This window comes from Silene latifolia, chromosome Y (assembly GCF_048544455.1).
Source record: "Silene latifolia isolate original U9 population chromosome Y, ASM4854445v1, whole genome shotgun sequence".
In the NCBI taxonomy this organism is placed as follows: Eukaryota; Viridiplantae; Streptophyta; class Magnoliopsida; order Caryophyllales; family Caryophyllaceae; genus Silene; species Silene latifolia.
This window is the reverse complement of record NC_133538.1, coordinates 265,455,551-265,527,639: the sequence shown is the minus strand read 5'-3', so window position 1 is coordinate 265,527,639 and position 72,089 is coordinate 265,455,551. Positions and strand designations below refer to the sequence as shown.

At 38.1% G+C, this 72,089-nt stretch overlaps 2 protein-coding genes and 1 long non-coding RNA gene across 3 annotated transcripts; 2 read left to right on the top strand and 1 right to left on the bottom strand.

The window, feature by feature from the left end:
• The first annotated feature begins 23,307 nt into the window (after positions 1 to 23,307).
• Positions 23,308 to 23,800, top strand: LOC141633996 (uncharacterized). Its single transcript, XR_012538743.1, has 3 exons — positions 23,308 to 23,351; positions 23,449 to 23,586; positions 23,682 to 23,800. It is a non-coding gene; the product is annotated as an uncharacterized LOC141633996 (long non-coding RNA).
• A 4,741-nt stretch (positions 23,801 to 28,541) lies between these two features.
• On the bottom strand, positions 28,542 to 29,411 carry LOC141630599 (protein FAR1-RELATED SEQUENCE 5-like). The gene is made up of 2 exons (XM_074443386.1): positions 29,253 to 29,411; positions 28,542 to 29,075 (listed from the first exon to the last, which is right to left on the bottom strand). The coding sequence occupies exons 1-2, from the start codon at positions 29,409 to 29,411 to the stop codon at positions 28,542 to 28,544; spliced, it is 693 nt and encodes a 230-aa protein (XP_074299487.1).
• Positions 29,412 to 43,786: 14,375 nt separating this feature from the next.
• On the top strand, positions 43,787 to 45,142 carry LOC141630598 (uncharacterized). Its single transcript, XM_074443384.1, has one exon. The coding sequence runs from the start codon at positions 43,787 to 43,789 to the stop codon at positions 45,140 to 45,142; it is 1,356 nt and encodes a 451-aa protein (XP_074299485.1).
• The last annotated feature ends 26,947 nt before the right edge of the window (positions 45,143 to 72,089 follow it).

The following is a 72,089-nucleotide window of genomic DNA, read 5'->3' as shown; positions in this document are numbered from 1 at the left end:
TCATTCACTTGTTTACCTTTTATATTCTTTGTCACATATTTTCATTAACGGTAAATAAATCATTAGGACGGAGGAAGTATAAGATCATAGAAGTAAGATTGTAGCAGTAAAAAAATAGTTAGAGTAGACGATTAATTACATGTTACTTTGAAGGGTACTATGTGAGAGAAGCAAAGAATTGAGAGAAGAGAGAAAATAAAGCACACCATAATACAACATATGGGATAATGGTTCGTTGGAGGCAAAAAAATGCACAAAATAATTGGATGTTTAGCACTTTTTGTGAAAAGTAGAATGAGAAGTAAAAAATAGCTACTTCTACTTTTTGGGGTTAATAATTAGTTTTGAACTTTTTAAAAGTAATTTTTCACATCCCTAATTTAGAGTGTTTGGCCTAGCTATTGCTTTTTAAGTTAGAAAAGCACTTTTAAAGCTTGGTCAAACAACATTATTCAATTATTGAGTACTAGCTTAATTATGAAGTGTTAGAAATTGAGTATACATGAATGGAATTGACAATAATAAAAGCGCATCGAATTGACTTGGCTTTTCTAATAGAACAATTTGACCCTTATTTTAGTGTCTGGGTTCTCCCGAATTTTCTACTGAGATAAGACGGTCTGTCAATAACTCTTGGCTACAAGTTCAGAATACGATAAACATTTTTTTTCAAACTGGCCGTCTTTAAGAGGTCTTCAGTTTGAAAAAGAATTCACCGACGTCTCAACTCATAGTCGAGAATTATGGTCGGTCAAAGTTTATTCGTTAAAAAAGTTTTGAACAACCATAACTACCGGCTACGAGTTCAAAAAACGGTGAATTTTTTTTCAAAATTCAGGGCCTTGACGAGATAATTGGTTTGAAAAAACCGCTTTCCGAACTCGTAACAGAGAATTATTGCCGGTCAAAGTTTTTTTGTGAAAAACGAGGGGTACACCTTAGAAAACGAAAAAGTTCAGGGGTACAAGAGTGAATATCCTTTGTTATTTTGTTCAAGATGAAGAAGATGTGATTTTATTGTGTATTCAATCTTTTATCTCACTCCAATTTATATAGAAGTGAAAAGAAACAGAGAACCTTGTTTCTAAAGAGTTGCAACTATTCACAAATTTCTATCAAATATGATACGTGCATTTTATACAGTCCTTTTAGGCCTTTTTATTCACGTATTTCTATGCTATTATCGTAGTTTTATGCTACAAAATGCCCCGAAATGCTACTTTGGTTTTCTTTGCCTTATTTGCAGGAATGGACCAGAAAGTAGTGAAATCAGGCCTTTTACCGTCCGTTTAGTATGCATTTGGAGGAAAGAGTGAATTTGGAGCGGAAATGTAGCTGTCTTGGGATGCGTGAAGCCATTTCGGGAGCTAAATAATCAAGTTAAAGCTGAAACTAACGGAATAAGTAGCTGCTTGAGTCATATTTCACTCGATCGAGTGCATTTATAGTCGATCGAGTACTTATGGATGGTTGAAGACCTCGATCGAGTGCTTTCTTAGCGCGATCGAATAGTTGCTTATTAGGGTCTACTCAATCGAATATAGTTTCTAGTCGATCGAGTGGTTTGAGCTCGGATTTGCTCGATCGAGTGGTTTGGAATCACTCGATCGAGTGGTTTCTCTAATGGGCTCGGGCTTTTTAGTCTATTTTCGTTATTAGGTCAAGTAAAAACCCTATTTCTTATAAATAGGAATGAGGGACATCATTTGTAGGCTCTCCTTCTCTCTTATGATCTCTTTATCATATACACTACTCTTTATACTACTTTTCTTCTTTACTACTGGATACTGATCTTCCCTTTATTTTCCGATCTCTGTAATTTTCTCTCTTTTCCCTTTTCTCTTTATTTAATGTTTACTATTTCTCTTTCCCTTGTTCTTTCCTTTATCATGTCTAGCTAATTTCTCCCTACTAGGATTAGGGGATTCGATGGACCGATGTTAATTGCTAATTAGTTTGCAGATTGTCATTATTGTTTTTGTCTATGTTGTTAATCACTGCCTTAAACTGTATCTAGCTAATTGAATAGATGCCTTTAGCCTTTTTAATTTTGGTAAGCCTTGACCTAGACCGGAAGGTTGGAAGGAGTGAGACCTGCAGTGAACAATAGAATGTTTTAGTGAGGGCGGAAGCTAAGCTAATAGTATTTTAGGGCGAATTGAGACCGGAAGGAGATGTTCGTTGCCCCTTAGACCGACACATCGACTAATCTGTGACTTTAACTGCAATCAACTGACGTTTATTGATGACCCGACATCCCAGTCTTCTCTCTCTTGTTGATTTCTCTTATTCCTTTTTCTCTTGCCTTAATCTCATTAGTTTAGTCAAACAATTCAAAACCCCCATCTTGTGACCTCAGACGGACTAAATTGACAAGTAGATAGTGACCGCCTCCCTATGGAGATCAACCCTACTTACCGCTGACTTCTGTTAGTAGTACATAGGTATTTATTTTTAGTAGTGAAACGACGGTATCAAATTTTGGCGCCGTTGCCGGGGAGGCAACTACTTATTTGCTTGTTTATTTTTGTCTGTCTTTAGCCTCAAGGGATTTATCCCTTGAGGCCGTTCTAATCTTTTTCTTTACTGCTGTTTTGATAGGCCCTACAGGTCTTACCTAGACAGTTCTAGGTAAAAGATCGTCAAAGGGAAGGCTTGAGTACCTTTGACCCGTCACCTATGTTCCATTATATGGCGCAGCGGGTGATTTACTGCGGGAGATGTGGTGCTACTGAGCACAATGCAGCTTTTTGCTTAGCTGAAAATGACGAGGTTTATGTATTCAAGCAGCATAGACAAGCTAATCAATATGTTGTAATTGCGCTGCCACTTCTACCCTATCAACGAGGCTACCAACAGCCTCCATTTATCTGGCCACCGCAACAACAAGCTCCTCCTCCTGATAAGCGGAAAGAAGAGTTTGCTTTGAACTCAAGTCTTTGGTGGAGGCACTTGCACTTAAAAAGCAAGAACACGATAGACAATTTTTACGCAAATTGATGAGCTCGAGTCCGAAATAGCTCAATTAGTGCTTGAGTCGAATATTGGGCAACCAAAGGAAGTCTGCGTTACCTACGCAGAGAGTGGTCTTTCCCACGAAGGACCCGCCTTGCCTAGTGTTGCTGATGATTGGGACGACTCGGAATATGAAGATCTATCAGATAATGATGCCTCACGCGAAGAATTCTGCACTGATCAGCAAGAATCACTCGATCGAATGGATTATTTTGGTCGATCGATTGAAATACCTGAAGAAACATTCGATCGAGTACAATACACCACTCGATCGAGCAGTACGAGAGGAAGTACTCGATCGAGCTTTTTCATGTACTCGATTGAGTGATTATCAAGAGGAAAGCTTTCGATCGAGTAATAATTCTACTCGATCGATTGATTTGGCCAGAGCGAGCAATGCAACGTCACTTGAGTTCATTCTAGATGACGATTTTGATGATGATAATGGTTACGGTGAATCTCCCCTTTTCAAAGCCGAGCTAGATGCGCCTGAGGCTGCGATTTACGGGACGGCCTCCACAGAGGAGGGTGACGAGAAGACGGTTGAGTCGGTAATTGCTCCTAGCACAGATGAGGTAATATCTTCCTTTGTCAATGATTCCATCATTGAGAGCAACCCACTTGAGGTAGTTAGCGATAATTTTATTGTTGTTAATATTAATAGTACGCTACCTCGTATGACTCGTGTTTTTTCTTTTAATGATATACCCTCTCCCAGTTGGTCAGTTAATTTAACAGTTTTTCACCGTTCTTGTCATCTTAATTTTGTTAATCTGAAACGATACTCTAATTTATTGATAATTGCTCTCGAGCTCCTTTATTTTGTGGACAAATCTAGGAGCTGTCATAGGAAATTTGTTAGGCTCAAACAGTTATACATTTTATTTTCCTATGTTGTTATTCTACTGTGGTGCTACTTACAGTTTTGTGTAGCACATGCGCAGCTATTTGATCGGTTTCTGCGCGCTTTGAGCGGTTTTGACTAGGCTAAATTAGAGCGGCTTGAAGAGAAGAAGGTCGAGCTGGGACCTGTCTGAAACTAGCGCTATCCGGGAGACAACCCAGAATTTATGCTTTTTAGTTGTTTTTCTAACATTTCGGTTTTTGGTGTGTGTTTAATAATGTGTCTTCTCGATCGAGTGCCTTACTCTCTCGATCGAACACTTCTACAGCCCATTGCACTCGATCGAGCAATCTTCTCTCTCGATCGAGTTGGTTTGCCTTAATTTGCTTCCTGTGACGATGTCCTGCAGCTGTTTGTGACCTACCACGTTGCTGGCTGGTTTGGGGAGGTCCCTTCTTTGCGTTATCTTGTAAGTTTTCCGCATCTTCACTCTCCTTTTTAGTTTGCATTTCCTTTCCCTATTTTTGGGTACAATGAGGGCATAGTACGGTTTGGTTTGGGGAGGTTATGCATCCATATTTGTGTCTGCATTCAGCTTTTATTGCATTTCTGTTGTCACGTTTAATTTTTCCGCTTGCATTGTTGTTTATTTTCATAAATTATAAAAATCTCATAAAAATAGAAAAATTTCAAAAAATTTCAAAAAATTTCACATTTATTTTAGCATATAGGTTGAGTCGGAATGGTAGATTTACGTGATGAAATTGCACATTAACTTGTCATTTTTACTTGAGCCTTGCATCGAATTGACGGTTATTAGCTGAGTCTTACGCATAATCTACGAGTTTTTGTTCAAATGTAGTATTTGTTTAGACTTGACCGATAAATTGGCAACCTACTCTATAATTTCGAGATTTAGAGCCATATAACCGATGACATCCATGACCATTTCATGTAGGATTGTGAGTAGTTACTCCTTGCATAGCATGTTCATCAATTTGCACGTATATGAAATTCAATTGATTTTTGCCTGCATACATTCGGGTTAGTGGTTGGTGTCACATGCAGGGAGGTGCTTACAATTTCCCTTTCTTTCATTTTTACCCATTTAACTCCACATTAGCCAAATCGAGAAAACCACTCTCAATACAATCACTTGCAAGTACGACCCGAAAGACACCTTGCATTGAGTGGGAGATAGTAATAGGACAAGAGAATTGGTGACGCACACTTGTCGAGGACAAGTGGGAGATTATTGGGAAATGTGTCCTCAACAATAGTGCGATCACATGATTTAAATATCATTATTAAATCTCATTTTAAGAATACATGTGGGATGTAATATTTTACAGTCAACTGGTCCACACATATCGGTAATGATTGGCTGACTAGAGTTTGACATTACTGTCGTGCGACGGTGGTGATCAGTTGATCCCCTTAGGTCATACCTATAGGGAAATACTCTTAATTTATTATTTAATTAATCGTATACCAATACGAGTTAATTAAATTGCTTAAAATTGACGGATGATTTTGTGAGTATAATTTACGTATCTTATTGTAAATATGATCAAATGAGACACGGTCTAAGTAATCTAATTATTTTATTACTTAGATGAAATTATTATTTACAGAAACAATTGAAACGGAATGAATAAATTATAATAAATACAGAATGTTGTAGTTTATAATTCGGGAACACTTTTGGCACAAGTAATTATGAATTACTAGTCGATTTTGTAAATGACATATTTTATGAGTATGTTAATTTTTAATATGATAAAAATACATTGCATTGTTACATGTCATGTAACATGTAACACATAACAAAATTGACAAATGACAAAGTTAATATAGACTACCATTTTATATGGTAACCGAAAATTAGAAGGGCATTAAGGGTTTGTATTGTTTAAATTTATTTTATTCAAAACACAATGATAACCCTAGAGTTGCATGCCTAGCCTCTTGTAAAGAGCAAAAATGAAATGCATTGGGCATACTACCCAATGCATTTTTTCGGCCATCCCACAAGAAAAGAGAGAAGTGCTTTTCTCTTACATAATTTTTATTCATTCTTTTCACCATATAATTTTCTAGTGTAAGAAAATGTATAATCTCTACAATATGTGATTTTTCTAGAGAAATAAAATCTCACAAATACTCCCTCTTGACCGAGTTTTTCAAGAGTAAAAATACAATTTATTTTATGTCAATTTTATAGTAAAACTAATATTATTACTAGATCTAAATAATATTGGTTATTATGAGTTTCCTTGGGTATATGCTTTTGGGAGAGGTTCTAATTTGAACCTTGTTCATCCAATATTTGGAAGCTCAAGAACAAGTGAGTAGGTGAACTCACTTGTGCCCATAAATCCGAAAATCACAATGTAAGATGATGGTTTCTTCTTTATATTGTTTATTAGTTTGCATGCATAAGATCACTTATTAATTTTATGACAAATTAAATTAAAACATATATGAATATGTTAGTATATAGATCTACTTTTCCTTCAATCGGTATCAAGAGCCTTGGTTGTTTGCATGCAAATCGGTTAAAAGTTTTTCCGAGTTATAAAGATTAACATATAAAACTTGTATAATTTGTGTTATTATGATATATCACAAAATTAATTTTTGCATGTTAAAGTTTCTGATCCTAAAATGTATTTAGGATATTTTGGTTAATTTATGGATTTTATTGTTCATTTTATATAATATTGGCATTAAAATGTGATTTTTATGATAAAAATGTCATTTTTGGACGAAAATTAGCTAAACTTCGAATTTTCCAGTGGTTTTTGGATATGTTTTCACATATATTATTTTTAGATGATCTGGAAATTTTCATAATTTTATGAGTTTTTATGCTCGAAAAATGGATTTTTCATGATAAAAATCGGATTTAAGTGAAAAATAGGTTAATATGAGATAAATTTCGAATCTGGTCATAGAAATTTAGTATGTTGTAACATGAAATTTTACAAGATGTGTGTAAAATAATAGGCTATATTGAAGTCTTTGTGCATGATTTATGGATTTTTGATGAAAAATAGCATAAATAGTGACATTATTAGTGAAAAATTAATAAAACATAATCTATGACTAAGGAAAAACGTCACATGTTGCATTTTATTGTCTTTTTCAGATCTAAAATTGAAAAGTTGATGAATATAATTTTTCTCATGTTTTTATGATTATTTTGTTAAAAAACCGATAAACCGCAACATTGTTTTTCCGGAAAAATTTCGAAATTTTTAACCTAAGTTTTTTGAACATTATGAGTGTCATGGTATTTTTTTTCTAGAAGGTTCATGAGTTTAAATTTCAAATTTTGAATTTATTTGAATTTTTTGTGATTTATTTGAAGTTTATAGCATTTTTAATGTAATTTTTGGTCCATTAATGAACAATTTTAGAAATATGAGTTAATTATGGTCAAATAATTACTGAAGACTAAATTTTGAGTCCTAAGAGGTTAGGGTAATTAACCTATGCATAAATATGAATTTATGTAATTTTTGTGATTATAAAATGTTGAAATCACGCAAATCCGTAAAAACCGAGTAATATACGATATTGGCTAATTAAAGGCGATTTAGCATAAAATTGGGCATGTTCATACATATTATAATGCTGCATTTTCTTTATGATTGTCATAATTTTATTTATGTAATTTTGAATTATGTAATTTTTACTTAGTATGGCCTTAGTTTTTAATTGGTATTACCCGAAATGTATGGGAATATCGATTCGGTTGTAATTTTATTGTGATCTCGTATCACCGTCTTGTAATTTAATAGATTTATTTTATTATAGTTACAAATGTATAATAGGAAATTATGTAATTTATTATGTAATTTTATTCATTTCGGAGTTCCCAAAGACAGATTTCTTCAAGATGGCGATACATAAAGACGGTGTTACCTAGAGATGCGTGCCATAACCGAAGTTGAAGGGACCAATGGAGTTGGTTTCCGAATATGTAATAGTTAATTAGATTTTCTATTTTAGGAAGGCCATACTAGGATTTATTTTTATGCTTTGCATTTTATTTATATGTTGCATGCATCGCTAAATCGCCATAACTAAAACATGCATCATCTTTTAATCGAGTATATCGACCGTGTCAATTATAATTATCGTAGTTCACCGCTTTAGTTCACTTAAAACGTGATAGATAATAAATTGACATGAACTCTCGCTAAAAAATAAACAATTGAGACTTAGCCTTACCAAATAGTAGAAACCATGAAAACCTATTTCGCGAGGGAGTGCACTCGGCCCTACCGGGGTACAAACCTTGTTACGTAGGGGAAGTGGGTGATAAATGTCTATCCACCGAATTCATGTTGATAAGGGATGAATCGGCCCTACCGTGCCCAAGTTGATGTGGATTTGGATTCATGGACACATTTATTCGAAATTTGGATTGAGCTCAACGGAAGTATTCGTGACCGTAGTCGCATGTGTTCCGGGCTAAAGATAAATGTTAATGTAATTTTATCGACCAAGAGTTCTAAAAGTAGAATCGATTAAAGAGTTAATCCACCGAGTTATATTGATAAGGGATGAATCGGCCCTACCGTGCCCAAGTTAATATGAATTTGGATCTTGGAATCATTTATCATAGTTGGGTAGAGGTCACTATGTAAATGCTATACTTGTTTTTCAAGTATTAATAAAACGATAAATGTTAAGTTTTCCACTATTCCGTTGTTATATTGTTCTATTTCTTTACCACAATTCATATACGATATCATTTCGATTCAAAACTCCATTAAAACATCGTATCTAAAGACAAAATTTGAATTTTCTTCTAAAGACCTCGAATGAACCATTGCTAAGGATCTTTTGTAAAGAGTATAGATTAAAGTTATTCATTATCAAACAGGTTTTTGATTCTTGACTAACACTTCTACTTACAATGGATTATGTTTCATATACTTAATTGAATTAAGTACCTTGAAACGATAAATTGTTTTGGTAATTAGTTTTGTCAGAATTTGTAATTGACCAAAATAACGCAACCACTTCAATGAAAGTTTTAAGATTAAAACGATTGAATTGAAGAGTAATCTTTATAAGATTCACCTTTGCTTCTCTAATTAAAGACTCATTGAAATGAGTGGGAGCATTCTCTTAAACCGTTAAGATGAGGACGAGGTTAAAGAAGTAAAATTAGAATGGAATTGATACAAGGTTATGTTAAAGGTAAAGTTGTTGAGAATGACGATACTAAACCTATCAATTCCGACCGATAAAGTTTCCATTGTCTTAAATGTTAGACACGAGAAAGGAAACTACCCCAAATTATTGAAGGATCAACAAGTTAGTTGTGGGACATCTAATGGGACCTTCTTCGTTAAATGTTTATTTGATTAAACATAAATTTTGCTAGTATTACTTCGTCAATATTAGAAACCGGTGGTGGTTTTCATCATTATGTTTGATACATAGGATGATTAGAATATGACGACTAGCAACAATGAAGTCAAGAGATAGAGTCATTGTGTACTAAATCTAGTTTTCGGGTTTGGAGTTGTACTTAATTGTGACTATTAAGTACATAAACTCTAAATAAGAATACAATTTGTTAAAGATACAAAAGAAGTTTCACTTTTGTGACCCTATACACCATGATTTGATGTATGGCAAGCCCATCATCAAGGTGATTATATTCTAAACCAAACTAGAATGATATATCATGAAGATGATGCAAGACTCAAATTGGTAACCCAAGATTAAACCTTAAATTTTGGAATGATGAACGCAAAGAGTTATCGAGTACTCTTGAAACCATTAGATTGTTAATGGTATATGCGTATCTTGTATTCAAAGCAAGATATCTCGTACCTTTTGGTTGAAAAGGAGATCGAGGTTATAAATCATCGATCCAAAATAGGTTGATCATCATCTTTTACCAACGATTTAAGTTGACACTAGTGTGTTCACTTAATAAGGTAAATAGAGAAATCTTTGAAGAAGTTCAAGAGTTCAAAGAATCACGATTTAGTCGTGATGGGATTATCAAAGTGAAGACTTTGATATAAGCCAAAGGAAATGTGATATAGTATCACAAGTTAATCTCTCTTAGCACGCATTATGAAATAATGTGTTGATGGATAAGAAATCAAATGCTATTCGATATGGTTTGGACTTCAATCAAGTTACTTTGAGTTACTTGATCCTTTTGGGGATTTTATCATTTTTGTCTAAATTATTTTTCCACTAAATCGAATCATATGAGATATGAAATGGTAAGGGTACCATGGTTGTAAGTTTTCACAAGAAACAAATGCTCATTTTTCCCTTTTCAATTATCACGAGCACGACGAGTTTGCGGGTCATGAAGCTGTCTTTCTAAAATACAAGTTTATTTCTAGAAGACAGAGTGGGAGAAATTATTCAAGAGCCACTAAGAATGTTATGTCGCAAGAAACTGGTCTTTCTTGGCTACATGAGACGTTTTGTGTAAGACATTGTTTCTTCAAAACCTAGGAGGTTAAATTCGTCACTTGTTAAAAATGATGAATTCATGCTACTTTTAAGAAAGTAAAGAGCTTATAACTTACAAAAGAAATTGTTTGATTCAAGTTGATTACTTCTAGAAAGTAATGAACATATGACTTACATAAGAGTGTTTAAGTCACAACTCAATACAAGGCATAGAGCCATGAAAATCCGAAACAAAAGGGCTTGATTAGTGACAAAGGGTTTTGCACTAATAAAGAGATATTTCAAAGCAAGATTGGTTGCAAAGGGTTTTTCACTAATTGAAATGATTAAGTCTATTTGGATCTTCTTAGGAATTGTGTTTCATTATGAGGATATGCATACAGCAAGTGAATCTAAAACCCACTTCTTCAATAGAAGGAATGTATTCAATACATGTCATGAGTTTTATAGATTCTTGCAATCCTAAGATAATGTGAAACTTAAGAGAGGATCTTAAGTAGGACATCAATTAGTTGGAATCAACATTTTGATCATGTGATAAAACATTTCTCGATAAGTCGAGAAGTTGTGTTTATACATGGAGTTTAGTGGGAGTTACGGAATTTTTAATTAGTCCGATATGTGGATGACATATTGATCATTGAGAATGATTTAAGACTTTTGGAGTATTATAATACATCTTGAATATCCGGATTTATGAATATAAATCCACATGATATTAGCGTCAGTAAGAAGTCTTATGTTGATAAGATTCATGACTAGTTCAATTAAATTGAACATATTTGATTGATTTCATTTGCTTCCGCTGCCGAATCAATTAAAAAGAAATGATGTATAACACTTCATATGCTTTGAGTATGATGAATTGTTTTCAAAATCGAATTTAAGTAATCTTTACCAAGTAAGCCATAAAGATTACCCTTAAGTGTGACACCCCGCGATAAAGCGGAAAATATAACTAATAAATTATAGCGGAAATTTAGGAGATTTTAAAAACTTTTAAACTACTAGTTAAAGATTAACACGCGGGTGCCAAAAACGAAATGAAACAAATACAATAATAGGCAGACTTAGATTATTACAACCCAAGTCTAAGAAGCGGGGAAAAGATATCCCACGAATAAACAAATAAAAGGTTTTCTAACTAGCAGACTAAGGTCCAAGGGTTTAGTTCTCGCTAGCCCACACGTCTTCCCCACGTAAGCATCTTCACCACCTGTCATTCATGTAAACATGAACGCCACAGTCAGTGGGGAGTAACTCAAGGTTCTCCCAGCCACAATATGTCGAAATGCAAGTAACAAACACTTAATTGAACATATTAGCCATGCATCACATGTAGATAATGAAGGACAAGAAGATATAATGAAAATCATGATGAGACAGGCATAATACTTTCTTAATAAAATAGGCATGATATGTTAAAATAAACATGCAATCAAGGGCATGGAGCAACCAAGTCAACCAACTCATATTGACCGACTCAACAAGTGTAAGACATATACTTAGTATGAACTCACAAGACAACCATTTAGACTCCAACCTCTTGGTAGGACGACGATCATAATACGGTCCTAGTCTAAACCTGGATCTAGACTCTCGGGATGGACGTCACCCGATTCGACAAACGATATACCAATCGTATCCAAGACTCGAAACATGGCACACACTCGTAACCAAAGGTCGAGTAACCTCTAATCGGAAACATGGCACACACTCGTAACCAAAGGTCCGAAGAAAGGCGGAAGGATATCCTAATTCGGAAACATGGCACACACTCGTAACCAAAGGTTCGAAAGAGGAAAGATAACCCAATCCGGAAACATGGCACACACTTGTAACCAAAGGTCCGAAAGAGGAAAGATAACCCAATCCGGAAACATGGCACACACTTGTAACCAAAGGTCCGAAATGGATAAATAAGGAATGTCAAGTAGTCACACAATGTAAAATGTCACACTTGAGTCACAATAGGGGTAAGAATGATCATGCAAACATCATATGACACGGGATCTTTAATGTCACATTCATACTCATGGCTTGCATCTCACCATGAGTACGGATGGGAACATCAATCCCGACGATTATATCGCAACTAGAGGGCCTATAGCTCACCCCTAGTATCCGATAGGACCAAGACTCTCACAACAGAACAATACAAGGCATTATCAAGAATGTGACTCTTACAAGTACTTATAATAAATATCTCATGCTTGTATTATATTAATGAATATTCCATTTTATAATTTAACATGACGGTTAAATAAAATGTAATGAGTGATAATGCATAATTTACGTTATATGAAATACAAGGGATAAAATGTGACCAAGTCCAAGTGACTCAATTATGAGCCCAATAAATAAACTATAAGGAGTCCAACAATTAAATCACATTAAGCCCAACAAACAAGATAGACGGGTTCAACTAAATTAACAAGGCAATTCCAACTACCTTAATAAGATAAGCCCAATTACAAACATATGACAAGCCCAATTAACTTAACAAGTCAAGCCCAATTGAATAAATGTATAAAGGAACGATATTAACGAATTACGTTATATAAAATACGAGACGGTTATTTAATCATATTTTAAATAAACCAAACTAGCCCCAAACCAATTTATAAACATGACTAGCCTAAATTACCAAATATAGCTAGCCCATTTACTAAAATCAAATGAGCCCAACGATGTTAACAAATTATCGTTATATAAAATACGAGACGGAAATTGAATAATTTCAAACGACCAAAATTTGTGCCAATGGCAAACTAATGCCACGACTCAAGGGGAACCCCATTTGGGCAACCCTTCCACGCCTCAACAACTACCCCCGTCCATCATTAGACCACTCCCAAAACGGCCATTACTCGACTGTCCACAACTACATTTCGAGACGACCTAAAACATTGACGTTACAACTCAAGAGATCCTATACCACGTTGGCCACCACTACAACCTATGGTCCACCCATAAAACAGTCCCACAACAGCCGAATGGCGGCCTGCTCTACTTCGATAAAACAGTCCCAAAATCCTGCAAATAATGTCTCGAAGACAGTCCCAAAAACTGCACAATACCGATCCTAAAGCAGAGTACAATACATCTCATTTTACTCCATTCCTGTGCATAAAACAGGACGAAGTTGAGCTATTTAAGACCCCATTTGAGACGGGTTCAAGACTGAGTTTCACAAGTATAAAACGACTCGAAATCAGTCCCAAAGGACTGCTCTACCCATCCCAAAACTGAACCCAAACAGCCGCAATCACGAGTCCCTGTGAGCCATAATCCGAGCTCGAGAAAACAGAGTTCAAGACGGAGTTTCGGACCCAAAGCAGACCATATCAGGTACCAAAACAGGACGAAATTTATCATAAAAGAAGGAGAAGAGTAAAGAACCGAACTTTATCACCCAAGAGCATATAAAACAACATATAAGACAGAAATTTCGACATTTGTCGAGTAACCTATCACCGTTACCTTTAACGCTCCTTATTCTTCGAATAAACGGTCCCCAAAGGTTCAGTATCCCACCGGGTCTTCGAAATTCTCAGTAAGGAGCAAGAAAACGAAATGGTTGAGGCAAAATCCGAGACTTTAATAAGACGGCGAAAAACAAAACCATCACAAAAACGAGTCTTTCTTACCTTGAAAGATGAAGGAGGAAATAAGGAGAAGAATGGTACAAAAATTAAGAGGAATGGTTGAGAAATAAGGGAGAGATCTTGGGTTGAAGGTAGACGAAAATGGCGTTGGTTCTCTGGGATTTGTTGCTGTTGTCGCTGTTTGTTGAAAATGAGAAAAGGACGAAGAAGAAAGAAAGAGGTAAGGCAGGGGAGTGGGGACGGGTTATACAACTTATACAACCACAACAAAATATCTGCAATCATTATATAATAATATATAATAATATTAATATTAATATATATAAATATGTATATAAAAAGGTAGAGTGTAAAATGTGAGTCCATTTTTGAAATAATGGTCAAAAATAAAATATTTGTCGTTTTGGGTCGGTTTTGAAAATATTTGTCAAAATAGGATAGGTCGAGAAAGGTTAGACTCACGAGGGGAAAAGTGACGGTCTATAGTTAGACGGAATTTAAGACAGGGATTATTATTATTACTGTCACTATTATTATCCGACCAAAAATACGTATATATATATTATTATATAAATCATGCCTTAAAGATACAATTTAATCGTACGTATTCTTTATATAAACGAGCTTTTATATAATACTTTTATAAAAATCGTGTTTGACATAAAATTAATTAAATTGAATAATTCAAAAATATTTAATAAAGTGGTTAAACGGTTTAATAAATTTTAAATGTCAAAATGGGAAATCCGCGGGTGTTACATTAAGTGCTTGCAAAAGCATTAAGGCTATGATGCAAAGTGTTTATGATGCAATTTTGTGTAAGGGTGTTACACAAGTGACAATTGACAATTGAGATTGCGCATGGTTTCCGACAAAACCATAATCAAAACACATTAGGATGGTTAAGATACCATTGTGGCAATGTTAATTAAGAAGTAGATTTTCTAGAATCGTTCTAGACAATAAAGAACAATGAGAGATATTTATAACAGAAATTGAGTACACTTGCAATCATGAGATGTGCAAGAAGGATGAGTCCCGCACACTGTGAAAACAGTGGGAGCTATTCTTAGGCTAGAGGGCCTATGTCTTGATTGGATCTCGACACGTACTCAGAAAGTTTTGTAATGCAAATGTATATATTACAAAGGAAAACGATTATGTAGTAAGGTTGAGTAAGGTACAAGAAATTGATAAAACCTACTAACCAAAGCCTTCTCAAAGGCTAAACATGATGAGTCATGTCATGTCATTTCAATTGAATTGAAATGAATAACTACGTACAAGATCAAATTAGATTATAGAACATGAAATAGTAATCAGGCATTGACTATTTATATGTGATAATCGCATTTGTCGTTCGAGTTTTACTTTAAAACTCTTTTATTATAATTTGTTACATCCAAACGGGTTGTAGAGACAACGTTGAACCCCGTTAAAGTGAACCCGGATTAACATAGTATTAGCCCATAGTCGCTTGTATGAGGTGACGTCTCGAAGTGACAAGAGTGTGATGCGATTGATGGCAAGTTCAAGTGCCATAGAGTCATGTGAGATGACTAGTCGATCACATAGGCAGACTGTTAGGAACACTTTGTCGGGCCTTATGACCGCTTATAGAGTTCTGGCAATTTATATAGCCTGGTCGTGGCGAGAGCTGCTATAGTATTCTAATGAGTCGATTCTTTTGACTAAAGACTGTTCGCCTAAGATGGCACAATTTCAGATTAACTTTGATTTGTGTTACTACGACCTTCGTAAATGGGGTCAAATGGGCATATTTTGGGTTATGATGGCGTGGCTAGTCGAAGGAATAAGTGCGATAGGAATTGTCCACCCCCTTGTCAGGGTTAAAACAATATCTCAGGGCCACTCGAGGAGTAATGAACTAGAAATGCGTGGCCACGCTCGGAAGGTATCTATGATAGATAAATCCGGTCAATCAGTTATTCTCCATATCGAGAAAACCACTCTCAATACAATCACTTGCAAGTACGACCCGAAAGACACCTTGCATTGAGTGGGAGATAGTAATAGGACAAGAGAATTGGTGACGCACACTTGTCGAGGACAAGTGGGAGATTATTGGGAAATGTGTCCTCAACAATAGTGCGATCACATGATTTAAATATCATTATTAAATCTCATTTTAAGAATACATGTGGGATGTAATATTTTACAGTCAACTGGTCCACACATATCGGTAATGATTGGCTGACTAGAGTTTGACATTACTGTCGTGCAACGGTGGTGATCAGTTGATCCCCTTAGGTCATACCTATAGGGAAATACTCTTAATTGATTATTTAATTAATCGTATACCAATACGAGTTAATTAAATTGCTTAAAATTGACGGATGATTTTGTGAGTATAATTTACGTATCTTATTGTAAATATGATCAAATGAGACACGGTCTAAGTAATCTAATTATTTTATTACTTAGATGAAATTATTATTTACAGAAACAATTGAAACGGAATGAATAAATTATAATAAATACAGAATGTTGTAGTTTATAATTCGGGAACACTTTTGGCACAAGTAATTATGAATTACTAGTCGATTTTGTAAATGACATATTTTATGAGTATGTTGATTTTTAATATGATAAAAATACATTGCATTGTTACATGTCATGTAACATGTAACACATAACAAAATTGACAAATGACAAAGTTAATATAGACTACCATTTTATATGGTAACCGAAAATTAGAAGGGCATTAAGGGTTTGTATTGTTTAAATTTATTTTATTCAAAACACAATGATAACCCTAGAGTTGCATGCCTAGCCTCTTGTAAAGAGCAAAAATGAAATGCATTGGGCATATTACCCAATGCATTTTTTCGGCCATCCCACAAGAAAAGAGAGAAGTGCTTTTCTCTTACATAATTTTTATTCATTCTTTTCACCATATAATTTTCTAGTGTAAGAAAATGTATAATCTCTACAATATGTGATTTTTCTAGAGAAATAAAATCTCACAAATACTCCCTCTTGACCGAGTTTTTCAAGAGTAAAAATACAATTTATTTTATGTCAATTTTATAGTAAAACTAATATTATTACTAGATCTAAATAATATTGGTTATTATGAGTTTCCTTGGGTATATGCTTTTGGGAGAGGTTCTAATTTGAACCTTGTTCATCCAATATTTGGAAGCTCAAGAACAAGTGAGTAGGTGAATTCACTTGTGCCCATAAATCCGAAAATCACAATGTAAGATGATGGTTTCTTCTTTATATTGTTTATTAGTTTGCATGCATAAGATCACTTATTAATTTTATGACAAATTAAATTAAAACATATATGAATATGTTAGTATATAGATCTACTTTTCCTTCAAAATTGGCTGCTCGTCAGAGATTGAATGGGTTGCTCCTCTAGTCCTCTTGTCTCGTGGTGATGCTGATGGTCGGGTGAGACGGACATACGGTTGATGATGTTGGTGTCTATGCCGCAGCAGTTGCTGTCATGATGGTCTTGTATAATGATATTGAATGGCGGATTAAATGCATTTGCTGATTCTTTTTTTTTGATGGTGGTGGTTGATTTTGAGTGAGTTGATGGTAGTTGGTCGCATTTGGACCAGTTGTTGGAGCAGTGTGGAATGATTGTAGAAATGGTGATAAGATAATCATTACATTCTTTCTGAATTATGAGAAGCAAAAGTCTATCATCCAACTACAATATTTTCGTGAAATTGTCGATTAGTATGTTATGCATATACTTACTTGATAAGGTCAAACTTAGCTTAGCAACTTCAACTCTAGTTATCCAATTGGGCTAAGTTTCTACGCGAAATGGTGTCAATAAAATCAGAGTTGGAACTTGCAAATTACCAAAAAAAAAAAAAAAAAAATGGAAAAAGTGGTGGTTCATTGGAGAGAAGCCCGTCGAGTGTTTGATGGATTCGAGGGATGTTATTCCGGTGCCATTTTGTGAATGTCAAAGAATGAGAGTGAGAGTGAGTGAGTGAGTGAGATAGAGAGTATAGGTTTGTTAGGATTCTACTCTCCATTTTTTTTATAGCAACTGAAATAGGAAATATGGGACTGACTTGGCGTCTTTTGTCATTTATTGGGCAATAATAACATTACAATAACACCAGAATAACAGCAAAGAGTAAAAAATCAAAGTGATACCGGAATAACATCACAATAACAGCAGAATAACAGCACAATAACACGTGGTAAAAAAGAGTAAAAAAATCAAAGTCGTAAAAAATACTCAAAGTGGCACCGGAATAACATCACAATAACACCAGAATAACAGCACAATAACATGCGGTAAAAAAAAAAGTAAAAAAATCAAAGCAATAAAAAAAATCAAAGTGACACCGGAATAACATCACAATAACAGCAGAATAACAGTAGAATAACAGCACAATAACACGTGGTAAAAACAAGAAAAAAAATCAAAGTCGTAAAAAAATCCAAGTGGCGCCGGAATAACATCATAATAACATCAGAACAACAGCACAATAACACGCGGTAAAAATAAGAGAAAAAAATCAAAGTAGTAAACAAAATCAAAGTAGTAAAAAAATCAAAGTGACACCGGAATAACATCACAATAACAGTACAATAACAGCACAATAACACCTGGTAAAAAACGAAAAAAAAAATCAAAGTCGTAAAAAAAATCGAAGTGTCAGCAGAATAACATCACAATAACACGTGGTAAAAAAAAAAGAGAAAAAAAAAATCAAAGTCGTTAAAAAATCAAGTTAAAAAAAAAGCACAATAACAGCATAATAACACGAGGTAAAAAAAATAAGAGTGAAAAAAAATTCAAGCAAAAAAAAATTTGGTACAAAAAGAAAAAGAAAAAAAGGTAACATAATGAGAAAATTAGAGAAAAACATAAGAGAAAAAAAAATCAAAGTTGTAAAAAAAAAGCATAATAACACGAGGTAAAAAAAAAGAGAAAAAAAAATTAAAGTAAAAAAAAAAAGTAGCACTAGAAAAAAGAGAAAATAAATTAAATAACAATGCTTTTATATGACAACTAAGATTAATCTTGGCCACTCATCTCTAATTTAATCTAATGGTTGAGATTCCCCCAACTCACAACTCACCATAAGAACCAAAATCACCAAATCCAATCTCTCTCTCTCTCTCTCTCTCTCTCTCTATATATATATATATATATATATATATATATATATATATATATATAGAAATAGGATCAAATGAGTTAGGGTACTTTTGGTGAGTTACCCCTCTAAATCTGGACCATTCATCTAACATAAGATATGTGGCTGAGATTTAATCTTACATCTCATATATAAAGTAAATTTTTGACACTTGATCTTCTTTTTTCCCACTTTTTTCATTCAGTTTCACTATTTCTCTATCTTTCTCTCTCTTTCTCTCTCTATTTTTTCGTTCGATTTTACGCAAATCCTCGTCGCTTTTTAAGTGTTCTCTCTCATAATTTCGTTAAATCGGTTTATTCGGTTCTCGTCAATTGAACTTCGATTTTGTGCTCAATTTGTTCGTCCTTCTACTCCATTTTCGGTTTCTCTCAACAGGTAATCAATGAACTCAATTGAACTTCAGTTATTGTGCTCAATTTCCGCTGATTTTCTACTCGATTTTCGGTTCCTCTTCTTGTTTTCTACTTGATTTTCTTTTGTTTTCTGTGTTTATTCTTCATTTTGTTTAGTATATAGTTTAATTTTGTTTTGTTTTTGTTGTTAAATTAATTTTTTCAATTTTTCCGCATAATTTAGGGTTTCGTAATTCATTTTTTCATTTTTTGTATCTTTTCTTTAGGTTTTACTTTTTTTGTCTTGAATTCCTGTACATTCTAATGAATATAATGTGTGTTTGTTTGGAATTATTTGTGTTATTGTAATATATTGATGTTGTTATTGTAATGTATTTGTGCTAGTTATTGTAATTTAGAAAATCTGTTATTGTAATGAGTATTATTTTAGATATTGATCTTTGGTTAGTGTTTAAAAGTCAGCTTTTAGTCAAGTCCAGTTATCTTGATATGAAAAGTTTGTTATTGTAATATATTGATGTTGTTATTGTAATGTATTATGATAGTTATTGTAATATAGTAATTTAGTTATTCTATACGTAGTATTATTTAGTTATCATTTTAGTCAAGTCCATTATTGTATTCTCAGTATGTATGATTATTGTATTATTAAAATTCAGATTATTGTATTAGTTGTTGTCATATTTTTTGTGTTTATTCGATAATTTTGTATTCTGTTTGCTCGATGATACAAACAAATGGGTCCTAAACGTAGCGAGGAGCCCGAAGATGGTAATAAAGATGATTTGAAACGCTCAAAAGTAAATTTTCCAAAAAGAAGCTCGATGAAGGTTCCCGAACTTCAAAATTGAACATGTGAGTATATGTGTCTTTGCCCCCTTGTTATGAGTTTCTCTTTATTTGATGTGTTACTCTTTTTAATTTTTGCTTGATTTTCCTTTTTCGGTGCTTCAAACATTAAAGTGAGTCATCGTCCTAATGGTTTGGTTAATCTGGTAAAACAACTTGGTCCAAATCAAAGGTGAAAGGTCATCATTGAGATCGGATTTGGTGGTTTGCTTGATTTTAAAGTGACCAAGATACCATTGGGTGTTATACCATTGTTTGTAAAACACTTTAATGCTACTCGCTCATATTTTTAAAGCAAGAGATGTCAAATTTCTTCTGTCAAAAGATGATGTGTGTGATGTTTTTGGATTGCCAAATGGTGGTGATAAGGTTGAGGTTGTTTACACTGGACATAGTGTATTGTCTTCACAAGAAACGTTGAAAGCTGAGTTCCGGAAGAAGTTTAACGTAGAAGGGACAAATTATGTTACTATCCCTGCTGTTTATACTGCAATTACTGATTTGGGGGATGATGGGGAGATGAATTTCTGAGGTCAAGCCATTTGTGCTTTATGCTATGTCCATTGTCCTTGCTCCCCCTTCAAATTATGGAATTGACTTTACAATTCTTAAAGCGGTGCAAGATGTTTCACGTATCCACCATTTGGATTGGTGTGGGTATGTGTTTGATAAATTAGTCGCAGGTGTTGAGCAGTGTAGAACTGGGTTCTCTACTTTGCGTGGTTGCATACTTGTTGTTATGGTGGCATACTTCCATCGTTTGTCTTTTAAGGAAAAAACAATGTCTTCTGAGACTCCTCTTATCAAGCACTGGGATGAGAAGTATTTTGTTAGTAGGTGTATGTCGAGCTCAAGTCCGGTTCGCTAGGTAATGGGGAATAATTCCAAGGGTGTGTATCCTGTCTGCAAACGCTTAAGAGAAGCAAAAGCTGCTGAGGTGTGTGCAGTCGTTGATAAACTCCGAACACGGGAAAAAGTATCCTGAACTGCCCGATTGTTTTGATACGATGATGTTATTCGAGCAAAGGCCGCTGATGTAAGTTCCAATCATTCTTTCAATCATTTTTGTGTAGTTATTGTAAAGGTGTAGTGTAGTTATTTTAAAGTTTTGTAGCGATTATTTTTCCAATTATTGTAAATTATTGTAAAGACTTAGGACAATTATTGTAAAGACTTAGGACAATTATTGTAAAGACTTAGGACAATTATTGTAAATACTTAGTATAATTATTGTAAAGACTTATTATAATTATTGTAAAGACTTAGGACAATTATTGTAAAGACTTAGTACAATTATTGTAAAGACTTAGGACAATTATTGTAAAGACTTAGTATAATTATTGTAAAGAGTTATTATAATTATTGTAAAGACTTAGTATAATTATTCATTTTTTTTCTTTTTCTTAGGTTTCCCAAGCACATCTTTTGATGATGAAGAGGGATGTTGAGATATTTCTCCATTTGTACACGCAACGGAAGGAAGCGATGGGGAAGGAGTGTGGTTCTTCAACGATTGAAGATTCTTCGACAGCCACTTCAGTTTCTTCGACTCCTGCTTTCATTAGTGACGATGATTCTTTGTTCACTAAATATTTCAATTTTATTTGTGAAAAAGCTGAGGAAATGAAACAGGCGGGAAGTAAACTGCCGTTGTATGAAAGTTTTTGTAAGGAGCATGAAAAGGGGAAGCATGAAAAGGGGGAGCATGAAAAGGGAAAAGTTGAAAGGAAGAATGGGGTTTTGCGTTTGATCCCGAAAAATATAAGGTGGTTTATTCTCGGGAGAAAGGTAAAAATAAGGTCTACGATGTAGCGGTTGAGAAACCGAATGAGGAGGTGCCAACTGATGACGGCATTGATAATATTGATGTTGAGAATGAAACTGTGGACTTGAGTAGTGTGGATGACGTTGTTAACAAAGTTATCAACGAGGGTGTTGTTGGGGATAGAATCCAAGATAATTACTTATAAGTGCTTACCTGCTGCCATTCGGACGTTATGCCCGAGCATACGTTTTTGGGATTTGTGGTATAGGGTGTGATTTAGATTGTGAATCACCCAATCCCGATGCGATTGTAGTTTCTGTTTTTTGTGCAAGTACAAGGAGCTTTTTGCTCCTATTTTAATGCGGAGGAAGACTGTACTTGATTACTGTTTTCTGCACGATCATGACCTACGAATTGGGTAAGCATTATATGTTTTTTGTCCCCTCTCTTTTTTTTTCTTTTTTTGCTAATATATCTACTATATAATTTGTTTTCATGTGGCAGGGAGGATTTGGTTGTGTTTTCATTTCATCACATGTTAACTCGAGATGACATTATTTCATTGTCTGCTAAGACTATGATCACATCGAACGTGATTGATTGCTGGTCATTCTTACTTAATGACATGCTGGTCAAGGTTGGGAAAGGGTTATCCCCCACAAGAAGTTTTTTTTGTACAAGTCATTCGGTATGTGAAATTTTTTTTATATATTTCTGTTTCAGTAAATTTACAATGGTTATGACAGTTATTCTATTGTAGTTACTTGATTATTGTAAAGTATATTAGCTTTTTTTTTGATTCAAATAAAAAGTTTTCCTATTCTTCAATTTTCCTATTCTTCAATTTTGTTTATTGTTTCTGTGATTATTCTAATACTGTATTTCAGTTATTGTATTTATACAAGTTCAATTATTCTGTCTTTTTTACAAGTTACAATAACTGAGTTTTCATAATACAATAACATTGTTATTGTAATACAATAATCGATTATTGTATTACAATAACAATGTTATTGTATTATGAAAACTCAGTTATTGTATTATGAAAGCTGTTTTTGTTGTGATAGTTATTGTAAAGCGGAATAGTAGTTATTGTATTGATTAACCAAGTTTTTTCATTGTGATATTTCATTTTCTCTTATCGTGTGGTAATATTTTTCATAGGCTTCTTTGTTTAAGCTTATCAAAGTCTGCGATGATGAGAAAGATTTATACAGAAAGGAAATTTCTAATGTTTGGGACATTGTCATTGAGAACAGCGAAGGTTCTCTTGACATTGGTGCCGATTTGGTAATTTTTCCAATTCTTTCTGTTCTTTCTTTCTTCTGTTGATTATTTTATTGTTGAGAACAGCAAAGGTTTATGTACGTCTGTTTTATCATGCCAGGTTTTTATTCCTGTTCATTTTGGAGATCATTTTTTCTGTGTTGTTGTTAACTTTGTGGGGAAGACTGTGGACTATCTTGACAATCGTGTATATGATGATTTTGAAGATAGTATCTGGGTGTTGGCTACCAACTCTATTGTATGTACCTTATTATAAGTTTTTGTTTTCATCTACTTCTTCTAGTTATTTTTCTTGTTCTTTAGTGATGATTTTTGATTTAAAAATGTAACCAGGTTGAAATATTTGGTAGTTATCTTGTCGAGAAAGGTTTTGAAAGAGGCAGTGAGGTCCGCAATTTCAAATTTGTAAATGTGGCTTTTGGGTGGAAATCGGAAGGGTCCCAGAATTTGGATTGTGGTGTTTTTGTCATGATTCATATGATGTTTTATCTTTGGGAAGTTGTTCAAATCTGAGTTGTATGACGCATTGAAAAGGATCATATATAGAGTTGAGATAGCCGCCATCTTGGTTTTAGCCAATATCAACAAAATTAGGAAAAAATTGTTGGATTTGGTTGATGATTTTACAAAGACAAAGGCACCTTTTTGTTTTGCTTGAGAAGCGTGGTTAGCTGAGTTGGAAGCGGCAAGGGCTGAAGCTGCTTGCTTTGGAAGCTCTTAGGGTTATGGCGAGGAACCCGATGATGGTGTAGGTACTCCGGGGCCTAGGAAAAAGAGTATGCCTGGTACACCTATGAGCGGGATGATTAGATCGGTAGCCGAGGTAGCGATCACCGAACTCGATGGTCTTGGCTGCTCAATAAACGTGGCAAGGCGATACAAATCTTCTTGTTGTTTCAAAAGTTATGAGGGCTAACAATGGATATACACGCTATGCCAAGCAAGAAGAAACAAGTTGTTGATTATTGTTTCTTGGATGATTACAATCTTGCAGATGAGTATGTTCATTTTTGTCCAAACTCAATGAGAAACAAGTTTGTGTGATTATTCTAATAATTGTATTCTACAAGTTCAATTATTCTATGTTTTTTTACAATTACAATAACTGAGTTTTCATAAAACAATAACTATGTTAATGTAGTACAATAATCGATTATTGTATTACATTAACATAGTTATTGTTTTATGAAAAACTCGTTTATTATTCTTTGTAGTTATTTTTTAAATATTGTTTTTAAAATTTACTAAGCTTTTTTTTAACTCCTTTGCAGTGAACTTCTTTTTAAGGGCAATGCTATCTTGGATAGGTCTGATATTCTTTCTACGAAGCCCGAAGATTACACTGAGTTGCGCGTAATAGCTGCCTGGTCAGTTGTCTTGAATTTCATGGAGGTTAAGGAGAAAGAAGCGCCAGTGATGATGTTCCTTGGGACACAACATATGGTATGATCTGTTTTTCATTATTCAGTTACTGTAGAATGTTTAATCATTTATCTTCAATTTTATTAACAGTTTTATGGTATTTATAGGAAATCTTTGAAGAGATGCTAGAGCAAGCGGGATAGTGATGATGTAATCGATGCGACCAGAAAGACAAGGTTGTGCAGTCTTGGTCCCATTTTTTAGGTGAAAATGTTGTAAACTCTGAGATCGATGTGGACCTTGTCTTCATCCCGTTGTCTTTAGAGAAGTACTACTTTTGTGTTTGTGTGAACTTTATGAACAAGACGGTTGATGTCTTTGGACCATACGTCGCATAAAGATTGGGAAAAATCCGATTTCTCTGGACTTGCAAAGATTGCGATGACGTTTTTCTAACTCCCGATCATATACAAATGCTATTTTCAAATCGAATTATTGTATTGCTGTAACAAAGTTATTGTATTGTTTTAAACTTGTTATTGTATAGTCGTGCTTTCTAATTCTTTCTTTTTTTGTACATGCTGTAGGTTAATTGTTTTTCTGACTTTTTGGAGACAAGGAAAACAAAGCAAAAGAAGGAGTTGTCATTAACACATTTACATTCGTGAATGTTGATTTTGAATGGAAAGCGACTATCAAGGGTGATAAGGAATCGGAATTTTACACAATGTTTCACATGCTCACATATGAAGGGAATCACGAGCAAGGATTGTATGTGGTTAACAAGAAATGTGAGAGGATTCCTATATGGCTTGAGATGGTTGCTATTTTGTTGATGTCAGATGTCAACGAGTCAAGAGCATCTCTTTTGGAAAAAGTGGGAACTTTCAAAGGAGTATATCGGAAGTAGAGAAAGAAGTTTTAAAATTCAAAGATCGGGGAAGAAAAGGGTTAAAACAACAGTAAGTTCTCGGTCCTTCTCGGCGAAACAAATAAAAGAACAATTGATTGATTATAGATGGATTTAGCAAACAATTCTAGATGGATTTGTTCGATAATCTAATGTTTAGATAGTCATTATTGATTGTTTGAACAAATTTGATGTAGTCATCATTGATTGATGAACAAGTTAGTGTTTTTGTAATGCCTTTAAGCTGTTATTGTAATATCTCTAGACAGTTATTCAAATGATCAAATGCAATTATTCTATCACCTTCATGTAGTGATTATTGTAAAGCGTTTGCCCAATTATTTTAAAGCATACCTCTGATTATTTTAAAGCTCTCATGTATCTGATTATTGTAAAGCTCTTTCCCAATTATTTTAAAGCATATCCTTGATTATTGTAACAAATTGGCAAGTGCAAAGCATTATCAATTACATAAAAGCATTATCAAATTAATATATTTATGGAAAAAAATCGAACGATTGCGAATAAACTCAAAGATCAATTATTATAAAGCATAATTGTGATTATTGTATAGTTTTCACATTATTATTGTAATAGCGCAAGGTATTATTAAATGAACAAAATCAGAACAATTGCATAAAAATTCAACATCAATTAATGTAAAGCATAACTTTGATTATTGTAAAAGTCTAACACACTTATTGTAAAGTATACCCCGATTACTTGTAAAAAGTCTAACACAATTATTTTGCAATCTTGCGGTTATTTGTAAAGCATAATATGGATTATTTTAAAACGTAATCTTGATTATTTTAAAGCGTAATGCATTTTTCATTCTTCTTCTTCATCTTCATCCTCCATTTCATTTTCCTCTTCATCTTCTTCCTCCAAAGCATGCTCAACAAACGGATTTGGACAGTTTCTCTTGTCATGGTGTCCCATTTGTTTGCAGTTATTACATAGCCTCTTCGGTTTGCTCGCCTTCTCAATTGCCTTATCCTTGTTTGATTTCATTCTCATGCCGCTTCCTTTGTTTTTTGCAATCTTGGGTGGAAGAACAAGAATATTTGATTTTGCTTTGAACAACCTAAGAGCATTTCCGATTCTTGATCCTTTGTCAAGCTCTCTTTGGTTGGATTTATTTTCTCTCGGAATTGTAAAAGCATCAAACTTAGCTCCTTGATTCGATTATCGTGCATCGAGTTAAGAACACTTATTGTTGCATAAAACTCTGACCATACCCTTGATAATTCCAATTTTCTCAAATCAGTGGGATCGTAGTCTTGCAATAACTTTCCATCCAGTCCATACAAAGGCTTTCTATATGATTTCTTCGTCCATCTACTTTCGATGTCTTTGCTCCGGTATGCTTTGCGTCCTTTTCCGATATAATCCATATAATGTGTTTACAAAGGATTCCTTTCCTCTCAAACATCTTGCACGTACATGTTGTTTCCTTTGATTCATTATTGTGAGCAACTTTGCGTATGCACAAAGTAGTTATTTTAAAAGGCAATCATAGTTATTATATAGTTCAACATGAATTATTTTATGCAGACTAGCAATTAACACCAAGGTAGAAGTCCTTCGGTTTTTTTATGTTCAACATGTACTTGCCAATTATTGTAAAGCATACCTCGATTATTTTAATCTAATGTTTAGATAGTTTGTTATTGATTGTTTAACAAATTTGATGTAGTCATCATTGATTGACTGAACAAGTTAGTGTTTTTGTAATGCCTTTAAGTCATTATTGTAATATCTCTAGACAGTTATTCAAATGATCAAATGCAATTATTCTATCGACCTTCATGTAGCTGATTATTGTAAAGCGTTTGCCCAATTATTTTAAAGCATACCTCTGATTATTTTAAAGCTCTCATGTATCTGATTATTGTAAAGCTCTTCCCCAATTATTTTAAAGCATATCCTTGATTATTGTAACAAATTGGCAAGTGTAAAGCATTATCAATTATTGTAAAGCATTATCAAATTAATATATTTATGGAAAAAAATCGAAACAATTGCAAATAAACTCTACATCAATTATTGTAAAGCATAATTGTGATTATTGTATAGTTTTCACATGATTATTGTAATGGTAAAAGACGGTTATTGTATTCTTTTATCACGATTATTGTATGTTAAAGTAAAAAGACAGTTATGTTTATAAAATTGAATAACCCGAAATACTCTATCTTCCTGTAGGCATCTTCAACATTTATAATGTGCATGTTTCCTTGCTCGAAAAAATCCAACAACGGCACACGAACAGGGAGCCATTTGCACTTGCTCTTGGAACTCATAGAAAACAGTATGTGTGTAGATTTTAGAGGCATGTTTTTCAATCATTGTCTTAGAAGAAACCTGTGGCAATGTCTTTGTCACTTGCAAAGATCAAGAAATCATGATTATAGCGTTGTTGTTCCATTGCACTCTGAAAACGCAACCAAAATTCTACAAGTGTGCCGTCTATGCTCTCAAATCTTTTGAAATAACTGTTTTGACTCTCCGATCTTTGTGTAGTCTTCAAAAGGCGACCTAAAGGCAAATCCCTAAAGTAAGCCGGTATCCATTTGTGCCTTTTGCCATACATGTATGTCAACCAAGTATTATCATTCAACTCAAAGTCATTAATCACTTGAGTCCATTTTTCTTCAAACTCAATGGGTTCCAAGTCAGTATCCCAAACAACTCCGCATATCCGCTCAACAAAGTCAGTCTCCTTACAAATCTGTGACTCAACTTTATCGGTAAGTTTTTTCATTATATGCCACATGCGAGCGATGTCTTGCTTGCTTGAATACAGAACGCACCCCGAGTTTAATTGTCGGATCTTGATCAGTAAGAATGCACTGAGGTTCCTTGTTGCCCATACAATCAAGGAACTTATTAAACACCAAATGAATGACCCATCGTTCTCATGATCGACAAGTGCGGCGACAAAAGTCACGATTTTTGTGGTTGTCAACACCGATGAATGGGGTGAAGGCCATGCGGTACTTGTTAGTACCGTAAGTAGGATCAAAGGTGATGGTGTCCCCAAACAAGGAATAATTCATTCTTGCTTGTGCATCTGCCCAAAAGAGTTTAGCCAAACAATTATCCTCATCAACTTGGTAAGCATAGTAAAAGCCATCTTGCGTTTGAGAAAGCGCCTTTAAATAATCGAGAATCATGTCAGCATCATTCTCACCTATATAACATTTAATATTTCTTTTGAAGTTCTTGAAATCTGTGAGAGATGCACCAATGTTTGCATACCCATTTGATTGTTCCGCCAGAATTCTAAAAGTCCTGGTAGCCCCGATGTTGAGTTTACAATTGTTAACAATTGTCTGCTTCATGTAAAGGTTAAGTGTTCTTACGTTTTTCTGGAATTCCCGTTCTTTGAGTGAGCAGAGCTTGTGATTATGACCTTCATAAAACGTATCAATAGCATACCCTATTAGCTCCTTAAGGTCATTGAATACAAAGACAAAACCGTATTTTTGCCTTTCAACCAAATCTTGTTATTTTTGTTTTCTTTGGCTCTCTGAGACCTTTTCCTCTTTTTTTCTTTCTGTGTTTTCAAATTCAACAACAGGTTTGAGTTTTTTGCGATCCTCTTTGAATCCATGTCTGTTGCAGACCATTGATTTTTTGTCTATCAAACCATCACGGAATCTTGTTTGTGTGTACTTCCTTGGTATGAAACCACAAGCCACAGCATATAAATTGTAAAACTCTATTGCCTCCTCCAGCTTTACAAACATTAACCCCAGAGCGAGTTTGAAACCATTTTCTACCATCCTATTCCACTCCTCACCGCCACCGGAGTATATCTCAATCCCGATTATGGATAGTATTTTCTCCTGTTTCGAGGCAACTGATGAGGTGTAGAAAAAGTTGTTGCATTGGTAGTATTAATTTCAATGCCTGGAAACATTAAAACAAGAGAACTGTTATGGTATTATTAATTTCAATATCTTAGATTCTATACAAAACAAAACAATACAACCTCTGCGCAAAGTTTATTTTAACGTTATTTTTCGATTGTATTATACAAATACAATTATTCTATCGAGAGAGGGAGTGTTTTAATGAAATTGGTAGCCTAGTCCACTACAATACACACACAGTTATTTTAATGTAGTATTAAAGTTATTTCATTATTAAAGAGTAGTTATTGTAAGGATTTTTGGTCGGATCCTATAAAGTAGTATTTATTATGAAAAAAACAATCTCTATTCACTGCAATTATTTTAACGTTATAATGCAGTTATTGTATTATACAAATGCAATTATTCTATCAGAGAGAGGAGGGTTTTAGTGAAATTGGTAGCCTAGTCCACCACAATGCACACACAATTATTTTAATGTAATATCAAAGTTATTTCATTATTAAAGAGTAGTTATTGTAAGGATTTTTTTGTCGGATCCTATAAAATAGTATTTATTATGAAAAACACAATCAGTACAACAGACAATTATTTTAACGTTATAATGCGCTTATTGTATTATACAAATGCAATTATTCTATCGGAGGGGGAAGGGTTTTAGTGAAATTGGTAGCCTAGTCCACCACAACGCACACACAATTATTTTAATGTAGTATTAAAGTTATTTCATTATTAAAGAATAGTTATTGTAAGGATTTTTTTGTCGATCCTATAAAATAGTATTTATTATGAAAAACACAATCGTACAACAACAATTATTTTAACGTTATAATGCGATTATTGTATTATACAAATGCAATTATTCTATCGAGAGGGGGAAGGGTTTTAGTGAAATTGGTAGCCTAGTCCACCACAATGCACACACAATTATTTTAATGTAATATCAAAGTTATTTCATTATTAAAGAGTAGTTATTGTAAGGATTTTTTTGTCGGATCCTATAAAATAGTATTTATTATGAAAAACACAATCAGGCAACAATTATTTTAACGTTATAATGCGCTTATTGTATTATACAAATGCAATTATTCTATCGAGAGGGGGAAGGGTTTTAGTGAAATTGGTAGCCTAGTCCACCACAATGCACACACGATTATTTTAATGTAATAACAAAGTTATTTTAATACTTTGTAAGGCGATTATTGTATTATTGTAATCCAATTATTCAAATACTAGATATTGAATGATATCATGAATGAAAACCTACATGCAATTACATTAAACTTTACATGCAATTACTTGTTATGAAAACAATATGAAAACAACTTACATGCAATCGATAATTTGAACAAAAAACTTATCAACGTAATAACAACGTTTTATATCAGATTATGTCACAAATTTATACCTGAATTCATCGTTGTTTGATTATCAGATTATTATCAATCATAGTAAGCGTTTGATCGTCAATTCAAATCGTTGAAGCTGAATTTTATTAGAAAAACACGTAAATTAAGGCAGAATTTGTTATTTGATTCAATTACTGAAATTATTCGATTATTAAATCAGAAATAGGGAAGAAATATCAATACCTTCAGTCGAATTTGAAGAATTAGGGTTTTCGGAGAATTGTGGATCAAATTTCGAAAAATTGATGAACAAATTGATAGTTTTAATTGAAAGAATCAAAATAATGAACGAATTGTTGATCAAATTTGAAGAACTGATGAATTTTCTTGATCAAATTTGTTGATCAAAATTTGAAGAACTGATGAAAAAAATTCGGTTGATTTTTTGATGAAACAGTGTTTATCAAGAGAGAGAGAAAGGGGAGAAAGAGAGAGAAAGCGGCGCAGATTATGACGGCTAGATTTTTGATAATTGGGTTTTGTCAACTCATTTGCTTATATATGCGGGGGAAACTCACGAAAAGTGGCAAACTCACCGGATCTTGCCTCTATATATATATATATATATATATAATTTACATTTTATAATAAAAAGAAAACAATTGATTAAAACTAGTTTGACCAAACATGACAAAACTAGTAAAATCGGTTTTTTCAAAAACTTTGGCCAAACAAGACCAATTTTATCAAGAAGTAGCTTTTATAAAAACTCCTTTACAAAAGCAAAAATTATTAATTTGATGCAAATTCGAATTAACAAAATTGTATAGGTTAGATTAAGGTGCTGTTTGGCCTGCTTGTGTAAAATAACTTTTGGTTTCTAAAAGGAGTTTATTTATAAGTTACTTTTTGGAAAAAAATTGGTTGTTTGGCCATACTTTTGTAAAAACTCCTTATAAATTTTATGTGTTTGGCCTGACTACTTCCATCCAGCCTTTTTTCACTTTATTTATTAATCATGTTTATTGATAGTTATTCCCCCGTCTCATTCACTTGTTTACCTTTTATATTCTTTGTCACATATTTTCATTAACGGTAAATAAATCATTAGGACGGAGGAAGTATAAGATCATAGAAGTAAGATTGTAGCAGTAAAAAAATAGTTAGAGTAGACGATTAATTACATGTTACTTTGAAGGGTACTATGTGAGAGAAGCAAAGAATTGAGAGAAGAGAGAAAATAAAGCACACCATAATACAACATATGGGATAATGGTTCGTTGGAGGCAAAAAAATGCACAAAATAATTGGATGTTTAGCACTTTTTGTGAAAAGTAGAATGAGAAGTAAAAAATAGCTACTTCTACTTTTTGGGGTTAATAATTAGTTTTGAACTTTTTAAAAGTAATTTTTCATATCCCTAATTTAGAGTGTTTGGCCTAGCTATTGCTTTTTAAGTTAGAAAAGCACTTTTAAAGCTTGGTCAAACAACATTATTCAATTATTGAGTACTAGCTTAATTATGAAGTGTTAGAAATTGAGTATACATGAATGGAATTGACAATAATAAAAGCGCATCGAATTGACTTGGCTTTTCTAATAGAACAATTTGACCCTTATTTTAGTGTCCGGTTCTCCCGAATTTTCTACTTTTGAGATAAGACGGTCATCAATAACTCTTGGCTACAAGTTCGAGAATACGATAAACATTTTTTTCAAACGGCCGTCTTTAAGAGGTCTTGATTTGAAAAGAATTCACCGACGTCTCAACTCATAGTCGAGAATTATGGTCGGTCAAAGTTTATTCGTTAAAAAAGTTTTGAACAACCATAACTACCGGCTACGAGTTCAAAAACGGTGAATTTTTTTTTTCAAAATTCGGGGCCTTGACGAGATAATTGGTTTGAAAAAACGCTTTCCGAACTCGTAATGAGAATTATTGCCGGTCAAAGTTTTTTTGTGAAAAACGAGGGGTACACCTTAGAAAACGAAAAAGTTCAGGGGTACAAGAGTGAATATCCTTTGTTATTTTGTTCAAGATGAAGAAGATGTGATTTTATTGTGTATTCAATCTTTTATCTCACTCCAATTTATATAGAAGTGAAAAGAAACAGAGAACCTTGTTTCTAAAGAGTTGCAACTATTCACAAATTTCTATCAAATATGATACGTGCATTTTATACAGTCCTTTTAGGCCTTTTTATTCACGTATTTCTATGCTATTATCGTAGTTTTATGCTACAAAATGCCCCGAAATGCTACTTTGGTTTTCTTTGCCTTATTTGCGGAATGGACCAGAAAAGTAGTGAAATCGGGCCTTTACCGTCCGTTTAGTATGCATTTGGAGGAAAGAGTGAATTTGGAGCGGAAATGTAGCTGTCTTGGGATGCGTGAAGCCATTTCGGGAGCTAAATAATCAAGTTAAAGCTGAAACTAACGGAATAAGTAGCTGCTTGAGTCATATTTCACTCGATCGAGTGCATTTATAGTCGATCGAGTACTTATGGATGGTTGAAGACCTCGATCGAGTGCTTTCTTAGCGCGATCGAATAGTTTCTTATTAGGGTCTACTCAATCGAATATAGTTTCTAGTCGATCGAGTGGTTTGAGCTCGGATTTGCTCGATCGAGTGGTTTGGAATCACTCGATCGAGTGGTTTCTCTAATGGGCTCGGGCTTTTTAGTCTATTTTCGTTATTAGGTCAAGTAAAAACCCTATTTCTTATAAATAGGAATGAGGGACATCATTTGTAGGCTCTCCTTCTCTCTTATGATCTCTTTATCATATACACTACTCTTTATACTACTTTTCTTCTTTGCTCGGATACCGATCTTCCCTTTATTTTCCGATCTCTGTAATTTTCTCTCTTTTCCCTTTTCTCTTTATTTAATGTTTACTATTTCTCTTTCCCTTGTTCTTTCCTTTATCATGTCTAGCTAATTTCTCCCTACTAGGATTAGGGGATTCGATGGACCGATGTTAATTGCTAATTAGTTTGCAGATTGTCATTGTTGTTTTTGTCTATGTTGTTAATCACTGCCTTAAACTGTATCTAGCTAATTGAATAGATGCCTTTAGCCTTTTTAATTTTGGTAAGCCTTGACCTAGACCGGAAGGTTGGAAGGAGTGAGACCTGCAGTGAACAATAGAATGTTTTAGTGAGGGCGGAAGCTAAGCTAATAGTATTTTAGGGCGAATTGAGACCGGAAGGAGATGTTCGTTGCCCCTTAGACCGACACATCGACTAATCTGTGACTTTAACTGCAATCAACTGACGTTTATTGATGACCCGACATCCCAGTCTTCTCTCTCTTGTTGATTTCTCTTATTCCTTTTTCTCTTGCCTTAAACTCATTAGTTTAGTCAAACAATTCAAAACCCCCATCTTGTGACCTCAGACGGACTAAATTGACAAGTAGATAGTGATCGCCTCCCTATGGAGATCAACCCTACTTACCGCTGACTTCTGTTAGTAGTACATAGGTATTTATTTTTAGTAGTGAAACGACGGTATCAAATTTTGGCGCCATTGCCGGGGAGGCAACTACTTATTTGCTTGTTTATTTTTGTCTGCTTTAGCCTCAAGGGATTTATCCCTTGAGGCCGTTCTAATCTTTTTCTTTACTGCTCTTTTGATAGGCCCTACAGGTCTTACCTAGACAGTTCTAGGTAAAAGATCGTCAAAGGGAAGGCTTGAGTACCTTTGACCCGTCACCTATGTTCCATTATATGGCGCAGCGGGTGATTTACTGCGGGAGATGTGGTGCTACTGAGCACAATGCAGCTTTTTGCTTAGCTGAAAATGACGAGGTTTATGTATTCAAGCAGCATAGACAAGCTAATCAATCTGTTGTAATTGCGCTGCCACTTCTACCCTATCAACGAGGCTACCAACAGCCTCCATTTATCTGGCCACCGCAACAACAAGCTCCTCCTCCTGATAAGCGGAAAGAAGAGTTTGCTGAACTGAAGTCTTTGGTGGAGGCACTTGCACTTAAAAAGCAAGAACACGATAGACAATTTTTTACGCAAATTGATGAGCTCGAGTCTGAAATAGCTCAATTAGCTGCTGAGTCGAATATTGGGCAACCAGAGGAAGTCTGCGTTACCTACGCAGAGAGTGGTCTTTCCCACGAAGGACCCGCCTTGCCTAGTGTTGCTGATGATTGGGACGACTCGGAATATGAAGATCTATCAGATAATGATGCCTCACGCGAAGAATTCTGCACTGATCAGCAAGAATCACTCGATCGAATGGATTATTTTGGTCGATCGATTGAAATACCTGAAGAAACGTTCGATCGAGTACAATACACCACTCGATCGAACAGCTGCTTAGAGGAAGTACTCGATCGAGCTTTTTCATGTACTCGATTGAGTGATTATCAAGAGGAAAGCTTTCGATCGAGTAATAATTCTACTCGATCGATTGATTTGGCCAGAGAGAGCAATGCAACGTCACTTGAGTTCATTCTAGATGACGATTTTGATGATGATAATGGTTACGGTGAATCTCCCCTTTTCAAAGCCGAGCTAGATGCGCCTGAGGCTGCGATTTACGGGACGGCCTCCACAGAGGAGGGTGACGAGAAGACGGTTGAGTCGGTAATTGCTCCTAGCACAGATGAGGTAATATCTTCCTTTGTCAATGATTCCATCATTGAGAGCAACCCACTTGAGGTAGTTAGCGATAATTTTATTGTTGTTAATATTAATAGTACGCTACCTCGTATGACTCGTGTTTTTTCTTTTAATGATATACCCTCTCCCAGTTGGTCAGTTAATTTAACAGTTTTTCACCGTTCTTGTCATCTTAATTTTGTTAATCTGAAACGATACTCTAATTTATTGATAATTGCTCTCGAGCTTCTTTATTTTGTGGACAAATCTAGGAGCTGTCATAGGAAATTTGTTAGGCTCAAACAGTTATACATTTTATTTTCCTATGTTGTTATTCTACTGTGGTGCTACTTACAGTTTTGTGTAGCACATGCGCAGCTATTTGATCGGTTTCTGCGCGCTTTGAGCGGTTTTGACTAGGCTAAATTAGAGCGGCCCGAAGAAAAGAAGGTCGAGCTGGGACCTGTCTGAAACTAGCGCTATCCGGGAGACAACCCAGAATTTATGCTTTTTAGTTGTTTTTCTAACATTTCGGTTTTTGGTGTGTGTTTAATAATGTGTCTTCTCGATCGAGTGCCTTACTCTCTCGATCGAACACTTCTACAGCCCATTGCACTCGATCGAGCAATCTTCTCTCTCGATCGAGTTGGTTTGCCTTAATTTGCTTCCTGTGACGATGTCCTGCAGCTGTTTGTGACCTACCACGTTGCTGGCTGGTTTGGGGAGGTCCCTTCTTTGCGTTATCTTGTAAGTTTTCCGCATCTTCACTCTCCTTTTTAGTTTGCATTTCCTTTCCCTATTTTTGGGTACAATGAGGGCATAGTACGGTTTGGTTTGGGGAGGTTATGCATCCATATTTGTGTCTGCATTCAGCTTTTATTACATTTCTGTTGTCACGTTTAATTTTTCCGCTTGCATTGTTGTTTATTTTCATAAATTACAAAAATCTCATAAAAATAGAAAAATTTCAAAAAATTTCAAAAAATTTCACATTTATTTTAGCATATAGGTTGAGTCGGAATGGTAGATTTACGTGATGAAATTGCACATTAACTTGTCATTTTTACTTGAGCCTTGCATCGAATTGACGGTTATTAGCTGAGTCTTACGCATAATCTACGAGTTTTTGTTCAAATATAGCTGACTGTTTAGACTTGACCTGATAAATTGGCAACCTACTCTATAATTTCTGAGATTTAGAGCCATATAACCGATGACATCCATGACCAGTTTCATGTAGGATTGTGAGTAGTTACTCCTTGCATAGCATGTTCATCAATTTGCACGTATATGAAATTTAATTGATTTTTGCCTGCATACATTCGGGTTAGTGGTTGGTGTCACATGCAGGGAGGTGCTTACAATTTCCCTTTCTTTCATTTTTACCCATTTAACTCCACATTAGCCAAATCGAGAAAACCACTCTCAATACAATCACTTGCAAGTACGACCCAAAGACACCTTGCATTGAGTGGGAGATAGTAATAGGACAAGAGAATTGGTGACGCACACTTGTCGAGGACAAGTGGGAGATTATTGGGAAATGTGTCCTCAACAATAGTGCGATCACATGATTTAAATATCATTATTAAATCTCATTTTAAGAATACATGTGGGATGTAATATTTTACAGTCAACTGGTCCACACATATCGGTAATGATTGGCTGACTAGAGTTTGACATTACTGTCGTGCGACGGTGGTGATCAGTTGATCCCCTTAGGTCATACCTATAGGGAAATACTCTTAATTTATTATTTAATTAATCGTATACCAATACGAGTTAATTAAATTGCTTAAAATTGACGGATGATTTTGTGAGTATAATTTACGTATCTTATTGTAAATATGATTAAATGAGACACGGTCTAAGTAATCGAATTATTTTATTACTTAGATGAAATTATTGCTTACAGAAACAATTGAAACGGAATGAATAAATTATAATAAATACAGAATGTTGTAGTTTATAATTCGGGAACACTTTTGGCACAAGTAATTCTGAATTACTAGTCGATTTTGTAAATGACATATTTTATGAGTATGTTGATTTTTAATATGATAAAAATACATTGCATTGTTACATGTCATGTAACATGTAACACATAACAAAATTGACAAATGACAAAGTTAATATGGACTACCATTTTATATGGTAACCGAAAATTAGAAGGGCATTAAGGGTTTGTATTGTTTAAATTTATTTTATTCAAAACACAATGATAACCCTAGAGTTGCATGCCTAGCCTCTTGTAAAGAGCAAAAATGAAATGCATTGGGCATACTACCCAATGCATTTTTTCGGCCATCCCACAAGAAAAGAGAGAAGTGCTTTTCTCTTACATAATTTTTATTCATTCTTTTCACCATATAATTTTCTAGTGTAAGAAAATGTATAATCTCTACAATATGTGATTTTTCTAGAGAAATAAAATCTCACAAATACTCCCTCTTGACCGAGTTTTTCAAGAGTAAAAATACAATTTATTTTGTGTCAATTTTATAGTAAAACTAATATTATTACTAGATCTAAATAATATTGGTTATTATGAGTTTCCTTGGGTATATGCTTTTGGGAGAGGTTCTAATTTGAACCTTGTTCATCCAATATTTGGAAGCTCAAGAACAAGTGAGTAGGTGAACTCACTTGTGCCCATAAATCCGAAAATCACAATGTAAGATGATGGTTTCTTCTTTATATTGTTTATTAGTTTGCATGCATAAGATCACTTATTAATTTTATGACAAATTAAATTAAAACATATATGAATATGTTAGTATATAGATCTACTTTTCCTTCAATCGGTATCAAGAGCCTTGGTTGTTTGCATGCAAATCGGTTAAAAGTTTTTCCGAGTTATAAAGATTAACATATAAAACTTGTATAATTTGTGTTATTATGATATATCACAAAATTAATTTTTGCATGTTAAAGTTTCTGATCCTAAAATGTATTTAGGATATTTTGGTTAATTTATGGATTTTATTGTTCATTTTATATAATATTGGCATTAAAATGTGATTTTTATGATAAAAATGTCATTTTTGGACGAAAATTAGCTAAACCTCGAATTTTCCAGTGGTTTTTGGATACGTTTTCACATATATTATTTTTAGATGATCTGGAAATTTTCATAATTTTATGAGTTTTTATGCTCGAAAAATGGATTTTTCATGATAAAAATCGGATTTAAATGAAAAATAGGTTAATATGAGATAAATTTCGAATCTGGTCATAGAAATTTAGTATGTTGTAACATGAAATTTTACAAGATGTGTGTAAAATAATAGGCTATATTGAAGTCTTTGTGCATGATTTATGGATTTTTGATGAAAAATAGCATAAATAGTGACATTATTAGTGAAAAATTAATAAAACATAATCTATGACTAAGAAAAAACGTCACATGTTGCATTTTATTGTCTTTTTCAGATCTAAAATTGAAAAGTTGATGAATATAATTTTTCTCATGTTTTTATGATTATTTTGTTAAAAAACCGATAAACCGCAACATTGTTTTTCCGGAAAAATTTCGAAATTTTTAACCTAAGTTTTTTGAACATTATGAGTGTCATGGTATTTTTTTTCCAGAATGTTCATGAGTTTAAATTTCAAATTTTGAATTTATTTGAATTTTTTGTGATTTATTTGAAGTTTATAGCATTTTTAATGTAATTTTTGGTCCATTAATGAACAATTTTAGAAATATGAGTTAATTATGGTCAAATAATTACTGAAGACTAAATTTTGAGTCCTAAGAGGTTAGGGTAATTAACTTATGCATAAATATGAATTTATGTAATTTTTGTGATTATAAAATGTTGAAATCACGCAAATCCGTAAAAACCGAGTAATATACGATATTGGCTAATTGAAGGCTTTTATAAAAACTCCTTTACAAAAGCAAAAATTATTAATTTGATGCAAATTCGAATTAACAAAATTGTATAGGTTAGATTAAGGTGTTGTTTGGCCTGCTTGTGTAAAATAACTTTTGGTTTCTAAAAGGAGTTTATTTATAAGTTACTTTTTGGAAAAAAATTGGTTGTTTGGCCATACTTTTATAAAAACTCCTTATAAATTTTATGTGTTTGGCCTGACTACTTCCATCCAGCCTTTTTTCACTTTATTTATTAATCACGTTTATTGATAGTTATTCCCCCGTCTCATTCACTTGTTTACCTTTTATATTCTTTGTCACATATTTTCATTAACGGTAAATAAATCATTAGGACGGAGGAAGTATAAGATCATAGAAGTAAGATTGTAGCAGTAAAAAAATAGTTAGAGTAGACGATTAATTACATGTTACTTTGAAGGGTACTATGTGAGAGAAGCAAAGAATTGAGAGAAGAGAGAAAATAAAGCACACCATAATACAACATATGGGATAATGGTTCGTTGGAGGCAAAAAAATGCACAAAATAATTGGATGTTTAGCACTTTTTGTGAAAAGTAGAATGAGAAGTAAAAAATAGCTACTTCTACTTTTTGGGGTTAATAATTAGTTTTGAACTTTTTAAAAGTAATTTTTCATATCCCTAATTTAGAGTGTTTGGCCTAGCTATTGCTTTTTAAGTTAGAAAAGCACTTTTAAAGCTTGGTCAAACAACATTATTCAATTATTGAGTACTAGCTTAATTATGTAGTGTTAGAAATTGAGTATACATGAATGGAATTGACAATAATAAAAGCGCATCGAATTGACTTGGCTTTTCTAATAGAACAATTTGACCCTTATTTTAGTGTCTGGGTTCTCCCGAATTTTCTACTGAGATAAGACGGTCTGTCAATAACTCTTGGCTACAAGTTCAGAATACGATAAACATTTTTTTCAAACTGGCCGTCTTTAAGAGGTCTTCAGTTTGAAAAAGAATTCACCGACGTCTCAACTCATAGTCGAGAATTATGGTCGGTCAAAGTTTATTCGTTAAAAAAGTTTTGAACAACCATAACTACCGGCTACGAGTTCAAAAAACGGTGAATTTTTTTTCAAAATTCAGGGCCTTGACGAGATAATTGGTTTGAAAAAACCGCTTTCCGAACTCGTAACAGAGAATTATTGCCGGTCAAAGTTTTTTTGTGAAAAACGAGGGGTACACCTTAGAAAACGAAAAAGTTCAGGGGTACAAGAGTGAATATCCTTTGTTATTTTGTTCAAGATGAAGAAGATGTGATTTTATTGTGTATTCAATCTTTTATCTCACTCCAATTTATATAGAAGTGAAAAGAAACAGAGAACCTTGTTTCTAAAGAGTTGCAACTATTCACAAATTTCTATCAAATATGATACGTGCATTTTATACAGTCCTTTTAGGCCTTTTTATTCACGTATTTCTATGCTATTATCGTAGTTTTATGCTACAAAATGCCCCGAAATGCTACTTTGGTTTTCTTTGCCTTATTTGCAGGAATGGACCAGAAAGTAGTGAAATCAGGCCTTTTACCGTCCGTTTAGTATGCATTTGGAGGAAAGAGTGAATTTGGAGCGGAAATGTAGCTGTCTTGGGATGTGTGAAGCCATTTCGGGAGCTAAATAATCAAGTCAAAGCTGAAACTAACGGAATAAGTAGCTTCTGGAGTCATATTTCACTCGATCGAGTGCATTTCTAGTCGATCGAGTACTTATGGATGGTTGAAGACCTCGATCGAGTGCTTTCTTAGCGCGATCGAATAGTTTCTTATTAGGGTCTACTCGATCGAGTATACTTTCTAGTCGATCGAGTGGTTTGAGCTCGGATTTGCTTGATCGAGTGGTTTTGAATCACTCGATCGAGTGGTTTCTCTAATGGGCTCGGGCTTTTTAGTCTATTTTCGTTATTAGGTCAAATAAAAATCCTATTTCTTATAAATATGAATGAGGGACGTCATTTGTAGGCTCTCCTTCTCTCTTACGATCTCTATATCATATACACTACTCTTTATACTACTTTTCTTCTTTGCTACTGGATACTAATCTTCCCTTTATTTTCCGATCTCTGTAATTTTCTCTCTTTTCCCTTTTCTCTTTATTTAATGTTTACTATTTCTCTTTCCCTTGTTCTTTCCTTTATCATGTCTATCTAATTTCTCCCTGCTAGGATTAGGGGATTCGATGGACCGATGTTAATTGCTAATTAGTTTGCAGATTGTCGATGTTGTTTTTGTCTGTGTTGTTAATACTGCCTTAAACTGTATCTAGCTAATTGAATCGATGCCTTTAGCCTTTTTAATTTTGGTAAGCCTTGACCTAGACCGGAAGGTTGGAAGGGGTGAGACCTGCAGTGAACAATAGAATGTTTTAGTGAGGGCGGAAGCTAAGCTAATAGTATTCGTTGCCCCTTAGACCGACACATCGACTAATCTGTGACTTTAACTGCAATCAACTGACGTTCATTGATGACCCGACATCCTAGTCTTCTCTCTCTTGTTGATTTCTCTTATTCCTTTTTCTCTTTCCTTAATCTCATTAGTTTAGTCAAACAATTCAAAACCCCCATCTTGTGACCTCAGACGGACTAAATTGACAAGTAGATAGTGACCGCCTCCCTGTGGAGATCGACCCTACTTACCGCTGACTTCTGTTAGTAGTACTTAGGTATTTATTTTTGGTACTGAAACGACGGCATCAAAATATAATCCCATCATAGATTCATAGTGTTTCGAAACGAAAAACTATACCATAAATCCGTAAATAATATGCAAACGCACACTCCGTACTTCCTGAACTTACATTATATTATATCGAAGTTACCCGTCCATGAACCAAACTTGAGTTATGCTAAAGGAACCGGTAATTACACTTAAATCACCAACATGAAGAAAATTGATGCAATTATAGAAGCTAATAGAATTACGATTGAATTAAATGGATAAGTAAAGTAAAAACATGAACATGGCACCAAAGTGTATAGCAGGCTGGATAGGGTCCTGGTTAATGTGGATTGGTTGGATATTTTCCCTGATAATTATGTACATTATTTGCCTGAAGGCTTATTTGACCACTGCCCTGGTCTTGTGCATCTAGAGGGGGAAGTGCATAGAAGAGGCTCTCCTTTTAAATATTTCAATATGTGGTCATTAGCCCCAGACTATGACAGCATTGTTAGGAATGGCTGGAGTAAGGAGAGTAATGGAACCCCAATGTTTAGAATTGTCCAGAAATTGAAGGAATTGAAAAATGGTTTGAGAAAATTGAACAAGGAGCATTTTGGGGACATTGAGAATCTTACTCATATTACTGAGATTGCCTTGCATCAATTTCAAACCCAGTTGATACAAGACCCCCTCAATAAAGAACTGTGTACATCTGAAAAGGATTATGCCAAAGATCTTGCCGATCTCAAAATTGCCAGGGATCAATACCTGAGACAGAAAGCTAAATGTGAGTGGATGCAATCTGGTGATGATAACACTTCATATTTCCATGCCCGGATTAAAAGAAGAAGGGCTAAGAATAGGGTGTTTCAAATCAGGGATATGGATCAAAATTTGTGTGCAGATCCTGATGCTATCCAGGCAGCTTTTGAGCAATATTATAAAGTGTTGTTGGGTACGTCTAAAGAGGTTACTAATATTAACAAGAAGGTTGTGGCATCTGGTCAATGTCTAACTCAGGTTCATTGTGACATTTTATTAGCTCCTGTAACTGGTGATGAGATAAAACAGGCTATGTATGCCATTCCAGGTACCAAAGCACCAGGACCTGATGGCTATACTAGTCAGTTCTTTAAAGATAACTGGGACATTGTTGGGCCTGATGTGATTGCTGCAGTAAAGGGGGTTTTCCAGTCTGGACAGTTGTTAAAACAATGCAACAATACCATCCTCATTCTTATCCCCAAAACTGAGCTCCCTGACAGTGTATTGCAATTCAGGCCAATTGCCTGTTGTAATACAATTTATAAATGTCTCTCAAAGGTTTTATGTGCAAGGCTTGGCCAGGTTCTTCCTGATGTGATTAGTTCATCTCAGAGTGCTTTCATAAAAGGAAGAGACATTGTTGGTAATATCCTGATTTGTCAGGATTTGATCAAGTTATACAAGAGGAAGAGCTGTTCACCTAGAATCATGATGAAACTTGACCTACAAAAAGCTTATGATTCAGTTGAATGGAGTTTTATGACTGACATGATGGAGGCTATGGGTTTCCCTCCTAAATTTATTCAAATTGTGGTTCAGTGTATGACTACTCCCTCCTATTCTTTGGCTCTTAATGGCCATATTTTTGGATTCTTTAAGGGACAAAGAGGGCTCAGACAAGGAGACCCCCCTTCTCCTCTTTTGTTTACTATTTGTCTAGAATATTTGAGCAGAATTTTGGGGGTGGTTCAATAAATGGAGAGATTTAAGTTTCATCCTCTTTGTAATAGGGTGAAAATCTCACACTTGTGCTTTGCTGATGACTTGATTTTGTTCTGTAAAGGAGATAAAGCATCAATCACTCTGATGCTAAAAGCTTTTGATTATTTTTCTAAAGCATCAGGACTAAGTATGAACAAGGGTAAGTCCAACTTCTACTGCAATGGGATTGATGAAGTACTGGTAAGAGAGGTTGAGCAGAAATCAGGGATCAAAAGAGGGACAGTCCCTTTTAAATATCTGGGAGTCAATGTCTCCCCAAAGAGACCTTCAATTCTTGATTGTACTTGTCTTGTTGAGAGGGTGGTGGATAGAATTAGGAGCCTGGGGTCTCGAAAGCTTTCTTATGCAGGGAGGATTGTTTTAATTAAGGCAGTCCTTACTACCTTGCATAGCTATTGGAGTAGAATTTTTATACTACCTAAAGCTGTCATTGGCAGGATTGAGGCAGTGTGCAGAGCTTACTTGTGGCATGGAACTGATCAAAGTGAAAGTCCTGCTCTAGTCTCCTGGGAACAGATTTGCAAACCAAAGAAACAAGGTGGCATGGGGCTCAAAGATCTGCACCTCTGGAATGTTGCCAGTATTGGCAAATATGCATGGTGGATAACTCAGAAGAAAGACCATCTATGGGTCAGATGGGTGCACGCTGTGTATATTAAAGAGGCTGATTGGCTGACTTATAAACCTGGAGTGGGCAGTAGTTGGGCCTGGAGGAAAATCTGCCAGGTCAAAGAAATGTTTAAAGAGCTTTATACTGATGGGAATGGCTTAGCACACTATACTGTTAGTATTGGATACCAATGGTTGAAACCTGATGGAGAGAAAGTTCCTTGGTACCCGTGGGTTCTTAACAGATGGATTATTCCTAAACATTCCTTCTTGTGTTGGCTAGTGGCTCATCAGAGGCTACTCACTCAGGACAGGTTGGTTAGGATGAAAATTATTACTAGCAACAGATGTTTTCTGTGTGGCACTCAGGAAGAGAATCACAATCATCTCTTTTTTGACTGCTACTATAGTAAACAGTGTATTCAGTGTATCAGTGGCTGGTGTAACATAAAACTACCTGACACGAAGTGTATCCAGTGGATGATTAATTGGCGGCAGCCTTCTGCTTGCAAGAAGATGGTGACTGCTGTGATATTAGCTTGTTTGATGTACCAGATTTGGCAAATGAGGAATACCAGCAGGGTGGATGGATTTATTTGGAGACCAAAAGTTCTTGTTGACAGAGTGAAGCATGAAGTTAAGCTTAGACTTAGACATTGTGATATTAAAACTCGAAATGCAAATGTATTAGACTGGATAGAGCACCTTCAGAAGGCCTAAGATAGGCTTAAACTTTTAAATGATGCTATTGTTGTATTTGGGACATTCTATTATTAATTAGAAGCTTACCTTTCCCCCCCAAAAAAAAAATAAAAAAAATAATAGGGTTTAAATGGGGATTATACCTAGTGATTGGGAGGTGGATGATGGAGGATGAGTCGTTGGTTGTTGGACCCTATCATGACAACTCACAATGACACACTGGACAAAAGGAAATCTTTTGCACATGGTCCAACGTAAACCAGTAGACCTAACTTCAAAGCCCATTCTTCTCTAGGTGATTGTACAGCAGCTTTGTGACAACAATCAATATTGTAGTCAATAATATCAACATATTCCAAACAATTACTCTATCATTCATTTACTCAAAGTTTAAACCTTTACAATGTTTCTCATGCATAAAATGCAACATGGTATCAGAGACAGGTAAAACCTACCTCTACATACGTCTCCATCAGGTGCTTTCTTTGTTTGTGGTCCTTTTTAATTACTCCCAAGTTAAAATAGTTTTCTGCATCTTTGTTTAGATTTGCTTTCTATTTCCCTTCTCCCAAGTTAAAGTTATCACCTTTGTTTAATTTCATTACTGCAACATGCCTGGTGATACAGAAACCATTGATCAGAATGACCCTATTTACACACACCCTGCTGCTCTACCCATACTGCATCTTGTTTTTGATAAATTTAATGGAAATAGTTTTGGTGCCTAGAAACAATCCATGCTCATTGTCCCTGTCTGCTAAGAATAAAGTAGGTTTCATAACTGGGGATATATCAAAACCAAAAACAGGAGAACTTAGAATAGACTATGGGATAGGTGCAATGACATGGTCAGGTCTTGGATTTTAAATGGTGTAGAATAGAAAATCATAGAAAGTATTCTTTTCTATCCTACTGCCAAAGATATGTGGTCAGATCTGGTAGAGAGGTTTGAGCAGTACAATAGTGCCAAACATTATCAAGTGTAGGACCAACTCAATCAATTGGGTTAAGGAGGAGACTCAATCTCACTCAATTTTACCAAACTCAAGAAGCTATGGGATGAACTCAGAAGTATATTTACCTTGCCAGTTTGCAAGTGTAAGGCTCATGACCAATTAGTGAAGCATGAAGAGAATCAGAGGGTGATAAAGTTCCTCTTGGGACATAATGATGGCTATGGCACCACAAGGGGAAATATACTGATGATGACTCCTCTACCAAGTCTCAAGTGGTCTACTTTATTCTCATCCAGTAGGAAAAACAGAGAGAAATAGTAGCACCAAGTCCTCTGAACTTAGATGCTTCTGCTATGGCAGCAAGAGGGTGGAATGGTCAGTAGAGATATAATGGAGGACATAAGCAATATTATCTTTCAAATAATTTCAGGGGTCAAGGAAATGATTTTGGAAATCAGAACAACAGAGGCAACAACAACTTCAGGCCCAACAACAACAATAACAACAACAATGGAAGCTTTCTCATTAGGAAGAACAACTATCACTGCAGTCACTGTAACATGGATGGGCATAGCAACAAAAGATGTTATGTTCTATATCCTGAACTGAGGAAGAAAAGAAAAATAGTTATAGAGGGAGGACCAAATCAGAATGCTATGATGAGTCAAAATCAGTGGGATACTGGCAGTAGCAGTTCAGGAAATACAAGTGATAATATGGCTTTGGTTGGTGCCTCAAGTGCTGAAGAATATAAGCAAATTATACAGAATCTAAGCAATTTTAACAATTACAATCATGCTATGATGACAGGTAGTAATTCTGTTCATCTTTCAAATTCTGCCAATAGTGATTGGAACATTGATAGTGGTGCTTCAAGCCACATCACACCTCACTTGCATTTATTTGACAGTTATTATCATTTAAACAAACCATGTATCATAGCTATTCCAACTGAAAACAAGCAACTGTTCTAAATGTGGGATTTGTCAAACTCACACCATATGTCACTTTGCATAATGTTTTACATGTCCCAGAATTTCACTTCAACCTAATGTCAGCCAGTCAATTAACCAAAAGCCTATCCTCAACCATTGATTTCACACCTAACCACTGAATTTTGCAGGTCCCATCCATGAACAAATCATTGGTTCTTGGTCGACAAAGACATGGACTCTACTATGCAGACCTCAAGCCATTCAACACAACAACCCAAGTCAATCAAAACAGCCTACCTTTAAATGCATGTGCTGCTGCTTCAAGTGTTGTGACCTCTCTAGATACATGGCACTGTAAATTAGGGCACATTTCTTTATCTAATCTTAGACTTTTGCCAGTAATGAGTGGTTGTAAACATCAAGATTTATTAGTTTGTCAAGTTTGTCCAAAAGCAAAGTTTAGCAGATTATCTTTTCCAACTAGTTTTTCTAATTCCAAATAAATTTTTGAAATATTGCATGTTGACTTGTGGGGACCTTACCACACTCGCACTCATTCCAACCAACGACTCTTTCTCACCATAGTAGATGATTTCCCTAGAGCAACCTGGACACACCTCCTTGAAAAAAAGAGTAATGCCTTCCCCATCCTCAAATCTTTCATTGCCCATATAGAAACTGTAATATCCCCACATACCAAGGTGCCTTACCAAGGACTACCCTAGCATGTGAAGCTGTTACCATCTCGGTTGCCCGAGGTTAGTATATCAAAAGTAACCATTCAGAAACATTTATTAAAGTATAACATTTAGAGATTACAACGTCTCAAAGAAATACCAAAATGAAAGAGTATAAAACTCAAAACAATAAATCCAAACTTCTAAACTCGTAACAACGGAAGCTCTAGACTCAAAGTGATGACATCCCATTCTCGTTCCCGCAGCTAAAGATAACCATCACCTGTCACAATCTGCTCACCATCCCCGAATGGATCACCACAGTTTTACAAAACAACAACGGGGTCAGTTCACTACATAATCAAGATAAGCAATATACAAGAACAATCATGACAACAGCTATACAACCATCCTCTAATGTTAATCATGCCTCATCTCTAACTACACACTCAAGTGTGTAGTCCTGCCAGATTATCTGCCGCAACAGATAATCTACACCACCAGTGGGGGACCGTAACCTTGCCCACCTAAGCCCTGTTAATCGCAACGAGCAACAACCCATGTCCATTAATATGCACATCCCCTTTGTGACGAAAACCATAAGAGGCGAATCAAGGGCGTGAAGCCATTCTCGAAAATGACTCCACTCAGCCGAGGACGCACCTCATCAACATAGTCAATCCACCACAACTCCAACAATTAAGAAAGACAAGCCAACAACGATACTAATCATGTCAATACAATCATAATCATTTTAAATCAATTAAACAGACAACTGAGTAGGGAAACCCTACCTTAGCACTGATCCGAATATGAGTATACAACAGAGGCTAGAAACGCTCTTCTACAAATCCTTCACCTAACAATGACCACAACAATCCAATCACAACATGCAATCACCCCTTTCCCCAATTCCAACATTAGGGTAAAACCCTAATAGACAACTCTAAACAAAAAGAAATGGAACTAGTGACTTACCGACGCAACTGACGGGAGAAAGAGAGAGAGAGAGATGACAAAGACTCATGAACGATCAAAGCCTTGGGAGTGATTAAGGATGATTAGAGAATGTAGGAAGCAATTAGGTTTTGGTAAAAATGAAAAGTAAAACTGTTAAAATACGATTTGTAACTTTAATCATCCTTAACCAAACCGCGGATATAATTCCCGTCAGAGTGGATACTCGGTCGACTACCAAGAGTACTCGGCCGAGTACCTTTTACTCGGCCGAGTATTACACTACTCGACCGAGTGTTCCTGGATAGTAGCCTGACCAGAAAACACATGACACATTACTTGGCCGAGTTAGCCTTATTCGGTCGAGTAACAGGACTCAGAAAACGTGGTATTACAGTGTTCCCTCCTTAAAATGAACTTCGTCCCTGAAGTTCATCCATACCCAAAACAAAACACCCAACACAACACTACCTGCTCAAGGACAACAACTACAACTACTCAAAGGTACCAATAACTCCAACTATACATGACAAAACACTCATCCCAACCTCAAAAGATGACAAAAATACAACTATGTTGACCGCAACTAACCCCAAAACATGCATGCGACCATCTCCTACCCCCTTAAAAGACAACGGTTACGTCCCCATAACCAAACATACCTGATCGAAAAGGTGAGGAAAACGCTCTCTCGTGGCCTCTTCTGGTTCCCATGTGGCTTCTTCCATATTGTGATTGGACCAAAGTACTTTTAATAAGACGGTCTCACCGTTCCTTGTCTTGCGCACCTTCCGGTCTAAGATTTCTTTGGGAACCTCCGCATAAGTTAGAGACTCATCTAACTCTATGTTCTCAACCTCAAGTATATGTGATGGATCACTCACATACTTTCGGAGTTGTAAAACATGAAACACGTTGTAGACCCGATCAAGTGATGGTGGTAAAGCTAGCCAATAGGCTACTTCACCTACGTGGTCTAAGATCTCATAAGGACCGATAAACTTCTGACTCAACTTCCCTTTCTTGCCAAACCTCATCACCCCTCGCATATATGACACTTTCAAAAGGACCTTGTCACCAGCTGCGAACTCAATGTCCCTGCGGTGCAAATCTGCGTAACTCTTTTGGCGATCTTGAGCTGCCTTTATCTTTTGGCGAATCAAGTAAACTTGCTCAATCATATCATGTACCATCTGTGGTCCTATCTGTGGTCCTAAAACCACAGCTTCAGCACTATCATCCCAACATACCGGACTCCTACACTTCCTGCCATACAAAGTCTCAAACGGTGCCACCCCAATGCTGGTGTGATAGCTGTTGTTAATTGTTATATGAAAACTCTATCAAGTCCAATATGTCATCCCAACTTCCACCAAACTCCATGGCATAAGCCCTCAACATATCCTCCAAAGTCTTGATAGTCCTCTCAATCTGACCATCTATCGCAGGATGAAAAGCTTTACTCATCTTCAAGGTAGTCCCCATCAAATTCTACAACTCCTGCCAAAACCGTGATATAAACCTCACATTTCGATCTGACACTATGTCCTTTGGCACCCCATATAACCGAACCACATGCTTCCGATAGCCCAAGGCTAACTCTATCTTAGTCCAAGTATCCTTCATCGGAATGAAGTGAGCTGATTTTGTTAAACGATCGACGATCACCCAAATCATATTGTTACCTTGCCGAGTCCTTGGTAAACTCATGATGAAGTCCATAGAGATCGACTCCCATTTCCACTTTGGTACCTCAAGTGACTGAATCTTACCTTGTGGTCTGCGTTGTTCACCCTTTACTCTTTGACAAGTTAGACACTTAGCCACGAACTCGGCCACATCTTTCTTCATGCTAGGCCACCAAAACGTCTTTTTTAAGTCCTTGTAAAGCTTGTCACCAACTGGATGCACTGAATAAGGAGTGCAATGAGCCTCCGTCATGATCAACTTTTTTAAGTCCGCGTCACTAGGTACGCACCATTTCCCATCAAAATGAACACTCTCATCTGTGTGGATAGAAAACCTTGAAACTGTGCCACTCTCTACCCTTGACTTCCACTCTTAAATCTTGGGATCGAGTTCCTGTTTCCTCTTTATGTCATCATACAAATCAGGTTCGATAGTCAAGTCCCTGATGGCATCCCCCTTTCGAATCATATGGATCCCCATCTTAGATATCTCATCTCTCAGTTTCATTAAAGACATAGCTATACACAACGAATGTACACTCTTCCTACTCAAAGCATCTGCTACCACATTAGCCTTACCCTCGTGATAGATGATATCCATGTCATACTCCTTAATCAACTCCATCCATCGCCTCTGTCGCATGTTCAGCTCTTTTTGTGTGTAGATATACTTTAAGCTCTTATGATCTGAAAACACCTTAAAGGTCGCCCCATAAAGATAGTGCCTTAAAATCTTTAGAGCAAAGACAACTGCACCCAGCTCCAAATCGTGAGTAGGATAGTTCTCCTCATACCGTTTCAGCTGCCTCGATGCATAAGCGATAACTTTCCCATTCTACATCAACACACAACCCAAACCATTCTTTGAAGCATCGCTATATACTTCAAAGTTTTCACTTCTCTCTGGTAGATATAGAATAGGAGATGTGGTCAAACGCTCCTTTAAGGTTTGGAACGCTGTTTCACAACTCTCATCCCAACGAAATATGGTCTCTTTCCGCACCAAAGCTGTCATAGGTCTTGCGACCTTAGAAAAGTCCTTCACGAACCTCCTGTACTAGCCAGCTAAACCCAAGAAACTCTGAATCTCAACAACATTCTTCGGTGATTCCCATTTGGTCACTATCTCAATCTTACTAGGGTCCACCGACACACCCTCCTTTGATAACACATGACCCGGAAAAGCCACTTTTTCCAACCAAAACTCGCACTTGGATAACTTGGCATACAACTGATTATCTCACTAAAGTCTGTAGTACTAACCTCAGATGCTCCTCGTGCTCCTCCTTAGTCTTAGAGTAGACCAAGATGTCATCAATAAAGACGACCACAAACCTATCCAAGAACGGTCTTAAACTCCGGTTCATAAGATACATGAAAAATGCTGGTGCATTAGTCAACCCAAAAGGCATCACTACGTACTCATAGTGACCATATCGTGACCAAAAAGCTGTTTTAGGAGTATCCTCATCTGCTATCCTCAACTGGTGATAACCTGATCTCAAATCGATCTTAGAAAACACCCCTGCGCCACTCAACTGGTCAAAAAGTTCATCAATCCTTGGCAAAGGATACTTGTTCTTTACCGTGACATGATTCAACTACCTATAGTCGATGCATAGCCTCATACTCCCGTCTTTATTTTTCACAAACAACACTGGTGCTCCCCAAGGTGACACACTAGGCCGAATGTACCCTTTGTCTAATAAGTCATTCAGTTGCTTCTTCAACTCTTCCAACTCTTTAGGCCCCCATCAGGTACGGTGCTTTAGATATAGGTCCCGTCCCCAGTTTGAGCTCAACACTAAAGTTGATATCTCTCTTAGGAGGTAACCCCGGTATCTCATCTGGAAAAACGTAACTAAACTCCCCAACCACAGGTGTGTCACACACCAACGATTCCTCCACACGCATATCCTTCACATGACAAAGGATCAAAGGACACTTCTTCCTCAAACATTACTTTAGAGTCATTACCGCGATAAACTTAAGCTTAGGTCTCACCACGAACCCCTTATATGATATCTTTAGGCCCCTTTAAAGACACCCTCTTTTGTCGGCAATCTATCTTAGCATCATACTTGCCCAACCAGTCCATCCCGACGATAACCTCAAACCCATCCATAGGAAACTCTAACAAGTTGACCAGTAAGTCTACTTCCCCCACCAACATGGACACATCCCTATACAACTTAGAACAGGACACTGACTCTCCCGAAGGTATAAACACATTATCTTTCACGAGTTTATATTCTCCCAAACCCATATCTAAGGCATGACTCCTAGACACAAAAGAGTGGGTTGCCCCCGAATCAAACAGGACAAAAGATGGCGTATTATGAACCAAAAAGGTACCGGTAACAACGTGAGCGTCATTCTCTGCTTCTTGCTTGCCCATCATAAAGAGCTTCTCACGGCTTTTCAGACCTGCACCCTGGACCGTGGTAGTCGAGGTAGTCGGCTTGGCTGCCGAGTTTTGCGTCACACTGTTGTTTGGACGCTGATAGTGAAAGATCATAGATCCATATTAGACTCTCTAATAAAAATTAAATTATCCCATAATTTATCATTTAGGTGATCTATGTAACATGCATGCAAATATAAAAGCATATTAACATAAAGATTAAGGAAAAACAATTTCCTTACATTGATTTTATGGTAAAATGGGCACAAACTAGTTCACCTTACTAGTTTGTTCTTGAGCTATATGAATATGGAAGGTCTAACCTCCAAAGTAAAAGGTCTCCTTCCTTAATCCACCCAAGAACTTACCCAATAACCTTACTAATATTAACTAGATATAAGTAAGACTACCCTTGATAATATGTAAATATTACTAACATCTTAGTAATAAAATTTTGATACTAACTTCTTAGTAAAATGATGTATATTAATTTTAGAGAGAAGAGAAAGATTTCACATGCAAAGTGTTCAAGTGTAGTGTACAAAAATGAACAAAATGATGGAGTAAAAGAAGGGAAAAGTGGCGGGTGGATTTTGAGTGTAGTAGTGGACAAATTGTCTTATCTTATTTAATCTTACATCACATGCAAAATCTATATAAGATAACTTATGGTAGTATATAAGATAAGGTGAAATGATTATGTGTGTAATCATCCACTATTCTATTTTACACGGTCCACTTGCCCATTTACGGGTCCATGTTGGTTCTCATATTTGTCGCACAAATACGTGTAATTTTATTTTAAACATCGTTTCATGTTTAAATACTTCCATAATTAATTCGTCCAAATCACTCCGTAAATATACGTGTACTACTACACATATTTATTTACGTGCTAATATTAATCACATTAATCAATAGTACAATTTTAGTAAATTAACAATTAATTAAATAAAACCCGTCTCCCAAAATTTATTATTCAATTATCGCATAATTAAATAATAACTGCCGTTCCTCGAGTTGCAACTCAAAATCTCTCTAAAAATAATCGACTAACCTTTTAGTCTATAAATCAAGGGACTAAATAAATTGTATCTCATACAATTAATTAGTTTTCAATTGGGGTTCGTTCCTTTAGGTGTGACTGAAAGGGGTCAGTTGATCACCGCCGTATCACGACAATAACGTCAAACTCTAGTCAGCCAACCGTTATCGATTTGCATTAATCAACTGACGAGGATCAAATAATAATATATCTGATGATATTCCTTTAATGAGATTTATTATGTAAACGCACTATTGTGGAGGACACTAACTCCAACAATCTGCCACTTGTCCAACACAAGGTGTGCGCTACCAATTCTCTTGTCCGTTTTAATCTCCCACTCAATGCAAGGTGTCTTTCAGGTCGCACTTGCACACGAACATATCGCGAGTGGTTTTCTCGATCGGGAGTGTGGCTACCTAACCGGAAAAATCTCTCACAGATTACTTCCGAGCGTGGCCACGCATTTGTAGTCATTAACTCTTCGAGTGGCCTTGAGATATAGTTACCCAACATGGGTGGACAATTCCTGTATGCCCTATCTATCCTATTGCACAATACAGCTCACCATGACCTAGTAAATGCCCTTTTGGCCTCCTTTCACGACACGACCTAGGACAAAAACCAAAGTCACTCGGAAACTGCACTTGCTCAGATAATAGTCTCCAGTCAAAATAATCGACTCATTAGAACATCTTAGAGATCCCCGCCACGACCAGGCGTCTATAATAGAACTTGGGGACTCTCTAAATGGTCACTGTCTGGCAAAGTGTCACACATTCTGCCTATGTAATCGACCAGTCATCACATATGACCTTATGGTGTTGAACAACCATCAATCGAATTACAATCTAGTCACTCCGAGACGTCACCTCATTAAGTGACTAGGGAGAAAATACAATGTTCATCTTATTCACTTGAATAGTGTTCAACATTGCCTCCACAACTTATTCAGATAAACAAGGTATTCAATGTTTAAGTCACACTGAATAATTGAGTTCTTAAAGAAACTATAACAATGAATGCGATCATAACTTATGTAAACATCAATACTCTATCCAATATTTACATAATGATCTTTAGCAATTAAGGTATACTCCTCAATTCACATTGAGATGACATAACCATCATGTCTACCTTATGCCTACGACTTTGGTTAGAGGATAAGCAACAGTTGCATCACTCTAATTTCCATTGCTATTTTCCTTTGTTCTATGCAATCTTTTCATCACATAGAGCATTTCTAAGTACACGTCTAAACAAGTTTTTAGACTCTGGTTCTAAAGCAAGTCAAACACTCCCACTGTTTTCACAGTCTCTCCGGGAACGATATTCGGCTAACAGGACTACTCTAGTTCCATTAAAATCCGGATATCAATTATCTCTTTTACAACATTGGATGCTGTAATGTACTTAGCTTTTCGTTCATGATTTGTACGTATAACACTTATACATACACATCCTTCATATGACATCTTTTATGTATGACATCTCATACATATCTTCTTTATACAAGTTGATGGGGCATATTCTGCACCCGCTGACCAGTCAGCATATTGAGCAAGGTCAAAGATATCCACAGCAAGTCAACGGCTTAGACAGCCTAACCGACGCAACCGAGGCACACATCCGCGAACTCATATCCAAGACCCCTCGGCGGTGAGTCAACAGGGCCCGCCGGCCTGCCATGGGTCCCTCGGCCGAGGGGTAGATCAGTCTTTCCACCTGCTAGCCACTTGGCCACTTGGCCACTACGTGACAAAAGGTGAAAGTCTATAAATACTCCTCAACTCTCATTGAGGAGGAGATCCACAATTTAATCTAAGAATCACTATTCATCTGGTAATATCCTCCTAATCTCTCTACAATATATACTTCGCCAAGTAACAACAACTTATCTCTCTAAGTTTACTGACTTGAGCGTCGGAGTGAGTTCGCTCGGTCCAAAGCCGAGCCCTCAGTTTGTTCATCGTTTCAGGAGACCGCAAGGAGGATTCAACTAAAGACGTCATTCTACAAGCACGGGTGGTAACGTATAACTGCTCTGGAATTACACCCGAAACAATTGGCGCCGTCTGTGGGAAAAGATACTAGAAGCTAGTCACATTCATTCCTAAACAAAAAAAACCAAAACAAAAACCCACCCAAAAAGCTAAGAAGATGTCAAAACAACAAGAGGTATTCGTAACTGACGAAACCGAGTTCTGCCAAGATAATACCGTCCACAGTTCTGGAGTTGCGCAGCCCTCCACCGGCCGGGTAATTCAACCGGAGTACGGGATGCCAATAATACCAGATACGCCGCTGCCCGCCAACCAGGTCACCATCATGGGACATGTGGTCGATGCAGCGAAACTAAAGCTACTCCTGGACCTAATTGGTAGTACGTCGGCTCACACTGTCACACCGACAAGAGCGGCGGAACCCGTCCAGGAGACCAGGGCCCAGAATGTGACTCTTAGAGACCTGAATGGAGCACTGGAAGAAGCTGGCCCCGTCAAGACGCCGGAGGAGCCCAAAGTACTAGTGGTAGACCTAAGTCCTTCCCGGACCCGCGGGAGGACGGCGTCGCCAAGAAAGACCGACGAGGCCCGCCTCGGAGAAGTGAGAGAAGTCCGACTCGCCGAGTCGGAGAAGAAGCCCGACTCACCGAGTCGAAGAAGAAGCCCGACTCACCGTAGTCGGAGAAGAAGCCCTTCCCGCCACGGGAGAGGAGCCGGACTAGGAATGCGAGGAGCCGATCGCCGCGTGTCGTTCGACACGTGGTCGACAGCCCCCTCAATGCCTACGTCCTTGAAACCGCCGTGCCAACCAAGCTAAAGTTGCCGGCGTTCACATACAAAGGGGATAGCGACCCCACCGATCATGCCGAGGCCTTTGAGTCGTACATGTCGGTGTGGGAGCAACCCGACGAAGTCCGTGCCGAGTCTTCCCAACAACCTTGCATGGGATGGCTCGAGTTGGTACAAGGGGCTGCCCGACGGCTCGGTATCTTTATTACGCCGACCTAAGGGACGCCTTCTTAGCCCATACTCTTTGCAATAAAAGGAGGGTCGTGGAGACATCGGACCTCCCGACTATCAAGCGGGAGGGAGGCGAGTCTCTCCGAAGCTATGTAAAGAGGTTCGACGCCAAGGTTCAAAGCAGATTCGTGAGTCGAACAATGAGCCGGGCGACCTTCGCGGCGATGAAAGGCCTCCCAAGGGGAGACTTAAAAAACGAGCTCATCAAGTGCGGCGGCTTGGGCTTAGACGCCGCAAGGAAGATGGCCGACCGGCCATCAAGGTGGAAGACTATCACAAGACTGGGTAGGCCACGGCGAGGCCGGGCACTCGAGAGAAGAAGAGCCACCGGGAGGACAAACCGGATGAAAGACGCCGTGACAATAATAGGTCACGGTCTGATAGGTCTGCCAGGAAGCAGAACTCGGCGGGCGCCGGGGGGAGTTCAGGATCGTACTACCAGAAACGGTTCAATGGCCACACCCCCTGGTCGCATCTGCCGCCGAGGTCTTCGCCCTAAGCAAGAACGAGGGCCAGAAGTGGGAAAGGCCCCCCCGAAGGGGGACGGTGACACGAGCCAAGATCGTGAATATCACGGCCACACCGGTCACCTTACTGACAACTGCCGGCATCTGAAGAATGCCATTGAAGAGCTAATCCGGAAGGGGAGCCTCGGCAAGTATGTTGCCAAAGGCCAAAAGACTGAGGCCGGCGGTTCAAATAAGAAATCCGTCTTTGAACGGATATTAGTGATCCATGTTGTCATCGGGGGCAACGAGAACGGTGGGTCCGCTCATAGGCACAAACGGCACCTGAACGAGCTGTATCAGGCCATCAACTTTGTGCCCAAAACAGCGGTCCCCGCTCCCAACATCCCCGACATGACTATTGGAAAGAAGGACTACGAGGGAGTCATCGCCCCTCACAGCGACCCACTTGTAGTCCACTTGGACATATCCAACCACCTGGTCAAGAGGTGCCTGATTGACACAGGCGCCTACACGAACATCATGTTCGGGGAGTGCTTTCTCAACCTCGGTCTGAAGGTTGAAGACTTGAGCCCCTGCACCAATCCGTTGTACAGCTTTTCCGGGGCCGGCCTGTACCCCTGGGGTTGATCAGACTGCCGGTGATGTTCGGCGAGGGGAATGCGGCGAAGAATGTCCTATCTTAGTTCATAGTCATTGACGGCTCGTCCGCCTACAACGTCCTCATAGGCCGCGTCACTCTGAGCGAGGCTGATGCAGTAATGTCAATCCGGGCCCTGACACTGATGTATGTCTCGGACCGGGGGGAAGCGCATAAGCTCGTCTCCAATGACGAGAAGGACGAGGTGGTCAACACCCAGATATCCGCCAGAGGGTGCAACATGCAATCCCTCAAAGTGGCGAAGAAGTCAGGGAAGGGGAAGAGCCCATCCTGGCAGCAGGGGGGCGATCCGATGAATACCGACGTCGGCATGGTTGAAGGAACCCCGACCTCCCAAGAAGAGCCGCATCCCGGCGTATAGGAAATAACTACTGACGGGTCCCCCACGAACGAAACGCTCGGGAGCGCCATTCTTATCACCAGCCCAAACGGGGACGTGTTTGAGCACGCCTTGAAACTTACCCTCTCGACCTCAAACAACGAATCCGAATACGAGGTGGTGATAAATGGAGTCAAGTTAGCTAGGGCTGCCGGGGCGGAGCACGTCGTGGTGAAAACATGCTCACTATTGGTGGCCAACCAAATCAGTGGAGAGTACGAGGCTCGAGATGACGGGATAGTAAGATACCTGGAAAGGGTGAAAGCCGACACCGCCAAATTGAAGTCCTTCCAGATACAGTACATTCCCAGGTCCGACGATCCCTCGAGACACACCGGCTGACAGACATAGAGGGTGCACCTTTGATGAGCCATTAGGGCACTGACAATCTCGGGAAAATTTTGTATAAGCGGCGGAGGTGCCCAAGACAACTGTGGGCACCCCGACCCGCGTTTCTATCTAATGAAGAATCGTCCAAGTTTTCCGCCAAAGTGTTCGTTTTCCCCCATAGTCACTATCAAGAAGCAGACGCCGTCCCAGTCACCCCAAGAAGTAGACGCTACGGCAGTCACCCCAAGAGGTAGACGCCGCAGCAGTCACTCCAAGAGGTAGACGCCACGACAGTCACCATCAAGAAATAAGCACCGTCGCAGTCACCCCAAGAAGTAGACGCTATGGCAGTCACCCCAAGAGGTAGACGCCGCAGCGATCACTCCAAGAGGTAGACGCCACGGCGATCCACCATCAAGAAATAAGCACCGTCGTAGTCACCCCAAGAAGTAGACGCTACGGCGATCACCCCAAGAGGTAGACGCCGCGCGGTCACTCCAAGAGGTAGACGCCACGGCAATCACTATAAGGAAGCGATTTCATGACATCCACCGCCAATGAGGTTGATACTCGCGAAAGCGATCAGCACGCCCTAGGAACGTTAAACACAGTTGAGATACGCATTCTAACTGCCTCGGTCAGGCCGAGGTAGAAGCAAAAGAAGCGCTCAATTAATGACGTAAGAAGACAACTCAGACGAAGACAAGAAAAGACCTCGGCCAAGCCGGAGGCAGAATAAGCAAACTCTTATTAAAAATGATCAGGTTACAAAGTGAGGAAAATACAGACGACGGCCGTCCCCATAAGGATAAGCCAAAACACAACCTACCAAAGTTGTACAAAATACAAGGAAAAGAAAGGCAAAAGGTTACAGACATATCATTTAGGCGCCAAAAGATGGCAGGGAGGGAAGGCTTAATAATTGGCCCCCGAATAGCTAAAGCTATCCGAGACGCCGGGTGAGCCTGGTGACGACCGCCCGTCTCCCTATGCCTGTTCTTTTTTTGCCATCGCGGCGTTAGCAGCATCGTCCTTAATGGGCGACCCAGGAGCTGTCTCAGCAGTCTCATCTTTCTCAGCAGCCACAGCCTCAGCAGCCTCAGCTGCCTTCATTCTCTCGGCTTCCTCCTTGGCCGCCTTAGCCTCCTCAGCAAGGGCCGCCTTCTCCGCGGCCGCCTCTTCCTCCTTCTTCACCCTTACCTCCTCCTTGGCCTTTTCCTTCGCGGCTTCCTCCTTAGCTTCGAGCTTGTCATCAAACAGCTCGTCAAATCTGTCCCACGGAAAGGAGCCATCAAGAGGGAAGAGCTCCTCAATCACTTCCCTGGCAGCTTCTTCGGCCAGGTCCCGGTATTGGGCGCACATGTTAGGGAGAAGAACGGTTTGGAGTCTCTCAATGTCCTCCTCCCTTTGGGCAATGATAGCATCCTTGTTCCGACCACCTTCCCCGGGGCTGGAACAAGCCCCTAAATCGTTCCTCTGTGTAAGATAAAGGTCGGCGTGCTTCGAACGAGGTCACGCATCTCCCGCGACTTAGCGGCTTCGGCCGCCGCAGGCCTCGGCCTTGGCTCTCTCGGCGAGGACTTCCCTTTCAGCGTCCTCCCGAGTTTTCTCTCGACGGACTGCCTCTTCACCTCGGCCTTGGCCCTCTTAGCCTCCTTGTTCGCGCGTCAAGTTCCGGCCTTAGCCGCTCGAGCGTGGGGCGACCTCGGCCATGGTCTTCTCTTGCTCCATAATGTGGGAGCCGCTAGCCGAGTCCATTTCGCCGACCTCTTGCCTATTCTCATCCCCTCTGCCACAAGCTCGGTGGGGGAAACCTTCTGAAGTAGGGGATCGACGGTGACATTTCTATCACCCGCCTTCTCAGGCTGCTTCTCCAATTGCCGCACAGTGAGAACGGCGGCTGCCGACGGTTGATCTACAAAAAAGTCAATTAAAACATCCGTGTCAGTATACATGGACGTATCGGAGAGCCTGTCATCGGAACGCCTAATTAACCGCTAAGTCCGAGCCACGGGATATATCTGTACCATGCTTGGCCTTCTTGCTCGGAGGACGCATCTCCTCGCCGGCGAGATTTGCGCGATGAGCAGGCTATCGATGCGGGGGTGGGCTCTTTTCTTTTTACGGACAAGGGGAGATCCCTCCGCATCGGAGTCCCCCCATCGGTAATGTCAACGATCTCCACCGTCTCCTTCGGACCAAGGGATGGAAGGTGGAACGGATGTCGCCGCCGTCGCCGCCGAAGACTTTGTTTTTCGCGTTCGGCGCGCATATTACTAGCAACCCTCGCCCGGGCCGCCTCCACATTCGGGCCTTTCACCGCGATCCATCGGATCATTCGGCGACGTCCTGCGATCACGGGCCAGAGCCTTAGGGTGCAAATCGGCAACGGTCTTATCCTTGTGCGGCCCCATTCTCCGAAGGATATCCTCGAGCAGTCCGGTCCAAAGTGGTCTGCAAAGGAAGCAAAGTAAGAGTTAAGTAGAAGTAAATCAAAATTCAAGAAACGAAACGTTGAGAGCGAGATGGGCCTCACACCGACCCCACTCACCCCGCGCTAGGGCCGGTATGAGGCCGACATGGCGAGCGGTTCATCCCGAAGAATGATCTCGCGTCGGAGGAATCCATCTTTTCGACACCCCACTCTTGTCCGTCTCAAAGAGCCTCATCGCCAGCTTCTCATCCTCATTAAGAGGGACCTTGCTGGCGTCCATCTTAAGCTTTTTCCGGGTGACCCATCTGTGATGCTCCGCCTCAGTCTCGCACCGCAAATTAACTTGGTGCTGGAAGGACCGGGGCAGCGGATAGTCGTCCGGCACCTCAACGTACACCCACCGATATTTCCAGTCCTTGCAGGAGGAAAGCTTATCAACGGAGATGTAACCCGACTCCACTTACACGCTGTACCATTCGACACGACCGGGAAACGACGGCCGAAGGTGGTGAAGCCGACGGAATAAATTAACCGTTGGGACCTCCCCCTTGAAGAGACAGAGCCAGACAAAGCCGACTATGGTCCTAATAGCCAACGGGTGCAGTTGGGCCACGGCGACGTTCATGGCTCTAATGATAGCCATGACGTAATCATTCAGCAGAAATCGGAGCCCGTACTCCAAGTGCCGGATGTATACGCCGGTGCAACCCGGTGGAGGACAACAGATGGCCTGGCCCTCCTCAGGGATAACAATTTTGTACCCCCTGCCAAAGTAGAAATGGCCCTTGAAAAATGTCTCGCCGGAACAACTGGCGAACTTATGGGTCCAGACACGGTCCAGGGCGGACCTTACGAGGCCTCGCCGTGATCCATAACGTCGCCTCCCTCATCGGGATGAGCCCTTTCAAAGATCATCACCAAATCATCACCGTCGTCATCATCATCATCATCATCGTCCTCCCAATCCTCCAAAGCTTTTGGATCGACTTCGGGAGACGGAGACCTAGGGCCCCCAGACCTTATCGGGATGGCATCTAGCATCTCCTCCTCATCAAGACGCGGCGGGGAACCCCCCGGCGCACGGTTACTAGGACCGGCATCAGCAGAAGACATGATTCACAACGAAAACTTAATGAGAAAAATTAAAAATTTGATTGTTTACCTTGAAGAAAAATGCTACGCCGGAGTAACAAGTCTGAAAGCTAGAGAGAAGTTTCGTCAAAGAAGGCTAGAAAGAAGAAAATTTTATAGAAAATGAAATTGGTGGCCAATTTCAGGGACTAACTGCCCTATTTATAGGGAAAAGCCCATGAAGAAGGACCAATCAGGGCACAGCCCATGAAACGTCAGCCAATCAGCAAACAGACACGTGTCAGGCATGCAGCCATGGAATGTCAATCGTTGCAACAGTTTAACGTCAATCAATACAACAGTGACCAAGCGTCTTCAACACGACCCTTCAAATCTCTCTGCCTATTCATCTTCCTCAACAAATTCCTAAGTATCTGTTCTACGCCGACCACATGATCAACCAAGCTTGTCGGCCACCGGCCGAGGGGCAATCGAAACAACCGCACTCTCCACCCTGGTCTCAGCCAACATCATTGCCTTTTCCACATCGGATGTCCATTACACAACCATGTGGAGGGGGGATATGGTACGGCCTAAGCAGAGCCACGCCGAGGTAGAAGAAGCCGGGGCAGAAAATTTTGTCTTGCGCAGAATATACGCTCAACATACATCGGAGCCCATACCACGGCATAGACTACGCTGGGGGCAAATTTATTGGGCATATTCTGCACCCGCTGACCAGTCAGCATATTGAGCAAGGTCAAAGATATCCACAGCAAGTCAACGGCTTAGACAGCCTAACCGACGCAGCCTGTCGGCCTGTCTCATGGGCCCCGGCTGGGGCAACTAGCCAGCCGAGGCACACATCCGCGAACTCATATCCAAGACCCCTCGGCGGTGAGTCAACAGGGCCCGCCGGCCTGCCATGGGTCCCTCGGTCGAGGGGTAGATCAGTCTTTCCACCTACTAGCCACTTGGCCACTTGGCCACTACGTGACAAAAGGTGAAAGTCTATAAATACTCCTCAACTCTCATTGAGGAGGAGATCCACAATTTAATCTAAGAATCACTATTCATCTGGTAATATCCTCCTTATCTCTCTACAATATATACTTCGCCAAGTAACAACAACTTATCTCTCTAAGTTTACTGACTTGAGCGTCGGAGTGAGTTCGCTCGGTCCAAAGCCGAGCCCTCAGTTTGTTCATCGTTTCAGGAGACCGCAAGGAGGATTCAACTAAAGACGTCATTCTACAACCACGGGTGGTAACGTATAACTACTCTGGAATTACACCCGGAACACAAGTATAACTTCTTATACATATATGTATAACTTCTTATACATATTATTCTTTATACACATAACACTCTTACATGCTAACCATTCCTTAACGAGACTCATAACATCTTATAAGCATAGGAATGTGACCGTATAACCTTTTACACGAAATTCATTAATTCCTCCATTCAACAAGAGTAAATCCTCAGTGCCTCTCAAGTACTCAAGGATGCTCTTGATAATAATCTAGTGACACTCACTAGGAAATGATTGGTAATGACTTCTCATATTCTCAATATGATAAGGCCCGTCGAGAGTAGCTTTTAGCATATTTAATAGATCCTGCAGCGGAAGCAAAAAGATCATATTAATTTGTTCAACAACTTGAACGAGTCAAGAATCTTATTGATACCCGTCGTTTTGAGTACCAGAAATAATATTTATAAACCTATTAAAACTAACAGAAGCTAGTGGTAACAGGGTCGAACCACAGAGAGGCAGATGTAATTATTAGTTGTCTAAATTCAGTCCAAGGTAACAATGATGTGGGAGTTTGATTGAATTGGTCTATAACTAATGAGTAATGAACTAAAGAAATGTATAAAATCAAATATAAAAGGGGTACTAAGATGGTCGGTTCACTGTAGTTTCGGCAGCAACATACTAAGTAGATCTGAAATAAACACATGAGGCGGGAAAACAAGAGGTCCTCTCGGTCCACTCTCAACAAGTAGCGTCTTTCGATCTCGCTATAAGTCCCTAATATCACTAATACGACTCTCGTCCTGAAAAGTGACTAATAATCTAAACTTTACCTATCTTTCGATCTTAGCATAGTTTAGTCGTTTTAATTGGTAGTCTGACAACCTTCCCTATCTTTCGATCTAATGGGTCAGTCAATTACTAAACATTTAACTAGTCGCGTGCACTCGATTCGTCAAATATAGAATTTAAAACAATTTAAACGAAACAAAACCTCACGTGGCCAGTCGATCGACCGGGGTGTGCAGTCGATCGACCGGCATGCGACTCAAGTCGTACTATTCTACTGCTGCCTAATCTACAGTTCCCCTACATCCTAGCACGAGGTATTTAGCTACTCATGATATTGGTAAAAACAACAACAAGATTAACGAAATAGACTACTAAATTCATGCTTAAAATAGTTAAATAACAAATAACAATAAACGATAATCGGCTTCGGGAAACTAACTAGCAATTCTGTACTATGAATAAAATAGGCAATGAAACTGAACAGAAGAATACCGAAAAGGAATTGCAGAGCCAGATCCAAACCGAAAGCGAAGGGAACTTTATTAATCGAAGAACAATAATCACGAACCCTAATTATGAAAAGTCGAACTAAAACTAGATTAAAGCTTGATAAAAACTGGATGCTTATTCTCAAAACCTAGCTTACGTTATATAGAATACAACGTAGTTCTTATTTCCAAAACCTAACTACCATGGGCTTGCTTATTCTCGATCTTTTAATTCACGTCAAAGTAGCGGTGTGGTCGATCGACCACTGAAGCCGGTCGATCGACTGGTAAACTCTGAACAGTGGCTCCTGGAACTCGTGGGTTGGTCGATCGACTATGGGCACCGGTCGATCGACTGAAGTAGCTGATATTTGACTTCTAACTTCTCGTGGATTTGTCTTTCGGGCCTCGAAATACGCACCAAGCTCATTCCTTGAGTAAATACTTCACGTCAAATAAAATGCAAGATACTCGGGGACGGATTTGGCTCAATATCTACTCATTTTCGCATAAATCTGCAATATTACATAAAAATACGAAAGTAGACGAAATGGGGCAAATAGTAGCCTTAAACTACATAAATGAGCTCTGAAATGCGTGTAAAATAGGGTGTAAAACATCATATAAATGACACGCATCAAACTTCTCCAAACCAAACCCTTGGTTGTCCCCAAGCAAGACCTAGACTCGATCCTAAAAACCTAATGGAACGAGTACAATCTCAGAGCGAAATGCACAAGTAAAGCCTAAACCAATTTAATGCAACAACCAACAATCAATCAGAAATGTGAATCATGCAAACGAGTTATGTAGTCGTCAAAAACTGCTGAACCGTCAACTATAGAGACTTATCAAATTGGACTCTCACGGGTCGCTCAAATCACTGAATAAATACAGGTGAAAATATGTGAAAGATAAAAAGAATTCATTTTGTTAGTGACACTCACCTATCTACGACCTATAAGAACATGCCTGCAATCTAATATGAAGGTAATCTCTACAACCGTACATATGCATTCCAACCAAACAGATGACCATGAAACATGCCGAGGTAAATAAGGGATATGTGAGGTAATGGGCAGGAAAGGCAAAACATTTATGGGAATGTGGGGGTACAGGTGATCAAGCTAGTACCGTAACAAAACCATATGACAATATCCACTTCTTGCTCAAACTTCAATTGACACGGTGCTATAGCAAGCACAAAACTCACAATCTCCGAAATAATCAACTCCCCATAAGATACAACTGAAACATGGGAGCAAAAATCGCCATTTCAATAAAGACTTGAATCATGCGAATTGATTTCTTTTTCTTCTCGGGCATCGGTCGATCGACCAAGTAGAGCAGTCGATCGACTGCATTGAACAGTACAACACTCTCTTTTTTTTTCTTCTTTTTCGAATCATTTTTCTTCTTTTCTTTTTTTTCTTTGTTCCTTTCTTTCTTTCCTTTTTCCAACTTCCCAACTTCATCTCAAAACGAGCATATGCCACCAAAAACGTAGTAATAATCCCAAAAACTAAACTATTAGCTTGACAAGGGCAGGCTAAATGTAGGATGTGGTAATGGGACAAAAAGGCTATTTTTGGCAGTGTGGAGCTTATGGGTAAAATGAGAAAAGGGGACCTCTACCACATGTGTCAACAAACCACGGACCGAATGCATACAGGTATTAAGCAGATCAAATTCATATTTATGCATATCTATGTAACATGTCTCATAAGGAGAACTACTCACAATCCTAGATAAACTGGTCATAGATGTCACCAGTTATAGGCTCTAAATCTCAGAAAATGATGTAGTTTGCCAAAAATCTAAATCAAGTCTCAAGTTCAGCAAGAAATTTAACGAAAACTCGTAGACTATGCATATATGATTCTACTAATAACATGTTAATTAGCAAGGCTTAGGCGTAAACATCTGCAAATGCAATGTCATCATTGAAATACTACCGTTCCGACTCGACCTATATGCTAAAACAAAAGTGCATTTTTTGAATTTTTGAATTTTTTTTTGAATTATATATATATTATATATATATATATATATATATATATATATATATATATATATATATATATATATATAAAGAAATAAAGAACAATGCAAGACAAAATGTAAACGTGAATGCAAACAAATGAAGTGCAACGCAAAACCCTTCCCCAAACCAAATCGCACAATGTCCCCATTGTGCAAAATCATGTAATGAGAGAAAAGAGAAAACAGGAATTTGCGAGAAAAAGTAAATAAAGGACATGAAGTGAAGGACAGAACTCACAAGACTTTAAGCGCAAGGAAAAAGGAAACCTCCCAAAACCGGCGTGAGCTAGGAGGTTTCAGTAGCTAGCAGTGCTACCAAAAAGTACCTGAAAAGACAACAAATACCACGCATAAAACCAAGAAAACAATTTTGAAGCGATGATTATGTGCAAAAATAAGAAAATAGAAGAAATCAGAAATATGACGGAAAATAAAGTGGAGTAGAAAACTCCCTCAATTCCGCAGATCGACCAAACACAATAGGGGAGAGGTCGTGAACAGGTACAACAGTGCAGGATGGTCGATCGACTACATCATCCAGTCGATCGACCAGAGTGAACAGAATGTAGCTCCGGAAATCGCAGCTCGGTCGATCGACCACTCGGGCGATCGATCGATCGACTTTCCCGCTTTGTAAGTTACGATTTTCTTGAAATAGCTCAACAACTCGAACTATTAAGGTCTATAAACCTGCAAATGCACAATAATACGCGCCCAAAAATTGCGCAGAACCCAAAGTAACCAACTACAGTGTTTAAAATCCTAAGCAAACTATAAAAAGGCGAAGTCTCGCGCACACAAAACAATAAAAAGTTCAACGAAAGCAATAAAGTGTATATTTTTTGAAAAAGTCTTAATCAACTAATAATTGATCAAGAATGGCCACGGAATGGCCCACTTGGTCGGCTTCTGGCTACAAGAGGTAGCCTCAATAGTGCTCATCTTCTCAGCTGCACTCTTCTCAGCTCCAGCATCCGCAGAACTCAACGGATCAACATGTCGGACATCTTCCCATTAAATGACCTCTTCGGACTCGTCGGAATCCAGATCAGACTCCGTTGCTTTGACTGGCTCATCTTCGGGCTCCTCATCCGTGCCATAGCTAAGGCATCCTAGACCGCCTCTTTGAACTATTGGCTCCTTCACAGCTGGAGCAACATGTGGCTCTTCCTTCCCCAAACCAGCTCCTGCAATATCTAAAACAAAAGAATCTTCCTCCACTTTGCTCCCAGTCTGGGGCGGAGGTGTCACAACAGGAATAGGTGTAGAGATAGGCATATCAGGAAGCACAAAATAGGATTTCTTTTCAGAAACCGTATTGCAAGTGACGGGCCACATGGGGTCTTTCTTCCTAGCTGTCTGGGCAAAGACAATGGAGTGCTTCCCTACTTTAAAGGTCAAAGTACCCGAACCAACATCAATAACTGCACCAGCAGTGTGCAGGAATGGTCTACCCAATATGATAGGAATGTGGGCATCTTCGGGCATATCTAGTACCACGAAGTCAACAGGGAAGAAAAACTTTCCTATTTGCACAAGAATGTCCTCTAAGACTCCTATTGGCTGGACCGCAGAGCGATCAGCCATCTGTACTGTCATGTTCGTGACTGCAAACCTATTCAATTTTAACTTCCTAGCAAGACTCAAGGGCATTACACTAATACTGGCTCCTAGGTCACATAAGGCTTTCTCAATAGGAAAGGTGCCAATATTACATGGGACTGAAAAACTACCCGGGTCTTCTAGCTTAAGAGGTGCGGTATGGCTCAAATAAGAACATGACTCCTCAGTTAGTGCGACAGTATGCATAGTTTCAAGTGACTTCTTTTTAGACAGTAATTGCTTCATAAATTTCATATAAGCAGGCACTTGATTAACTAATTCTAGGAAAGGTACTTGTACGTTTAAGCTACGAACAACATTTTCAAATTTATTAAAAGATACTTGTTCCTTTGTCGGCACCAATCTCTCTGGATAGGGGGCTGAAAGTAGCAACTTAGCCCTCTCCTCTAAATCTCTCATGCCGGCATCGGTGGATTTAGGCTGAAAATCCACCACCTTCTCCTTGTTGTAGCTTGACCCTTCTTCAGACCGTCTCAAATGTGAACCATTAATCGACAAAGGGTCGTACTTCGGAACCGGAATGGACCCATAAGCAGTCGGGTCTGTCCTCAATATTTTCGGGGCAGTAGTACCTCGAAACAAGTGATCCCTCAAGTTATCGGGCATCGGAGGACGAAAAGAATCACTATCGCGCGCGCTGTCCGGTCGATCGACCAGGTTGGTCGATCGATCGATCGACTTCTACAGAACGATGCTTTTGGTTGTCGCGGACCGTCGATCGACTGGGCATGTCAGTCGATCGACTGACATACCTGCTGATCGTCTTTTTCTTGTTTTTGTCCGTCACAGCTTTCTCCTTGCTTGGTTCCGCCTCATCCTTTTTAGTGACATCCTCAACCATAACGGGCCCATCAAGGGTAGACCCACTCCTCAAGGTGATAGCATTAAGGGTCTCCTTTTGGTCCGTTTGAGTTGGTAAATGTCCCGGAGCTCGAGTTGTATTTTTGCTAGCCAATTGGGCAATTTGGCTCTCTAACATCTTCATCCCGGCCTCTCTAGCTTGGGACTCCTTCAGCAAAAAGTTCTTCAATTCGGCAAATTCATAATTTTGGGATTGCTGTTGTTGTTGAGGGACATACGGGGGCTTTTGGAACTGTTGTTGCTTATGAGGGGGCACATAGTTCTGCTGCTGCTGCTGTTGCTGTGGAGGTTGAGTCGGATTCAAGACACTTTGGCTGCTCCACCTCAGATTCGGATGGACATTCGGCTTATAGTAAGTGTTTGTCTGCCTATAATGTTGAAAGGCAGCGTAGGACTCAAAAGGGATTAGGACAGTTGTCTGAAACATGTCCCTCAGCTCCACATCTTTTGCAGACGAAAGGACCGTCTGAAACATCGTTTACATGGTAGATCCCTCCTTTTGAAGCTCCACCCAACTCATACTTGTCAAATCTCGCCGTGAGAGCTTCTAATGCAGCTACAGAAGGAGATTCAGCAACTCTCCTTTGATTTCCCCTGGAATTTCCATACTCAGCTTTGTGGGTGGCCAAATCATCAATGATCTTCCACCCCTTAGTCTCCTCCGTATTCTCCTGGAATCTACCATTAGCTGTCACGTCCAAGATAGCCCTCTGATCGTCATAGAGCCCATTGTAGAACTGATTGCATAGGCTCCATTTCTCAAACCCATGATGCAGAATGGTTCGCACCAGCTTCTTAAAACGGACCCATGCTTCGTGAAAGTTCTCATCAGGACCCTGTTTAAAGCTCGTGATCTGAGCTCTAATGGCATTTGTCTTCGAGGCAGAGAAGTATTTCTTGTAGAATGCCAAGGCCAAAGAATTCCAGTCGGTGATCCCATTAGCAGCTCGGTCCAGGTCTCTGTACCACTCCCTTGCAGCATCGCGGAGTGAGAATATAAACATAGTCTCCTTTATCTGGTCCTGGGTCACACCGGTTGGCGGGGGTATGGAACAACAATAATCGATAAATATCTCCATATGCTTGGCTGCATCTTCATTTGCAGCTCCCCCGAATTGGTTTCTCTCAACCAAGTTGATATAAGAAGGCTTCGGTTCGAATTTCCTATCAGCCCCTGGTAATTCGAACCCCTTGTATAGATTTGCAGCTGTCGGCTCAGAGTGACTTGCTATAGTTGCTTCTTCAGCCATCTCTAGAAAATCTGGAGAAGTGACGGTCTCAGCTGATGAAGTAGAAATAGGTGATGAAGATGGGTCCTCCTCGAACAGCTCCTTCTCGTAGTAACTAGACAGAGTACTCAGCTCTTCCTCTGTCGGCAATATCCTAGATGATCGTCTCAACTCGCGCAAAGTCTTCTCAATCTTAGGATTGAACGGTACTAATTCACCACCCTGTGACCTGCGCATAAGAGGAAACTACAAAAAGAATATGAGAATAGTTTATGGAACAAATGTCCCTTAAACTAAGAAGCAGACTAAAATAAAACAACTAAAAATTAGAACAATTGCCTCCCCGGCAACGGCGCCAAAATTTGATACCCGTCGTTGTGAGTACCAAAAATAATATTTATAAACCTATTAAAACTAACAGAAGCTAGTGGTAACAGGGTCGAACCACAGAGAGGCAGATGTAATTATTAGTTGTCTAAATTCAGTCCAAGGTAACAATGATGTGGGAGTTTGATTGAATTGGTCTATAACTAATGAGTAATGAACTAAAGAAATGTAAAAAATCAAATATAAAAGGGGTACTAAGATGGTCGGTTCACTGTAGTTTCGGCAGCAGCATACTAAGTAGGTCTGAAATAAACACATTAGGCGGGAAAACAAGAGGTCCTCTCGGTCTACTCTCAACAAGTAGCGTCTTTCGATCTCGCTACGGGTCCCTAATATCACTAGTACTGACTCTCAACCTGAAAAGTGACTAATAATCTAAACTTTACCTATCTTTCGATCTTAGCATAGTTTAGTCATTTTAATTGGTAGTCTGACAACCTTCCCTATCTTTCGATCTAATGGGTCAGTCAATTACTAAACATTTAACTAGTCGCGTGCACTCGATTCGTCAAATATAGAATTTAAAACAATTAAAACGAAACAAAACCTCACGTGGCCAGTCGATCGACCAGGGTGTGCAGTCGATCGACCGGCATGCGACTCAGGTCGTACTATTCTACTGCCGCATAATCTACAGTTCCCCTACATCCTAGCACGAGGTATTTAGCTACTCATGATATTGGTAAAAACAACAACAAGATTAACGAAATAGACTACTGAATTCATGCTTAAAATAGTTAAATAACAAATAACAATAAACGATAATCGGCTTCGGGAAACTAACTAGCAATTCTGTACTATGAATAAAATAGGCAATGAAACTGAACAGAAGAATACCGAAAAGGAATTGCAGAGCCAGATCCAAACAGAAAGCGAAGGGAACTTTATTAATCGAAGAACAATAATCACGAACCCTAATTATGAAAAGTCGAACTAAAACTAGATTAAAGCTTGATAAAAACTGGATGCTTATTCTCAAAACCTAGCTTACGTTATATAGAATACAACGTAGTTCTTATTTCCAAAACCTAACTACCATGGGCTTGCTTATTCTCGATCTTTTAATTCACGTCAAAGTAGCGGTGTGGTCGATCGACCACTGAAGCCGGTCGATCGACTGGTAAACTCTGAACAGTGGCTCCTGGAACTCGTGGGTTGGTCGATCGACTATGGGCATCGGTCGATCTACTGAAGTAGCTGATATTTGACTTCTAACTTCTCGTGGATTTGTCTTTCGGGCCTCGAAATGCGCAC

What these genes read in the sequence shown, in the direction of transcription:
- LOC141630599 (XM_074443386.1), bottom strand. Translation starts at nt 29,411, where the DNA reads ATGGTAGAAAATGGTTTCAAACTCGCTCTGGGGTTAATGTTTGTAAAG. An exon ending in TGATAGACAAAAAATCAATG is followed by an intron (nt 29,076 to 29,252) that starts GTCTGCAACAGA and finishes AATGACCTTAAG; the next exon opens with GAGCTAATAGGGTATGCTAT.
- LOC141630598 (XM_074443384.1), top strand. Translation starts at nt 43,787, where the DNA reads ATGGAGAGATTTAAGTTTCATCCTCTTTGTAATAGGGTGAAAATCTCA.